At 42.6% G+C, this 72,089-nt stretch overlaps 2 protein-coding genes across 4 annotated transcripts in view; one reads left to right on the forward strand and one right to left on the reverse strand.

Moving 5' to 3' along the window:
* Positions 1-23,092, reverse strand: part of mtmr14 (myotubularin related protein 14) — a 29,006-nt gene extending 5,914 nt beyond the window's left edge. The window contains exons 1-18 of one of the 2 annotated variants that reach the window (XM_061041511.1): positions 22,263-23,091; positions 21,443-21,591; positions 19,941-20,049; positions 17,813-17,888; positions 15,046-15,106; positions 14,673-14,795; positions 13,270-13,343; positions 12,296-12,366; positions 12,129-12,203; positions 11,207-11,273; positions 9,862-9,947; positions 9,422-9,498; positions 7,357-7,393; positions 6,614-6,684; positions 6,298-6,356; positions 3,082-3,211; positions 1,298-1,474; positions 897-1,103 (exon numbers count right to left, since the gene is read on the reverse strand). In XM_061041511.1, the coding sequence (XP_060897494.1) occupies positions 897-1,103; positions 1,298-1,474; positions 3,082-3,211; positions 6,298-6,356; positions 6,614-6,684; positions 7,357-7,393; positions 9,422-9,498; positions 9,862-9,947; positions 11,207-11,273; positions 12,129-12,203; positions 12,296-12,366; positions 13,270-13,343; positions 14,673-14,795; positions 15,046-15,106; positions 17,813-17,888; positions 19,941-20,049; positions 21,443-21,591; positions 22,263-22,397 (1,784 nt within the window). In that variant the 5' untranslated portion in view covers positions 22,398-23,091. Of the gene's footprint in view, positions 1-896; positions 1,104-1,297; positions 1,475-3,081; positions 3,212-6,297; positions 6,357-6,613; positions 6,685-7,356; positions 7,394-9,421; positions 9,499-9,861; positions 9,948-11,206; positions 11,274-12,128; positions 12,204-12,295; positions 12,367-13,269; positions 13,344-14,672; positions 14,796-15,045; positions 15,107-17,812; positions 17,889-19,940; positions 20,050-21,442; positions 21,592-22,262 lie in introns of both variants that reach the window. The other variant, XM_061041512.1, reaches the window with a different exon arrangement.
* Positions 23,093-27,991: 4,899 nt separating this feature from the next.
* Positions 27,992-58,982, forward strand: lhfpl4a (LHFPL tetraspan subfamily member 4a). 2 transcript variants are annotated; one of them, XM_061041523.1, is made up of 5 exons: positions 27,992-29,087; positions 50,814-51,050; positions 54,368-54,384; positions 56,584-56,616; positions 58,272-58,982. In XM_061041523.1, the coding sequence occupies exons 1-5, from the start codon at positions 28,682-28,684 to the stop codon at positions 58,323-58,325; spliced, it is 747 nt and encodes a 248-aa protein (XP_060897506.1). In that variant the 5' UTR covers positions 27,992-28,681; the 3' UTR covers positions 58,326-58,982. The 2 variants fall into 2 exon arrangements, with proteins under 2 accessions (XP_060897506.1, XP_060897507.1); XM_061041524.1 differs by lacking the exon at positions 56,584-56,616 and having other exon boundaries at positions 27,993-29,087.
* The last annotated feature ends 13,107 nt before the right edge of the window (positions 58,983-72,089 follow it).

The following is a 72,089-nucleotide window of genomic DNA, read 5'->3' on the forward strand; positions in this document are numbered from 1 at the left end:
AACATAAATAAATAACCAACAACAAAAAGCGATTTCAATTTCAGCGACGTCACTAACAACGACGTGCTAGCAAATGACGTGATGCGAGACTGCCTGTTTTCTCCTTGTGCTTTAAGCGCATGTGGTTAAGCATCGAACTAGTATTCCTATGGCATGCAAGTTTAACGCCACATATCTTGCACTGCGCATTAACGTCATCGTTCTTGTCGAAGTGCTTCCAGACATCACTTTTCTTGACTGACGTGTCGCAGGTGTAGCAGACGGCTCTGTGTTTGTTGTGCTTGTGCCTTCGGTGTAATAATATGTTCCTAGAGAGTTGCCGTAGCTGCCATAAAACAAGTACCCATCCCTAGTCAATTTATGTGCAATATGAAGCTATGAGTTAACCAACGTGTGCTAACATTAGCATGCTAACACAACAATGCAGGACGCAGGCGACTGCAGCTCGAGCTGAGGATAATTTTGTCCGCAGCTTGCTCTCAATGGTGATTAATTATGTTGCGTTCTAATACATAACTCCTTCGTGGGAACGCGGGTGGAGAGGGGGGTTGGAGGTGTGCCGCTGGAGGAGAGCGGAGGCTTCAGAATAGCGGAGGCGTGACCTAACAGGAAGTTTGTTTTGGTTTCATGCTGGAGCTCAAGGGCGACATCTAATGGATCAAAAAGTCGCACATTCTTCCTTTAATTTAAAATGTATCTTCTGTAGAATAGACTGCAGTGTTAATATCATATTATAAAGAAATCCACAGTGGGACTCTGGACCTGTAGCAGAGCTGGACCGAAGACCTCCAAGGGTTAAAGCGGACTCCATGAGGCTCGACCTAAATATGACCTTGTATCACACAGGGGACTGAGATCCAACAGAAAGCCTGGATGGGTTGTACGGTGTTACTTACATTCGTCCACTGGGTCCTTCATCCTGAAAACTGAAGGGCAGGGGGGAGTCGTAGGCAGCAGCGACAGCGGACGACGTGGAGGAGGCCGAGGCCAGAGGTGGAGGGAAATGAGCGTGGTCGTGGATGCTGCCACAACCAGAAACTATCTGCCAACTCCCGTACTCTGTAGAGAGGGAGGACCCTGACCGAGCGTAGTCTGCTGCTAACCTGGGAGAGAGGACGAGACATCTCATTGGCCATGAACGAGCTTCACTTTGAGGCCACGGCTCCTCAGGGCACACTGGAAGCTAAAATAGAGACGCTCTCATGCTAAAGCTCTGTGCCTCTGGTGTTTCATCTAAAATTTACTTGACTGACGCTAAGTGTGTGTTTAAAAAGAGATGGCGTGCAAAGTCACTCACCTTCTCCCGGGGACAGCCAATGGGCTGCTGCCAGTGCGAGCGACGCCGTGTTCTGATTGGTTGGAGGACGAGGAGCTGGAAGACCTGGCCTCGCTGAGCGGATGGGAGAGGTGCTCTTCCAAAGGGTTCTGTTTATTCCAAACAACCATCTGAGGAGAGGAGGCGGGGCCTTTTCTCCTGAGGAGAGACAGAGTACATCAACATCCACAGAAGAGGAGGAGGAGGAGCAGGAGGAGCAGGAGGAGGAAGAGCAGGAAGAGGAGGGGCAGGAGGAGGGAGAGGAGCAGGAGGAGCAGGAGGAGGAGTAGCAGGAGGAGCAGAAGGAGGAGGAGGAAGAGGAAGAGGAGCAGGAAAATGATCAGGAGGAGGAAGAAGAGCAGGAGGGGCAGCAGGAGGAGGAGGGGGAGGAGGAGGAGGAGGGGCAGCAGGAGGAGGAGGAGGAGGGGGAGGAGGAGCAGGAGGGAGAGGAAGAGGAGGAAGAGGAGGAGCAGGAGGAAGAGGAGGAGGACGAGCAGGAGGGGGAGGAGCAGGAGGAGGAAGAGCAGAAGGGGGAGGAGCAGGAGGAGGGAGAGGAGCAGGAGGAAGAGGAGGAGGAGGAGCAGGAGGAGCAGGAGCAGCAGGAGGAGGAGGAGGAGGAGCAGGAGCAGGAGGAGCAGGAAGAGGAGGAAGAGGAGGAGGAGGAGGAGGAGGAGCAGGAGGAGCAGGAGGAGGAGGAGGAGGAGCAGGAGCAGGAGGAGCAGCAGGAGGAGGAGGAGGAGCAGGAGCAGGAGGAGGAGCAGGAGGAGGAGGAGCAGGAGGAGGAGCAGGAGCAGGAGGAGCAGGAGCAGGAGGAGGAGGAGCAGGAGGAGGAGGAGCAGCAGCAGCAGGAGGAGCAGGAGGAGCAGGAGCAGGAGCAGGAGGAGGAGCAGGAGGAGGAGCAGTACTGATCAGATGTAATGGTTAATGTCCTTGCTGAATGAGTCACCTGGTATAGAGTCTGTACTGTTAGTGCTTGAAAGGTCTGAGACCACATAACATGACCTGTGGCTCCTTTAGGGCAGAGACTAAAACCAAAAATGGTTCCTATGGTAACGGTCTCAGGTTGTAAGATTCTGCCTCAAACTACTAATGAGCAGTGATTGACCAATCTCTATATTGACCATACAAATACCATAAAAATAAAAAGTTTTGGGCTGCATCCTTCTGTAAACACCGGTGTATTTCTACTGTATGTACCGGTGCTGTTAATAAACTAAAACATGTGCTGTCATGACCAAAAGTAAGGCTGCCAAAATCACACATTGCACGCAACCTGATGCTATGCAAAATTTGCCTTTTTCATTGTGTATTGCAAAGCATTCCTAGATACACTGAGACGCAGACCAGGATGGAGCTTTTCTCCTTCATGAGGTCATAATCCTCCATGTGGTACACTGTGTAGTTAGTAAACCTTGTGGAGCTCTGGTTTGATTGAAAGGACTCTTCAATTACGAACAACAAGTGACCAGCAGAGGTGGGCAGCACGACCGAGGGGGAAAATGGTCACGGACACTGGGTCGTACCTCACAACTCTAAAGGTAACCGTAGGCTGAGAGCTCAACTAATGTACCAGAAGCTAGCAAGATTGCAAATTCAACATGGCGAAAAAAAACACTTACAGATGCTACTAGAAAGAACAGCACAGGAATGACATGTTGTGGGCCTAAAAAAAAAGCAGACTGCGTCTTATCTACCGGTGCAACTTGAAATCAGGATTTCCTGGTCAGAATATATTTTTTTAGTGAGCATTTGAATACGTAACTGACCAGCTGGCCTGGGGTTGGCTGGAGAACAGGTCCACAGTGTCGTTGGTGAGGCTGGAGGCGCCGCCCGCCTCCTCGGTGATGAGGGAAAACTCGCTGCTCAGACTGGTCACACTGCCACGATCCCTCGTCTCTGAAGACCAAACACAGAGGAGGGGAGTTAGTTGAGGTTTTTAAAAACAGAAGAACTTTTTCACAGCAGACGTTATGAGAGAGCACGGCAGGAGAAGCACAAGAATGAAACCAGAACATCAAGCTAATATTTCTGATTTAAGACATCAGTAAACCCAGCAGCGGGGAAAGAGCCTTTAAGCGGGCTCTGTGTGTTCTGCTTCACACGTCTGTGCCATAGTCTGTACGTAAAAAGTGGGCGCAGCCAAAGAAACCCAAACCTGCATGTATATGCACCTAAAGGCCAGTAGGGGGTGACTCCACTGGTTGCTGGCTGCTCGTATGAAAAAAGACAAGCGGCTTCTTCTATCTTGATGTTTCAACCTGCTCAAACTAAAATTAATAGCAGTACATCAGTATTAACTTAACCCATTCATACACATTCACACGCTGCCGACGAAGCAGCGGGAGCAACTTGGGGTTTAATTTTCTTGCCAAGGACACATCAGACATGTGTCTGCAGGAGCTGGGGATCGAACCCTCGACCTTCCAGTTGAGAGACGACAGACTCTCCACAGCCTTATTATTGTATTCTTTTTAAAGCAGTATTTTTTTTTAATCAGTATGAAGTCCTGATTCTGCACAGATTTTAATGCCATCGGTACAGCACACAATTTTCATAAACACAAATTCCCATCAACCATGGGCATTTGTTGGTCGACTTAAAAGCTGTAAAAATGATTGTTACTTTACACCTTCCTCAGGAGACACAGGAGTAAAGAGGCCTTTTAAAGACAAACTCTGAACACTGCATTATTCTTTCTTTTATTTCTCCAGGTAGAACATGTTAAATCTTTAGCCCAATAAAAAAATCCCTGACAAGATTTCACCAAGCAAGCAGATAAATCAAATATAATCTTTTAGGCACCGCTGTGACTAAACTGTGCGTGCATCCTGAATACTGAGCAGTCTTGTCTCGTTTCAGGAAAGACTTAGTACATAACAGGAATGATAAGAAGCCGTTTATACCTGTGAAAAGTATCAGCTTTGACATTAAACGGTAAACTAATGGGAATGCCTCAGAGACTCCACTGAAGGTTAAAAGCCTGCACACATCAAGCTCTGTGATGCAACACGTTTTAGATTCAGGCCGTGCAATTTTCTCACGAGATAAAAGTGCTGTGTTATCACGGCCCTGAGTCTCTCTGTGCTTCGTCTCTGCATCACACTCTTTCTGAGTTATTCCTCGTTGCATCAGAACAGAGGCTAGTGGCAGGAGAGCTCCCAATGCTGCTCTGAGTGCATCGACCCCCCCCCCCCCCAAAAAAAAGACAGAAAAAGATCCAAAACGTAGAACTGAAATGTGATGAAACTGACACAGATCAGACATAACATTATGACCACGAGTGCAATCTAAAGCAATCCAACAGTTATACCATAAAAGCTGGTTCCTAATATTTTGCTCTCCTTGTGTATGTTAGCGGAGTGGGCAAAATGTATAACACCTTCAGTATAATGCACTCCAGTACATCACATGCATGGTTCTCAAAGGGGTGGTGCAGTGGTTAGTGCTCGCGCTCCACGTATGGAGGCTGTAGTCCTCAAAGCGGGCGGCCCAGGTTCGAATCCCACCTGTGGCTCTTTTCCCGCATGTCATTCCCTACTCTCTCTCTCTCTGATTTCCAACTCTATCCACTGTCGTATGTCTCCACTAAAGGCACAAAAAGAAATCTTTACAAAAGATATTTATATATATTTTCATTTATACACGGATCAACAGTCTGAGTTACAATACTACCTAGGCAACTTTCCCTAAAGACACTGAATATATGGTCGGACTAAAATGTAAGATACTTACTAAATGAAATGATAAAGTGACCTTTCTATCTGATCAGACATTAAGGAAACATGCTATGTTGAAGTGCTGGCTTCTCTGACAACAATGCAGCAGTCAGTATGTCCTCCTTCTAACTTTAGATTCTGCTCCTGAATGCTCTGGATTTGTTTGGACCAGAGAAGGTAGGGCGGTTTTAAGGCACCCAAACATGGCTGTCTGGGACGCCCCTCTGTTTGCCAGGCAAACGGCAAACCAACAGGTGTTGCAGCGATGGAAGCGGGGGAGAGAACTGGTTCAGATAGAAGTGATTGTACCCGACCTAAAAAAGACTCTGCATGTTTATAATAAGCTCCACGAGCAGAAACGTGGAACACTGAAATATTAGTGTCTGTGACATGGCAACCTGCATTTTTGTGGCTATATCTTTTGTGTCAATTGTGTCAACCATCTAAGAGTAATTATTCTTTTAGGTTTGTGAAGCTGTAATACATATGTGTAAGAGATCTCACAGCAGCAGAGTTATATCTGGATTGGAGCCAAGTGTCTGTTGTGAGCTGAAAAGGAAACGTGAGTCTGAGACTGAAGAAATGTGTATGTCTGATATTTACGAGTCAAGGTGATGACTTCTTTCTGGCTTTTTAGAGATGCAACGAAGCAGCCAGGAATTTGTGGGCTCTATCTTCTAACAGAATATAAGAAACACTGTGAAGATGAAGACTTTGCCACTTTGCCCATGATTGTCAAAGATTACAAGCGATTGTGAGACCTAGGTCAGCATGGGTCAGCGATGGTCCGCACTTTGTCAGTGTGTTGTGTTCCTGTGTTGTCTGACCACGGCTGAATGAATCTAAGATGATCCACAGTCTGTTTCACGATTTCATCATTGTCCATTAAATACAGAAACAACCCCCCACCTAACAAATCGGATCAAGTGTTTACAGAGATACTGACCAAAACAACAATCGACATAAACCGGCCCTCTCGATCAAACTGAAATTCCTTAACGAAAGGGCCTGATTGGACCAGTGTCTTCGGATTGACTCCTTTACATTGACAAGAACACACTAAGTCCCTCGGTGGAGTGTAGCTGCTTTTACAGTCACAACGACAGGGACAGTAGTTGACAGTATAACAGTACTAGCACTGCTTCAGTAATGTAATAATAAGCTTCAGTGTGTTTAATGAGCTACATCCATCAAAAGGTCTAGCAGAGGTGTCCTGTATGTGGGCCAATGCAGAGGGAGGGTTGTATGAGGCACGACGTGACTTACTTAACTGGCAGAGGTCTTCCACAGTGAAATCACTTTCTTTGATGTGGGAGTTCTTCCTTCTGAAAGATGAAAATAACATCGGAGTTCAAAAGAAGAGAAAGCCTCCAGACGCTGGGGATTCACAGAGTTGCTTTCTCTACTGTGCGAGCGCTACTATAACGCTAAAGACAACTGTAGCTTCATGATAATAAATGTGCTCGACGGAGAGAGAGGCGGGAGGGACGACAGGAAGGAGAGAAGTGCAGAAAGAAAATGTGAGATAAGAACACTCACAAGATCACACACGTATGAAATAAGAGAAATGAAGGGAACATACCTCTGTTTCTTTACAGCAGAGAACTTCTCTGAGACAATGTGCTTCAAAAAATTGAAGCAAAAAAAGAAAATCTGAGGGAACAAACAACATGTAAATAAATTAAACAAGTCAGGCAAATAACATTACATTAGTTTTCGTCAAACATCCATCCCACATCAGGTTATCCCAGGTGCCATACGCAGGTGGTGGGTGGTCCCAGAGCAAAATATTTACAAGAACATAACAGCCCTACAGCTACAACTATCTCAACCCAAATGTATCACAACAGAGCAGGAAAATAAACACAGATCACAAGGAAACAGGCTTCCTGATAAACACAAAAAGATGAATATCTTTCTTTTTTTTAAGTTTATTTTGGGCTCTTTATTTAGAGATAGGAGAGTGGATAGAGTTAGAAATCAGGGAGAGAGAGAGAGAGAGCAGGAAATGATATGTGGGAAATAACTTGGGTCGCCCCCTGAAGGACTACAGCCCCCGTACACGGGGCGTGTGCACTAACTTACTTTCCGATTACACAATCCTCTTTTTTTTCTTTTGAACAACTGGATTTCAGGATTTAATTCAATCCAAAACCTTGAATCCTGTTGGATAACTTATGAACAACTGGGCCCACAAGATGTTCTAAGTATTGTAAATGTGATGGTATAACTAGAACACTTGCCTGTCTCCTTATTGGTCGATTAAAAGAAAAGCATTGTAAATCATAGAAACATTTATTTTAAATCAGTAAGTGATGAACTCACCTCCTCCCCTTTGGAGAGTCGATCTGGCAGCATGTGACTGAAAACAGAAGAAGAAATGTTCTGTGATCTCTCATCTCCACAAAGTTCATGAACATTAGAAGTCACCGTCTTTTAGTCATCGTTACATCCTTCTTTCACTGTACCTGCACTCATTTCATTTAGAGTATGCGTTTTACTAATGTAGGTCTAACTAGAGGAGACGTGTGGTGGTAATTGTTAAGGAGTTCACAGAGAGGTCCGTCTGTGATCACTATGACAACCAAGCCAGAAGGTCTTTTACACAACTTCTCCAAAGATTTCTTTTTCAGAGATTTTCAAGCATTATCTCAGCAGGACTTTGTGAGAAAGGATTTTTTTTTTTTTTATGTCTAATTCAGTCCACACAAAGAAAAACTAAAAAGTCAAGGACCCTTGAGAGTGGATCAGCGTTTTCTTTCATGAACATACGAGGTCGCCTTTAAAACTCTGAAGTGTCTGAAGACGATTATACACCATGTATTTTTAAACACTGTTCACACATGACACCAGAGGACTGACACATAAAAAAAGGGTCAGTTTGACAAACCTGAGATGATTCCTCCTTCACTTTAATGATTCAATAAATAAAGACATTAACGATATGAGAGTCCATCTTTATCATCTCTCGTCGTACACTTCTCTCCTGATCTAGATTAGGTGGATTTTTAAAAAGCATACGATAGTGTGAATGTCAGAAGATGTATCAAAGTAAGTTTGTAGTAGTTTGTGAATTGCATCCATCCCACTTATCTGACTTTACAACGTCACATAAGGTCAAAGGTCAGGCTCTAGAACTAGTTTGAGCTTATAAATGGTGGACTACAATATTGTACATTTCACTTTCCTTTAAAGCCACAAAGGACCCATAAAAACCAAAGTCCATGAGGAGGGATGTGTCCAGATGTTGTATAAATATGTCTGCAACAGCTGCTCATTAGTTTTTTGCCTTTGCTTATAAAAGAAAGATCAGCTGACTGCGGCTTCTCTCAAAACTTGGGATCCAGAAATCCCCAATCGCCACTGGTGGTGAAATCACGGAGGAGTCACATGTTCCAGTTAAGACCTATTCATTTAACTCGCTGATTGACAGAGTGTACATACACCCTGCTTGAATGTGTGAGTGAATATATATATGTGTGTGTGTGTGTGTGTGTGTGTGTGTGTGTGTGTGTGTGTGTGTGTGTGTGTGTGTGTGGTCTGTCAATCAGCAAGTTAAATGAATCATTCTAACTGAAACCTGGGACTCCTAGTTCTTTCTTTTATGGTCTGTCGAGCTTAAGTTTTGATATGAGCAAGAGGGGTGTACGGACAGTGGACCTTCTCTCTCTCTCTCTCTCTCTCTCTCTGAAGCGGATGTGATTCAGCTCTCTTGGTTTTGCCTTAAGGTCCACTTGGCGCCCGCCTGCTCTCTATCGTGCTCGCTCTCTCTCTCTCTCCCGCTTTCTGTCTCTCGCTGTGTCGTGCACGCAGCAATTTAATGAATAAATGAAAAATTAGATAAAAACAGGTCGGAAGTATGCCTGGGCGGCCCGTCCCGGTATCGTCTATGTGTGGGAAACACTGATGTTAGACGGGGGGATTCGCCTAGTGTGAGTGCGCCCTAGGTGATAACTTGATCTTTAATCCATTATGTCTGTAGATGTCTAATTACAAAAGTTCACTAGCAGTGAAAGGGATTTTTACAAGACTGTCTCTGAACATTAAAGAGATCTGTCTGGTGGTTATTAAGAAAGAAAAAACCCCAAGAGAGGAAGTGAAAATGTGGAGAGAGGGAGGATCAAAGAAGTGGTCAGGAGCAAAGCCAGGAGCGTTTGACTTCCCTCTTGAAGTCCTGGCCTCCCCCTTTCCTCTCTGCGCTTCATTAACCGCTCTCTGTTCAATAATGCATGACGGACAAAAACGGTGCATCTCAAAGCAGATGGTGGCTAGACGCTGCAAATGCACCTCCGGTGTCAGCACATTTGCCAGCGTGAATTCAAACGCTATGCGAGTCATGAAATAATGATAGCGATGATGTAAACGTTTTTTGTTTTTGTTTTTTTTTTACCCGAAGAGGAACCAGTCGTAAGCGATGGTTAGATACAGGATCTCCGCTGGCTCCAGGCTGGCGTGCACGGCTCCGTCCTGTTTCAGAAAAACATCTCAATCATCACAAATATAAAAAAAAAAAATAATGCATATTATGTCGAACAGCTGCAGACAGCTTCAGTCTGTTTGAGAAGCTCCCTGCACATGGAGCAACATTACATATTTATACAGGAACAGTTTTTTAAGTAAGGGCAGAGAGGACTCACTAAAGCCCTCGTTAGAATTGATGAATAAGTGTTAGCTGGCGAGGGCCAAGGTGAATGGATACAGTGCAGGATTAGCAGCAACTGAAACTTGCAACTTGGAGGGGCCAATTGAGCTGTACAGCGACTGGGTGTCACCAGGGGAGAATACAGGAGGTAAAAAGAAAGAAAAGGAGAAGAAAAACTGAGAACTTACTGCCCAAAGAGAGAGCCTGAGGAGGGACACAAAAAGAGGCGTCCGATCCCAGCCTGATATGCAGTGCACCAGGAGGCCGCTCTCATCTGAAACAACACAAAACAACAACAACAACTTGAAGACCGACTGAGACGCTGAAGAACGACACTGGACAAACACAACCTCCAGACTGTGAGTAGAAATCAGTGGTGAATAAAAACATGAGTAATCTTGTAGTCGTGGGCGATAAAACAAAATTATCACAATATAATTTTTCTCAATAAAAAGACAAATGTTTGATAGAATTGAAACCTGTTATTACAACACCCAAACACAGCGAAAGGGGGGTCGCTAGAGTATCTTAAACGATAGTCGCAAACAGACATTAAAGAGAAGAAAAAAGACTAAGAACAGCCAATCATGTCGCAGGGATATGAATCGGTAGGCTTCCAGACATTTAGAGCAGAATGGAAACTTTCGCTCAGGAGCAAAAATCTGCCTTTAAATTTGAAATAAATAATTTGACATTTATCGTGATAATTAACGATATCGACTGAAATGATAACACTTTTAGTCATACCACCCAGCCCTAATTATAAACCTACAAAAAATCGAATTTAATTTCAGAAAAGAAATTAATAAACAGCAGGTATTGAAACTAATATCAGTGTTTGTTAAAACTGGAAAGAATTTTACTCTGACTCTCTTTTGGCTCCATTTTTGGTCTCCACCAACTCCTGAGGGTAACATCTGGCTCTGCAGCCGCTAAACGTTCCTTTGAGTTCAGCAGCTTGTTTCTAACTAAGTTCGACTAAACCAAAGGCAACAACCTCAAGTCAAGTGATAAAACGCCCTAAACTAACTTTTTTTTTCTGGGCGGCAACACAACAGGACGCATAAAGGACATGTGCTAACAGCTAACAGTTTCCCAATAAGTATATGGTGTCAATAGTTTAATTTACGTCTGTTAAACATTTGATGATGTAGGACATGGCTACATGTGATCGACAGCTCTCTATCATAGTGACAGGTCAAATGTTTTGTTCAGCGTTTGCACCAAAAATAAATTCTGACTAATCCATTCAGTTTTTTTCCTACACATTTCATTGAACCCTTCCCCCCCCCCCCCAACCAAAATGATATTAATGAATGCATTACCGATGCACCTTGTTATCTGAGCTCTCAAATTGAGAATCCACGAACATGCAGCTTGCATAACATTGCTTTTACATGTGGATGTCTACATGAATTCTAAATAGCAGAGAAGAAGAATATGAAAATCAAAACATCAGCTGCTCGCATGAACTCTCAAAGTCAAGTTATTCACAATGCTTCCACCTACAGTACGAGATAAAGTACCACCTACCATCACTGTTGATGATGTGGAGCAGCAGCTTCAAATAGTTCTGGGTCTGTTCCACCAGGTCCCACGACTTCACAACACACACACACACACACACAACAAAATTGAAAAAGACATAAGAGACAGACAGACTGTTTGTAGAACAGAGACATTAAAGGAATTGATTTGTTGTTATCGTCATCATTGATGTGAACGACATTATTGATTATAATCTTTCTTGATTAAGATGTCCAAACAGCCATGTAAGCAAGGCCGCCCCATAAGGGTAAGGGGAAAACTTTCTGGGGCCCAATCGCATGGGGACGGCTCCAACAAGTACTTGTTAACAAACTTGTTCCTTTTGGCTCCGAATGCTGATGGGAGCCAGGCAGAGGGAGCTAAAGTTAGCCAGGAGGCTAGCGCTAACACTACTGATCGAATGTGCATAGCAAGTCCTGGGAGGGCCCATTAACTGGACCTTTCAGGGGCCCAGTCATTTCTGCGGGCAGGCCTGCATGTCAGTAAACATGCTCAGTTACAGGATGCTTTGCAAAGTTGCACAGATCAAACACAGTGACCATTTTTTTGTGCTACATCCACCAGAAAAAGACATCAGACAGAATATTCCTTGTGAAGTTGTTCCAGCTTTTTTTTTTTTTTTTTTGGCCGAATAACATTTTCAAAATCAAGTCTCATTACATATCACAGCTTTGGATTGATCAATTAGGTTGTGTGGGTTTGATTGATGTTTGGCTGCACAGCATGAGCTCCTGACATTACGTTAATAAATGATAAGACAATGCTGATACAGATATTTTGCTATTATTCATAAATAATAAGCAAAGCACTTTTCAGGTTGGACAACAGATGGCACTGACACACCACAAATATTTTAGAGAAGAACAGCTTGTACAGTATGTACAGCTGAGAGGAGAGGAGAGGTAACCTGGTATCGAGTCCAGTCAATGTTCAAGTTCTGAGTAAAGCACAAAGGGATTGTCAAAGGAGCATCCACATAGTCCTGTAGGAGACACAGTGACATCATATGAGTTCAACAGAGCCAATAAAACTGTAATCATTTAACACCAAACAAAGTCATCACAGCGTCTGTACCTGATTCCAGTTGAACACCAGACCCTCTGCTGTGTAGTCTCTGTCTTTGTAGTCTTTAAAAAACTCACACCCTAAAACGGAGAAGAAGAAAACCTTTAATGCACATTCATTTGGTCATTTTTTTTAAAGGCAAGGATTATGACAAAAACTGTTCCTACTTTATAACTTTGAGGTCCAGCTAAAACAAAACTGAATGTTTTCATTCAACGTGATTAAAATGAGGAGACCAAACTCTAAATTATGTATCTTGGTACGTCTCTATGAAAGCTGTCTCCGTCTGCTCTATTGTTAAATTTTAACGGTGTAAAGACGTCACGCAGACACTCAGACACGGCAGAAGCTGAGTCAGTGGGGACTTGGTGCGGACCGTGATGTGGAAGTTTGTAGCTGGAGAGATGCCAGGTCACTTCTTGAGTACTGCCGAGTTGCCCTCGAGCACGGCGCCGAACCCCCAACCACGCGCTACCTGCTTAGCAGTGTGTAGCAGCCCAGGTCTGACATCTCTCTATTCCAGGTCCTGTGTGTGCATGTGGGTAATTCGGGCCTATGTGTGTGAGAAGCATGTCTGTCAATGACATGAGTGTAAACCAGAATTTCCCTCAGGGATTAAAAAAGTATGAAAAAATAAATAAATGTGAAAAATACACAACCTGCCTAAAAGGTTGACGTCCAGAAAGTCTCAGGCATAATGTTAGGAGGTCTATACCTGAAACCGTTGTATGTACTGAGGTGGACTTTTTACAGTGTCATCCAGTTTTTCCCAGGTGCATTATCTCTGCAGGTGTAACAATGTTCCTTTATGACTTCCTACAGATCTTTGGCATTCCTGAATCGCCGTCTCTTACTATCACATACCTATCTGTTGACTTTTACTGATACCTAGATATCCGTCATAAGTAAATATCTGTAGACAAACAGTATTGTCCAGGGGTAAAGTTTGTATATGATGGAGAAAGTCAGGAGCTGAGTTGTACCTGGATAAGGCACAGAGAGCAAGGTGAAGTCTGCGTAACGTTGGGCCTTGTCCGCCTTCTCAGAGGACGTCACACTGCAGAGACAAAAGAAGAGATGCCAGGTGAGATAGACAACACGAGCATGTGAACAGATAAGACTGAAGAGTGTGCATGAGTCCCTGTTTGCCCTTTTTGACAAGTGCCCAAGTCTCCTGGTGTTTGTACAACGCATTTATTATTATACTTAAAGAAATATATTTTGGAAAAAGGTACATTTGTAGAACATATATCGATACGATACCAAAACAATGTCACTACAACTCTTTGCAATGTTCATTGTCATTAAACATGTTTAGGGTGTCTCCACCAGTTTGGGATTTTTGTGGTCTAAACTTGTCTTGTCAGCGATGGGCGGGGCTCAGTCGGGTGTGTTCATACACATCAGTGGCTCTGAGATATTTTGGCACAGCTTTGTGGTTGCGACAAAAAAACGAAAAGCGAACTTGCAAAAATAATAAAGACCTTCCATGTGGAAGGAATTATACATTTTGCCATTCTGGGTCAGACATCGCCCCGCGTCTACCTTCACACATTAAACAGTGCAATCGCTTCTCCATCAATTATTGTCATTTTGGCCTTAACAAAAATAGAAGTCATCCAGGTGTCTGCCACTGAATTGCATCCTTCCTAATTGTCCTTTCTGGAGTGAAGTCGATCTGATCTTAAATGACTGAATTGGTCCTTACATCTGAACAATTCATTCCTTTTGGGGGACCCTCCAGTTTCCAACCCAAGTCCCTACAGTCTGAGCTTCTACCACCCCAGATATAAAAAGTGTGTGGTGATGAATAGCAGTGGGGATAATCATCAGGCTGGTAAAGAGAATGTGTTGGGAGGGGTGGGATTGTCCCCCGCTCAAAGAAAACTCTGTACACAACGACTTATCACATTCTTCTGCACACATAACCAGTATTAGTTTGGCAAATATTTCCAAAGGGACACTGCTGCAGTGGGCGCCCATTATTACTTTGTGGGGGGGAGAAAAAAAACACGCTTTAAAGTGCAGTCTCTTTTTTTTAAATCATGTACCAGTTCTGTAGAGACGCAGAATCCCTCTTTAGTTTGCTTTAGTTTGGAACATCGTCTTAATTGGGGAGAAAGATGTGACACTGATTCTATAAGGTAAAAACAGAGCTGACTAAAATTAGACTAAATCACAAGTGTCCCCAGTTTAAACATAATCACAGCCACTCGGCCTACATGGTCTCCTAACGTCATTAACAGCAGAACTCTAAAGTTAAACACAAATGAACCGAGCGAGTGGTCAGATGTCTCTAATAAAGTTTCGCCCTATTAAGTCCAGAGGAAACAGTGACCTAAATAAGAGCCAGAGTGAGGATGAACTAGTCCGTGATGTTCCTTACTTTAGGCCAAACTTAACCTTCTTGTTCTCCACCATCAGGTCACAGATGTAGCGAACCGAGAGGTAACGTAGCAGCTTAATGTCGTGACCCCGGACCTTGTCGAAGAGCTGGGAGTCCCCGTTCCTGAGGAGGAGGAAAGGGAAGGAAACGGGAAAATGAAGAAAAGATGTGATGTGAAAACCCTAAACAGAGAGATTTTTCACTTTGATGAGAAGTTGTATTTCAGCCAGAGAAATATCACTGTCTCTCTCTCCCAGCTCACTCCCTGGTGTGAACTATTATTGTCACAAGTAATAAACGTCATACATCGATGTAGCCGAAAGAAAGACCAGCGTCTGATGTTGACATGATGACACACTTTTAAAGTGATTACCTGGCAGCACTGTCATCCTCTGGAACCTCCTCAGACTCCGTCCACGTGTCATCAGTGCCCCCTGAAAAAAAACACACAAGTAAATAAGGTTTAACGTCACTGCAACCAAGGATAATGACAACAACGCTACTTCTTCTTCTTCTGTTGATCCTTTTTAACTGAAACGGAAAAAAAAAATACAAGCCTACTCTGATTTATTCAGAGTTGAAAAAAGCTCTAAATTAAAAAAGATTAAAGCAAATTCCCTGAGCAACAAGTGTTTAAATCAAAAACAACCTTTCATCATTTACTGTGAACATTTCCTATTCAGAACATGTTTATATGCAATTTTCACCCAAACCAACTAAAAACAGGATTTATTTTTTGTGTTGGTCAGAATAAACACAGACAGACAGATTAGATGACACAGCAAGTTTGACGGAGTGACTCACACTCAGCTTCCTCTTCCTCGTCGTCGTTGTTGTTGTTGTGAATGATATACATTCTGACTACAGCTATTTCTTGTTCTTATGGACGCCGGATGCACTTACTGTAAGTGCTTTAAGAGAAAGATGTTGCCAAATGAATGTAAAAGCTCAGTCAGTGAAATGGGACTACGAGCCAAATTTCACCGGATTCAGGGTGTGTCAAAAGAAACATTTTTAAACCTCCCACCTTGTAATTTCTCTGCTTTATTCAGCAATTTACTGCACGTGACAAAAACAGATGAGCAGCCTCAGAGAAAGGAGCTGAGCAAACATAGAAGGCAGAGTTATTAAAATGGTAGAAATGTGGATTTAGTGTAATAAATCGAAATACAAGAACATGAAAGACAAGTCTGTGAGCTTTCTTAAATGAATCACGTCTTCTATTTCACTTTGGTCCTGTCGCTGCATGTCACTCGTCGCCTGAACGCTAAGCCCATTCAAATCACAGAACCCCTCGAGGTAAAGATGTTCTGTTCCTCTGCTGCAGGAACCAGGTGAGCCCGACAGGATCACGTCCGTCAGCTTCAGAAAGACACGACACTCATTCCATGACGCCTCGCTTTGTAATAATAATCAGAATACATTTAATGAAATAGTTAAATAGCGCCTTTCAAGGGCGATTTACAAAGTGGAGTAACAGTATGAATACAAGATGCAACAAAAACAAAAAAAGAAGACAAAGACAAGTAGAGGTAGAGATGAAAATCGACGTTTGTAAAATTTAGATTCTTATCTTCTGAGATTTTAAATAGATGGATAACTTCTAATCTATTTATTTTTTTGGTCTAATCAGTGACTCAGTGCTAAGGCTAGCTCTTTAACTCAGTAGAATGTCAAATGGAGCCGCAAGACATCCAGCCAGTCACACAGATGACGTATGTACTCATTCATAAATAGACTTTGAATTATGAATCGTTTTGAATCGGAAATAGATTCTGAATCGAATCGTGATCCCGAATCGAATCATGAGACACCCAAAGATTCCCAGGTCTTAAGACAAATAAAGGATGGGAGTCTGATGGGGAGGCAGAGTTAAGAGAGGTCGAAGGCTGTGGTGAACAGATGGTGTTTGATTTTTAAAATGTCTCTAAAAGATGGAGTATTGCGGATGTCGGAAGGGAGGGTGATCCAGAGGGTGGGGGCTTTGACTCTTAAAGGTCCCATCTCCACCACACTATCTGAAGGAAGCTTGGTGTTGACGTTGGGTTTCTTCTTCATGTGTCATGTAAAGCCAACAGCCTGTATCAGCAAGCTAAAAACTCTGCCCGAGCACTGATCGTTGGTAAAAAGCCAACAGGGGGAACATTCACAGTTAATGCAATGTGTCGTTACATATCAGGTCAGCCTAAGGTGCAAATGAGGCTAAGGCTTATGTTATGGCATGGGCTCCATTCAGAGGTATAAATCAAACAATCAGATGTCTTTTCACAGCATCTGATCGAATGTCTGCTCGGATTTTTGCTGGGTATTTGATAGTTCAGTGTTTTAACAACTGATGTGATGACGGTTAAACGTAGGGATACACCGCTGAATCTGTATCAGCTGATTTTGGCCCCCGTTGACTGTCATCGGTTCATAATGTGGCATGAACCGATGACAGTCCCCAATGTTTTTTGTTGTGGCAAAACAATTTAATGCTGGCATCTAGAACACCTAACTACTGATTAAGAGAACAGGTTTTTTATCGGGCTGAGGAAGTCAGCTGTTGACTAAACATTGTAAAACATGAAAGAAAAGGGTTGCATTGTGAATGTCTTACACCAAAGCAAGTCATGAAACAAACATCGGAATCGGCTAAATTGTTATTTCAAACATCGATGTAAGCCCTGGTTTTTCCCCTCAGTGCATCTCTAAACTACATCACTCAGACTAGATCATTAAAACAACAGAATTATCCTTTTAAAAGAACCAAATCAGTGCTGTTGCATCTGTTACCTCATATACTTAAAACAAGGTTTATCAAAGACATGTCGTTGCGTTGTACATTTTAGCGTGTGAGAAACTCTCTTAAGGCAGAACATATATCAGAGTGAACATGTTCGGTTCGTCTTTGTCATCATTTTGCTGCTGGTGTTTCTAGAGGAATCCTTCCCCCCACTCACGTAAAGGAACATGATGTTCTTATAGGAAAGGCTGACAGCTGTCTGACAAACGCTGCAACTATTCACAGGTCAGAGAGCACACATGCAAATGAAATCTTCCGTGGAAAATTTGAAAGCCACAACTTCCCTGTTAAGGCTAATTTAAACTCTTATGTGCGTCTGTGTTTGTGAGTGTGTGTGAGTGTGTGTGTGTTATACCTGAGAAGATGTAGTTGTATCCTGTGCGTCCATACAGCTCTCCCCATCCAGCCAGAGTGGACGACCGGCAAATGTGCTGCAATGGGGGAAAAAAGAGGATAAAGCACAAGACAGTTTTGTTTTACTGTTAATAGCTGCATCTGTTTTTCACCTGCTAAGATTTTATAGTAAAAAGGGAAGTGGCAGCCACAGACAATCTGCTGGTTTCGTTCTTAAAAAGGCATTGAAAGTTTCAAAACTACTGTCCTGGTTTCAGTGGGTTTCAATATAAGTTGCAATTGAAAAAAGTGAACATCTCTTCCTTTATTTGGAAAAGGTTTTGTTTTCAGTGTGTCCATATGTAACTAAATAAGTACAGATTATGTTTATGTTTTTGACATGCTGCTGTGAACTTAAAGGTCACATATTATACAAAATACACTTCACCATGTTTCTCTAACACTAATATGTGTCTCTAGTCTGTCTATAAACCCCCCAATTATGAGAAAAGTCCATCCTCTCCATCTTTTTCCTGCTCTACTTTTCAGAAAATGAGTGCTCAAACAGGCCGTTTGGAGAGTTTCACTTCATGACATCACAAAGGGCAGTAGCCCCTCCCCCAGGTGGGTGACACTCCCACAGCTAGGTGTTTGCTCTGCCCTCCGAGTCTGCCTTCTTACTATAAATAATCGGGCATGGTGCAAGAAAGCCCGGGCCACCCAAGCCCTTCCAGAGAGGGGGCGTGGTCAGACACAGCTCATTTACATATTTAAAGGTACAGACACAGAAACAGCCTGTTCTGAGCAGGGCTGAAATAGAGGGGTTTATAGACATGATCAAATACAGGATCAGAGTGGATTTAGAACAAGAAACTTCACACATGTTTTGGGGAGCTCTGAGACTTATTCAAACTGGATGAAGAGGAGGAGAATATGTGACCTTTAAATAATAAGTTCAGATACATCTAGAACAAGTACAGTAAAAATAAACTATTTCATCACCAATAGTGAATTTTAGCCAAAATTTTCATCGAAAATGAAACAGACTGAAACATAGGATTTTAAGAGGAGGAAATTGTTTTAGTCCGTTTTTGGAAAAATGTAGTCCTCTGAACCTTCCTCTGCTTTAAATGCACCTTCTTCTGAGGTTTACAGGCTGTTCTGTGAGTTACTGGATGGAGGTGCTGAGCCTCATTCCAAAGATTAATCTGTCAGTTTTCAGCTCAAACACATCTCCAAGTTGGTTGTCAGCGGTTGAAGTCGTCTGCACTATTCATGTTGTCCTCTTTATAATTATAGTTTTAGGTTGATGACATCATTAGTGACTGGGCCGAACACATCTTTGACTCGATTCGTTAAAGGAAAAGTTTCTTCAGGATTCTTCCGTCTTTTAAAACACAAACAGCTGCACTTGCCTGCTGTTACCATGAAAAATAAAAGATTCAAGGTTTGTGACGTAAAGCTGTTCTGGGTCGGTCACTTCAGAGAAACCAGTAATAGATAACTACATTTTAAAAGCACTGTAATACTGTCAATGTTGGACGTTGACATTGACTAAAAAGGGCTGCAGGTAGCTTTTTTGTGTAAGTCCTTCAGAGTATCTAACTGCCGAGCTGTGACATATTCGTCACTGAAACTAGATTGAACCAATCACAAGATAGAAGGCGGGACATAACGTTGGAATGAATTTGATTGGACCATTAGCTTCGATGGGTCAAAAATGTGTTAACGCCTCTGAGTGCATGATGAGTCATCAGACATTTGAAACCATTTTATAGGAAGAGAAACTATGGTTATATATTCAGATAATGCTTTTTTTTTAAATATATTTGGCAGATAATGGCAGAAATATTCCATTTAACACAGGAACGCTGGATTAAAACCATACAAATGTATTCCTCAATTCATGGGGACGTTAAGTTTACGAGGACTAATCGGGAGTGTTGAGAAAGACAATGCAGAAAGGAAAGAAACATTGAACACAAACACCATCAACATTGTGATTCACACAGGTAATCCAAAACATGGTGGTTTCAGGAATATAAGAGGAGCAATAAAGTCAGACCTTTAACACAAAGCCTTGAAACTTGTGAGCTTATATCTAGAGGGAGAGTTGAATGTAAGGGATATAAAACCTGGAGCAGCAGTACCTTGCCATTGTAGAGGATGACGGGACAGACGAACCTCCCTCTGCAGCGAGCCAGCTTACTCCTGTTCACCAGATCCTGCAGCTTAGTGATCTGCACTGTGCTCTCAAACCTGCAACCACAGGGCACCACGTGTTCAATCAGTCAGTGTATTTAAACATTTCAATTCAGCAAAACAGAAAATGCACACTGTAGGATCACCTGGAACAAGACGAACAAATCCTCCTGAGAAATAATTGTTCAAAGGCTCTCCTGAGATTTCATTGTGACAGTTAGGAAGGATATCCAGCCTTTGCTTAGCAACAACAATTGATGACTTTATCACTTTCATCAATATATCTGCAAATAACTAGAATGGCAGCCTTTTTTTTTTTTTTTTGGTTTAGCACCGTTGATGGCGCCTGCTCACAGGAGTTGGGGTTCTTAGTTGAGCTTCATGTGAACCCTGCTGAGAGCAGCAACGATGCTTGATGCTCGGGAAAAAGAGCGTTTAGTTTTGCTGCTCCCTCTGCAGGGAACTTCCTCCAAAATGACTCGAAACTGGCAGATCTCATTTCGCTTGAAGCCGCGAGACCATTGGACAGTGCCTGATGTGTTTCTGAATTGTGAATCACGACTCTGCACTTTATCTGCAAACCAATTTTGCACATTGTAATCTATGTTTTCTCTTAACTTGTTGTTTGTAAACGGTTTCTTAATCATGTAACGTTTATCATGTTGTGTGCTGATGCCCTCTTGGCCAGGTCACCGTTGTGAAAGAGAGCTTGATCTCAATGGGTTAATTACCTGGTTAAATAAAATGCGTGTGTTTGTGCCTCTCAATATCATTTCTGGGTATAAAAGCCCATTGTGAGCAATGCTGACAACACATTGCAACAATTCCAGACATTTGAGAGTTTGGATTTCTTTAAGTTTTTAATTTAACTGGATCAGCGAGCTTTATCCTCACTCCTGGCTCGAGAGAGAGTGCATTTTTGTTGCCCTTGCTTGATCAATGACATAACAAACAAAACTGTCTAGACACCTTTATAAATGTGTGCATTGTTAACTTTTTTCAATTGAGCTCCGATGCTGAAATTAATAACTGACATGCAATTCTCCAAAGTTTGCAGTAGGAAAACTTTTTCTGCACAAATGAGGATAACTTTTTGTTCATATGAAGAAAACAAATTTAATACAGTTAAAGGGAATCTTCCATTTTAGTGGAAAATTATTTAACTACATCTGCAGTGATTAATAAGGATTTATTGAATCACTGAAAATATTCTATTTTTTGATACAATGGGACATCATGTGACAGGAGAGTCACTTCACCCCTCCGCTGCCGTGGTGTGTTCAGAGGGGCTGTGGATTGGGGGCTGATCTTTGCTCCCTGCACTACAGTAAGGCGGTGTGCAAGATTAGAGGAGTGACACAAACAAACAGAAGAGCAATTGGTAACTGAGTGGTCTGGACTTTGTATCGGAAAACGATGGACCGGCTGACTGAGTAGGGGGGTGAGGTACCTGTCTCTCTCGGCCTCCGTGCATTCGTACTCCAGAAAAACTATCTGCCGGGGATAATGGCCACACACTTCTCCGTTGGCGTTGTGGATGATGCTGTACTTGTAGTCTCTTGCAAATAACTCCAGACAACGCTTCTCTATCGCCTCCACCTGAGGAGAAACAGAAACAAACAAAAAGGTTATGGCAGAGGCTCAAAGGATCCCAATATTAGATTTTGTAAAGGGCTAGTCATCCCTCAAATGTGCACATTATTTGACAGATGACAGAAACTTAGATGAAGACGCTCGTATCTAGATGTAAAGTCGAACATCCAGCACCTGTTTAATATTCTTTATTTTCAGCAGTGTCATCTTCAATGCCTTATCTTTATTAAAAATCTATAATGTATTATCACTGTATCAATGATGCAATTTAATATGCATCTGTATAAATAAAGATAAATGAACATTATTACCATTTTAGGGTTGTTCAACTAAAGCTTGACTGCCCTGGCTATGAATGTAGGCTGTGAGTACAGAACAGGAGTAGAACCTGCAGCATGACCATGCATCAAAACAAACCCTGCAGAAATTTTAAATTTTTAAAATGACAAAAACTGAGAGCAGCTTGAAGGATCAGATATATGCCGAATTGTGCACTGGTTCTTAAAGGTCGTTAATTAGTCATATATCACTACATACAGTTTTTGTTGTATTGGTGGTGACCAGGCCAATTTAAAGTCCTCGATTTTGCAAAGGAGTTTGGTTTATCAGTCACAAAAGCAATAAAAATCAGACTTTCTAAGTGTTTAAAAAGCATTTAAAGATGGCAGAAAACTTACCCGTGGAGTGAACTCCTTCGCTCTGTACTGCATCTTCGAAAACAAATCTATCAAATCCATTATTTCCTCGCTCTTTCTGACCGACGGTCCGGTGGCCGTGAAGCCGCCGGCCATGGAGGGGGACCCGGCCATCATGACGCCTCGACCCGCGGTGGTGGCCTCCAGTCGAACTCGACCTCCTTCAAACACCGCAGAGCCTTGTCCTTGGGAACGGGAGGACCGACCAGGCCATCCCCTCCCAGCCAGCTTCTTCCTGACTGCCCGTTTGAGGGGGCCGGAGCCGGGGACTCCTCTTGAATTCAGGGCACCGGCGAGCTGCTCCTCTCCACCGAACACAAGCCGCTAGCCAGCCCCGCACAGACGGCCACTCACTGCTGCTGCTGCCGGAGGTAGCACAGCAAGCTAAAATGCTAATTCTACTCCCCAAGCTTTGGTTTCGTATTTTCACTTCCTCAAACTCTGCGTTTAATTACTGTAGACAATTTCATAAATTCTGCTGTCCTCCACATCATTGTTTTGTCCGCGTTTGTGACATTTCGTGAATTTAAGCCCGACTCTCCACAACAGCTAGCGGTCGGCTGGAGTCAGGAAATCCCGATGCTCCTTCCCCGGCCTGCTCACGTTTCCCCCAATGTCACGTCTTCATGTCTCCTTAGTAACCATGTCCATGACGATAAACTGATAAAAAACGTATTCAATAATCAACCCTTTGGTTTGCAAGGATCTCGGTATTGCCTGTGTTGTCGTGGATAGAAACCCGCAGCACTTCCAGCCGTGCAGAGCGGTGTTGCAATCTGTGTACTACAGTCTGAAGGTACAACAGGCGGTAAACAGGAAGCTGACAAGACCATGTGACCGACATCTCCCCCCTTTAAATGACGTTTGTTGTTGATCAGAAACCACAGAGGTCTCATGTTGTGATCTCTCTGCAGCCACATTTGTTTACTCAGTGAACTTCTCTACGATATAATCTTTATTATCATTGTATACAAAGACACAACGAAACTTCTCTCCAGCGTTTACAAAAACAACAACAACAAAAATATAATTTGTGGTGATATGAAAGAGAAGTATGCAAAAAGTGGCTGTTCAGTGAATGAATGATAATAATAATAAATAAATAGACAGTTATGGTGCAGTGACAGAGTATATACAGTTATTATTGTGCAGTGACTGGATGAGTAAATAAACTGTTTTAGTGCAATGAATGAATAAATAAATAGACAGTTAAAGTTGGAGTGCAGTGACTGAGTAAATAAACAAATATAAATATAGAGATATAGTGCAAATAAGTGAAGTTATGGTGCAGTGACAGAGTATATACAGTTATTATTGTGCAGTGACTGAATGAATGAATAAATAAAGGGGGTGTTGAGGAAACCTCAGGAAACAGAGGCGATGCTGTGCCTTCTTTATCAGGTGTGCTGTGTTGAGGCTCCAGCTCAGGTCCTCTGAGATGTGCACTCCCAGGAACTTAAAGCTGGAGACACGTTCCACCTCTTCCTGGTTTATGTGCAGACTGTTGTGGGGTGTTTTTTGTTTTTTCCTGTAGTCGATTATTATCTCCTTGGTTTTCTTCGTGTTGAGGTGCAGGTTGTTGTTTTTACACCACCCAGAGAATATTTGTACCTCCTCTCTGTAGGCCGCCTCGTTGTTGTTGGAGATCAGTCCTACAATGGTGGTGTCGTCTGCAAATTTGAAGAAGGTGTTGGAGCTGTGGGTGGGTGTGCAGTCGTGGGTGTACAGGGAGAAGAGGATAGGACTGAGGACGCAGCCCTGGGGTACACCGGTGTTGAGGATGATGGTGGAGGAGATGTTGTCTCCCAGCCTGACATGTTGAGGTCTGTTGGTTAGGAAGTCCTGGATCCACAGACTGAGGGGGGTTCCTAGCTGCAGTGTTTGCAGTTTGCTGACCAGTTTGCTGGGCTGGATGGAGTTGAATGCAGAGCTGAAGTCAACAAACAACATTCTGACGTAGGTGTTGGGCTGTTCCAGGCGGGTGAGGGCAATGTGCAGTGCGAGTGAGATGGCGTCGTCTGTGGATCTGTTGGCCTTGTAAGCGCACTGGTGTTGATCAAAACCAGCAGGACAGTACCAGTCTCTCCATTCATTTCATGATTACCAGGGTCAGGGCAACCGGCCGGTAATCATTCAGGCTTGAGATTGCCGACGTTTTGGGCACTGGGACGATAGTTGCTGTTTTCAGGCAGGTGGGGACTGTGGCTTGTTGTCGTGACTTGTTGAATATTGGTGTGAAGACTGCAGCAAGCTGGTCTGCACAAGCCTTCTTCTTCTCTAGGGCTGCAAATCCGTGTTTTTCTTGCACGAGCGTTTATTTCTATAAAGGTGATTCAATTCAAAGGTGCACTATGGCGTTTTGGTAGATAAATGTGAAAGTTGGAGAAATGTACAGATTATGTGGTATATGTTTGTAACTCTATACACAAACTGTCCTCAGAGGAAAATTTGATCCCTAGATCAATGTTTGAAGATAAAATGCCACGGGAGAAGTTATTTTATTAAACAGTGTTCCAGGTATGTGTACTTAGTCAGAAAATATAGTATATAATTGTTTTATTATAAAACATTGCTTACTTTTAACTTCCCTACTCCCTTTATTTAAGTTACTAACATGCCCCATGGGACGGAAGCCCTAAGCGGACATGCATTTTATTGAGTTTTTCTGTGACCACAACCTGATTGTAAAACCAAGATAACGAGATAAATAAGTTGAGACATCGAGAAAGCAACCAATGTGTATTAATTCGTTATGACGGGAAAATGGAGTAAAAAGAAATTTATGGATGTATGTCCACTTAGAATGAAAATATTATGTTCAGGCCGTCTTTAAAAGCAAGAAAGTGACTCAAATCAAAACCATAATTTAAAATTTCCCATCGACAGAAGGACGTGCATCCATGATTTTTATTTACTCCATAAAAACAAGTACATTTCTGCTGTTTTCTTGGGATCTCGACTTATTCTTCTTTTTATCATAGAATAACAACGCTGGTTTCCCCGTGACATCAAGTTCATTGCTCGAGATCTGGAGAAGAAGGCTAAAAATAACTTATTATCATGGGGAAACCAGTGTGCTCATCCCACGATAACAAAATATATTAGATGAGATATCATGAAAACATTCTTACTTTGCTCATTATCACTGAGCTGAATTAAATATTATGATGCATACATGTTTAGGGGCTTCTGCACCTACCTAAAAGTACAACAAAGATGAAAGCAATAAAAACAGAATATCATTATGTTAGACTTTAAAAGAAAAAACAATTAATCAAGAAAAAAGCATTGTTTATTTTTGTTGAAGTTAAGGCAACAATTCCCATTGTAGCATCGTATTGGACTCTTCCATGTCCATTTTACATCATGTCTTGTCTCCTGAGCCTCCCCTTCCTCCAGTCCAACCGGGAGAAGCTGCTTGCAGACTGGTTCAACAACAGCGCTGTAACAATGTTTCACCATCATTACACCCTTCTACTAACATATTTTTTTCAAATAGCTATCTATTTTTTATTTTTTTTAATCTATTTTTTTGTTTATTTTTTTATTTAAATTGTACTGTGTTCACTTTTTGTTTGCAATCTTTGCTCTTTGCTGCTGTAACAATGTAAATTTCCCCATTGTGGGATACATAAAGGATTATCTTATCTTCTTTTATCTTATTGCACCTGTAACAGCTTAATATCGCTGTCCCAGTGTGTTTAAATTAAATTGCAGTGTGATGTTGCAGAACCAGCGAGAAGCACGATGTGTGAGCACACAGGGGTAGCACATGAGCACACACACACATACACACACAGTGCTGTTCTGCCTCGCCAGCTCCTACATTGCACATCGCCAGCTCTTTCCCCCCATTATGCCTCTGTCACTAGTATCTCTGATGGCAAATCTGGAACTACTTCACCCCACAATTCTGCAACTGTGTGATACATGCTGCATGCAAGGTGTAACAAGGGGTGGAAGTGTTCTGCCTGTAAGTGCGAAAAGTTTCCAGTGTTAGGGTGCATGTGTGAACAAGCAGGTCCTGAGGATTTCAGAGGCAGTCTGCCTGACATTTCCAGGAGTGCATATGTGAAAATGTTGATGGTTAATAGCAAACGATTTGGGGCCTCTCTATGCACCCATTGGTGACTTAAAACTTTGAGGAGAATAAAATCAGCTGTGCAGCATTTACCTGCAATATTAAGGGAAAAGGCTGCAGTAACATTAGAGGGTTAACGTTGCACTTTATCTCTGCTTGTTACACACACAGGTGCATCTCCTGATGTCATTTGTGTAGCTGTTCTTGTTACTCCAGGAGAACAGGCCAGGCTACTATTTCCATACCTCGTTCACCTCATGAAGCTTTGGTGGTTTCCTGAGCCTCAGCTGCCGTCACCTCACTCCACTTTCCCTGGCGAAATGTAGTTATGAATAATGAAACTTTAACTCAAAAAATTGAAATTGCATGAGGGGCGCAAGTGGCCTGATGGCTGGTGCGTGTGCGTGCGGCTGTGGTCCTCCTCGTGCAAAACTCCAGCTGTCAAACGTGTCCAGCACTCCTCAGTTTCTGTCCCTTACACTTGTGTTGTGGGCTGTGTGTGTCAGCAGTGAAGGATAGCCAGTAATATGAATAAAAAAGTAAATAGAAAATAAATTCAATACACATTATGATATGATAACAAAAAGGAAAAAATAAGGTATTGTATAATATATATATATATATAATGTATATATAATCACAATCCTGAAAACATTTAGACAAAAATATAGGCTAATAGACATTTTATTGTAGAAAACTTGTCATTAAAAATCACAATGATATGAAATATCTTCTTAATAGTTTCATCTGGAACAGCCCACCCCTGACTGACCCGCCTTATTTAACTTGGATTGTGCCGAAAGTCCCATGACAGTTATTTTAAAATAATCGTTTCCATTAATCTTAGAGGACAGTTTCTTCCAATGGGGTTGTGTTCTTGTGACATTAATTTATACATGAGGACTGCTCAAGTCAAATCCATCAGTCAGTGTTAATATTGATCATTCAGCCGCACAGCTGATGAATACTTTATGTGCTGCTGGTATGTTGGCAAACATGACTGCTCCCCGCTGCTTTGCACATGTCTTATATTAAGTCATGTGTCAAACCAATTCATCTGATAAGCTCTCAATCTTATTTAAACATTTATTCAAGTCAAGCTTCTCAAATGTGACATATTGATTCAACTTCTGTCTTCAGTATAGTTCATTAGTCAACACAATTCAAATACATGTTCAGGTAATATTAACTGCATGATTTATATCTTGCCTGGAGACATGGATTAATCTGCAAAGGTTCCAAGTTACAAAATTTTTTTTTTTTAAATATATTTGGTGTTGGGTCCTATATTTGTGCAGCATTACAAGAGTCCAAGACCAATTTCCCTCACATAAAATGTTAGCCAATGTTTTCATGACGGAAATGATCACATAACATAACTTGGGCTTTTGGCCTATATTTATTTTGAGTTTGATTCCTTAATTCAAAACAAATTATTGCTGGTCTCCTGAGGCTGAGGTTTAAATCCTCTCTCAGGAAAGCCTTAAAGTGTTTGATTTAAAAAGTGTGTTGTGGCTGTCCAGAGGGAGGGGGTGTTCACATTTTGCAATTTCAAAAAGCTTCCACAAGTCGACGGTGTTCCTCGGAGAGAGGGGAGAGAGAGAGGAGAGAGCGAGGAGAGAGAGAGAGGAGAGAGTGAGGAGAGGGAGGCAGCCGGGGTGTGAGGGAGAGAGTCACAGCCTCCAAAACCACTGTCACAGGGTCGGCAGTGTGTGCGCTGTGGAAGAACCGATTTTTATTTTTTTGTAGCCTACATGTCCATTCTCGGGCATTCTTTTGTTGTCAAGTTTTAAATCCGGATTCAAGTATGTCCATGTCTGCAACAGTGTCTCCGTCTATTTCTTTTGGATCTTTGTTCGTTTTTGTAGGATTCATCATCATCTCGGGGAAAATCGACGTGTGCCTCTCACACCTCATCTGAAGCCTGTTGGGTCTGAATGCACAGCAGATCGGGTGGAGGTGAAATGCTACAGGAAGACTATGATGCGCACCCCGTCCGTCACTGGCCGCTGTTTTTGGCTCCGTGAGCTCGGCTGTCTGTTCTGCTGTGCCTTTACGCGCTGAGAGGAGCAGAGGGGAGGAGAGGAGAGGAGAGGAGAGGAGAGGCTTCCCCCGTCAGCTGAATCACGCTTCACCACTGAGTTGATTGACTGATCTGAGAAGAAGAAGGAGGGACGCGGGAGGGAAAGTGGTAGACCATCCAAAAAAAAGCAGTATCTAGAGCGGCTGACTGACTGAGCTTCAGAGGGAGACGAAGGGAGTCACTGGACCTTTTGGATATTTGTGCGAGGGGGTCGGGGGGGGCGGTGGTGAGAGAAAAATGCTGCCTTCCCAGGAAGCATCCAAAATCTACCATGACACCTACATGCGCAACTCCCGGGCCATCGGGGTCCTGTGGGCGATCTTCACTATCTGTTTGGCCATCATCAACGTGGTGGTCTTCACCCAGCCCTACTGGATCGGCGACAGCATCAGCACCCCTCACGCCGGCTACTTCGGCTTGTTCCACTACTGCGTGGGCAACGGGAACTCCAACAGGGAGCTCTTGTGCCAGGGCACCTTCTCTGAATTCAGCTCCATCCCGTCGGGAGCTTTCAAGGCGGCCTCCTTCTTCGTGCTGATGTCCACGGTGCTCATCATCAGCTGCATCGGCTGCTTCGCCCTCTTCTTCTTCTGCAACACCGCCACGGTCTATAAGACGTGCGCCTGGATGCAGCTGCTATGCGGTAAGGATGGAAGACACTTAGTTTTTGGGGGGTTTTTTTTGCTTAAGAGAATGTATTTGTGAATGGAAAGTCCATTGGGTTAAGATGAGCATCACAAATATCCTGAAAAAAACCCCATCTATTGTTTTAGTACACTTTGTTTCTTTATCAGAAACGTCTCCATGGCCTCAGTCCACCAAAGGATGAGCGCAGCGGGAGCGCATCGCTCATTCTGCGCACGAACACTACACGGGGGACTTGCTTCTTATCAGCAGCTGCACCCCCCACCATCTCAAGAGCGTGCAGGGGGCTCCCCTTAGCCAACAATAGAGCTGAAATTTGATCTTGCACTTGTATGAGGGCCAAATCAAAAGAGGAGGTCTCCAAAAAATGGATCCGTCATGCACAGTCAGGTGTTACTTGGTGACCTGCAAAAGTCAGAAATTCTAATTATTCTTCATCAACCATCAGTAAGATGTTTTTGCAGCCTTGATGACAGACTCTGGGTCTTTCCCCCCCCAAAAAAACCCATCATTCTGACACTGCCTGCTCAGTTTCACCCAGCTGGCTGAGATAATGTGTAATTGTATGGAATTATGATAATCAAGTGCCTTCAGTGGTGTTGCATCAAAGATCACAGCTTCTATTTTGGTTGCCATTTCTGCCTAAGAGATTAGCCTTCATTATGCATGATCCGCACATGCATTCCAGTAATGTATCCCCAACTCAGCGCATTCATTCACGTGTGCAAAACTGGAAAAACACTCCATGTGGAGGCCATATTGTGTATGTAATTGTATTAGGGGGTTGCAATACGCTGTCAGATAAGCTGATTAGAGACGCACATTTGGAATTAAGACCCCGTTTCCATGTGGACCAGAAAGTGAGAGCTGATCAGTCTTTTCAATATTGAGGTTTTTCTTTTTGAACTTTCTCCACAGCATGCTCCCCAATGAACAGATTTGACCAGAACACAGCTAGAAAAAAGTTGTAGATAGTGAGTGTTGCACTGTACTCCTCTGCTCATCAACAGTTGATTTTATTTGCAAAGGTTCCTCACATGCAAAATGTTCTTTACATATCGCAGTTACAACCCAGTGTCCTTTCACTCACAGTAAAATTTCAGTCTTTCACCCCAGAATGAAATCTATTTCTCCAGCTCAAAGCTCATTCAGCTCACAGTTTCTGTCGCCGTTTGTTATCTCAACATGTGCTACATGGCTTTCTTCTGTCTGGACCTTCAAGATTTCACTATTGTCTCCAGCTATTTTCACTGTAGGCTGACATAGTTGTTTTTTCAGTACTCAGCTCGAGTCACTAATTACAAGCTTCCGCGGATTGTGTGCGTTACATCTCTGACACCACTCACTGTCAGCCACAACACTTGTAGCTTAATGGTTTCAAATTTCACCAAAACATAAGAGACTAACAACATTTTCTTATATGTTTGACGTGAGGCTGGAGTTACTCCTCTGATGCAGTTCAGTTTGAATGACTTTGATAGCTTGTGTAGTTAGTACTAGCTTTGTAACCACCATGACACAAGATTTTATTTATCATTTACAGACATAGTGTGACACTCAGGGAAGATGCAGGCCAGTCCGTATTGTTAACACTTTTCAAAATACTGTATCTTTATTGTAAACATGAATTTCAAGCAAACATTAAATCTGGCAAAAGCTCAAAGCTTAAACTGATCCAAAACTATCGTAGGCTGTGTCACCTTTTATCCACTTTTACTACAAAAATGTAAAAAGGAAAATCCGCTAGCTTATTTCTTATCTTAAGATAGCTGAAAGAAAATAACTCAAATGAAGACGTTTAAAGCACATTGTGTCTTTTTAGTGCAGAATATGCCAGCGTAATGTCATTTTACTGAAGGAGCAGTAATGAGTTATCTCGTGCTTCTGAGAGGCTTGGCTCAAATGAAAAACTTGTAAACTGCATGTGCAAATTATTCTTCTTCTTTTAAGTTCAGCTTGTGCAGGTCCCCAGAGGAATCCTGGCTGAGTAGAACCATCTACTGACAATTAGAGAAAAGGTAGGATATAGAAAAGGACAACCTGAACAATGAGAATGTTCATTTGGTTGTTTTTTTTTTTTCTGCAAACAGAAAAGGAGTCCACGTATTTACACAAGCTCACAAATATGTATCTTCAAATGCAGATTATTTCTTTATAGTGCATCCAAGACACAATTTCCCTTTATGTGCATGAGCTCAGATGTAACAGATGCATGTACCTTTGTGTGTGTGTGTGTGTGTGTGTGTGTGTGTGTGTGTGTGTGTGTCCCAACACGGAGCACTAACACAGATTGTATCAATTCAAGTGGAGCCAAAAGTGTCTCCTGCAAGCTGAGTCGACATCAAAGAATCCCCCTGGCGATTTCATAATCACACAAACTGCTAATGAGCTGGACGTGATGCAGAGCAAACTGGTCCCAAGTGTGTTTAAAAAAGGTGCACGGTGTTCTGGCACGAGGGAGATGGTTTTTTTCACCGTGTTGAATTTACGACGTTTTGATGACGCTCTCTGTGGAGTTTGTTGTTGATTATTTCACAAATCATCACCCCAGTGTTCTCACTGACCGACTACATGGTTTGTGTGTGTGTGTGTGTGTGTGTGTGCACGTGTTGAGGAAGGAGGTTAAATGTGCATTGGTCTGGAAGGGACGACATTATCAGGGAGGAGGTATTGATGGGTTGACTATTTCATCCAGAAGGCAGCTGGAGCCGGCAATGTGTTGATGTTGATGCAGCATCCGTAGGATTGTTGTCTGCGCTTGTTAATAAAAAAAAGATAACTAAATGAAAAGAACTACAAGAATCCAGATCAATTTTCAGGCCAAATCCCGAAACATCATTCTTTAGTTCCTCAAAATGAGATGCTACTTCTCCCGGGGTGATCCCTTCAATAAGTTCAGTTCCATTTCAGGCTTCATTTCCAACTCTGTCCATCGTGCCAGTTTCACCGGCCTGATTCTACTTCCCACCGACACATCGAATATCAACTGTAACTTAGAGGTGTGACACTTGCGAACAGACTTCATACATTAGTCTTAACACTTGTCTTTGTCGTTTGTTTATGATTATAACAGTTTTCCTCTTGCTGTTGCGTTTCAGCTCTGTCGTGTGGTTTTGTTGCCGTGTTTGGGCTTCTGCTTAAATATTGCGAGGGCGGAAAAATAACACATGATTAATCCTGTTTGAATATGTAGGGAATCACCATGCCAATGAACGATAGTCTCCAGCGGTCCAGAAAGCTTCACTTCATGCTCTGATAACTCAAAAGTATAAGGACTCATCCATAAAGGCTATTTCTCCCCCGTCTCGTGATGCCCCCTTAACTGGCAAGCAAATCATGTCGTGTTTTTCTGACAGTTTTTTGAAAGCTGGCTTGAGCTCAGCTGTAAGTTCAGTGATCTATAAAAGATAGGCCCCATAGGTGGTTTGCTGGGTCAGTGCGAAATAGTGCAGTGCAGACAAGAAAAAAAAATCGACTTCGTGCTCCAGAGGTGCCAGAGAAAAAGCCCAAATGGATAACTTCATTCCCCCAGACAAAAACACATTTTTTTAGGTGTTGACAATATAAATACTCCACTGTCTGACACTTCATTAAGGACCTTATTGAATGACGGCATATTTTTGCAGAATTAAGGCCAAGTAGATGTTTGATTTTATAGACTAAAAGGGCCGTTTCACACATTTAGTTTGTTTGCTCTGGTCCGAGTCATTGGACAGATTTGTTACATCTTTCCATAATTACCTCAAGTTTGTTTCACAAGGGAACATTCACAAGTTGACTAATATGTGTGACGCGTGCGGGAAATGCTCTCTCATTGGTTGGAATTTCTTGCAGAAAAAAATCCCTGAAGAAAACAAAGACTCGTTGACTTCTGCCTGGCTGTGGTTGCGCCGAAGTTGCTTTCCGATTTCAAAATGGACAGACAACCACACGGATTGACGTTGGCGCTGCTCATCAGCTTTTATGTCGTTTGCATTTATTCACTGTTGGCAAGTTTTTTTATCGAAAGTTGTGAGCGTCATCCGTCCAAATCTCTATGAGCACCTCCTCATGACTCTGTCCACGATTCATCATTCTGCTGTTGTTGTTGTGGTGGTAGTAAAAGGCTAACAATCCTACCCACGATGCACTGCACACCTGGCTACGGTAGCTGGTTTAATCCAAAAAAAAAAAGTGCAGTCGTGTCAGTGTGAACACAGAGCTCAGGACAACAAAACAAAGGGAGTTGGACTTCACCCTTTTGTAAAAGTCGTTGCTCAAGAATATTTTTACTTACGATATATTTCTTGTCTTCTACACTAATGTTTAAAATGTTGCATATTATACCTTAATAACATTAATGTAGGAAGTGCTGTCCCATTCTAAACAGGCATGAATCAATCTTTATACTGGATCAAAGTTATTGAAGAAGAAGCAATTCACAAACTTTAGTGACCTCACATGATCTCATGAGGAAGCTGATAATATCAACAGGTAACTCGATGGTTTAGGAGTCTGGTCTTCAGTTAGACCTTAAGGTTAGTTTTAGTGTGTGTCCATCGTAATATGCTAACCAAAGTTAGCCTGAAGCACCTAAATGTTTACCGCTGTAACACCGAAAGAATTGGAGGTGAGATTTGACCTGTCAGTTTTAGTTCTTGTTAACGATAGCCTCAGGAGGTCGATGTTTACTGACGTTCAGCAAGTGCTGGAGCTTATGTAAAAGTAAAACTCGAGCTAGTTCAACATGATAAAGTTCATCCAATTTATGTATGTAGATATACTGATGTAGAAATAACTTAAGCCACTTAAAGAACAGAGTTAGTTGGACATGGAGGCTCAGTGGTGGAGACTCAACTCAACTTTATTTATAGAGCACTTTACACACAGCACAGTTAATTCAAAGTGATAAACATCACATGTGGAAAAAAAACAAAGCAATTAAAAAGTAACATACAAGGACAACAACCATAAAAATGAAAGAAGAGGTAACAGTTATGTACAATGTAACGCAAAACATAAAGAGCTATGGAGCCTTGAGTTTGAGGAGTTATTGAAAATTGAAGGCAATTGAGTAGAAATGTGTTTTCAGGTGAGTTTTAAAAATACCAAAAGTGGTTGAGAGACCAATGTTTGGAGGTAAAGAGGTCAACAATTGTTGTCCGGTAATAGAAAAAGCCTGATTCCCATAACACCTTGTCCTTGGGTAAGACACTTAACCCCAAAGTTGCTCCCACTGCTTCTTCAACGGTGTATAAATGTGTATGAATGGATGAGTTAATACTGATGGACACTTTACATAGCAGCCTCTGCCGTCAGTGTAGTCAGTGCGTAATAAATTCAGACTTATATTAACAACCGAAATAGCAGGAAACCTGTCCACAGAATATTTTGGTAACATGACAAAGACAATACAAAAATGGAACAGCCCAAAGTTTGGAATCGATCCATGAAACTTTATTATTACTTTACACAGCGTCAAGGTTAAGTTGTGGCTATGATACATCCTTTATGTATGAGGGGCCGTTCAGGACATAATTCATTCTGGCCAGTATTAAAAAAAATGGCCTGTACAGCGCCTCATATTTGTGTGATTGTTGTGCTTAGAGTTAGCTCATTTCTATTGTAGCAGCCCTCGACCAAGACAACATATGAGGAAGCGTGGAGTTCGACTGATGCGATTTATTTATTTCATTTCGAGCACCGTGAAACTAGAAAAAAAAGCCAAAATGAACATCCAGAAAACAGTGTGTTCCAATTCATTACAGATATATAAATATTTACGATTCATTCCTGAACAAACATTTCACGGTGCAACATTTAACTTTAAACAAACACAAACAATAACATCCACATCACAACAGGCCTGATTCAAACACACAACGCATCACATTAAACACTTACAACAATATTGCACAATCCCTTTATAGTAGCGAACCTCCCAATTCATTCATAAATCGTTCAATTAACGCCTTCCCAAATGACGCACGCACGTCGCTCCGCTTGCCGAGGGTGCAAACTTTCATCTTTGGACACAGCGATCTCCATAAACCTTCGAACCTTCATGCTTAAACCACAAAACCCTGTTTTAGTATTTAGTATTAGTATAAACAAACAATTGACCATTGCAAACAAATTAGCCGTGCACATACCGTAACTCTTCTCAAGCCCCCCCCCCCCCCCCCCCCGCCTGCTCGCTGTGAGTGACAAGCCGAGTGTGACGCGTGCGCTAAAACGTGTAATTCAAGTTCCGGGGTGGAGCAACAACGAACAACCCAAATAGGCTCCTTTGGCCACTTACATTTATTGTGCAGAGAGAGTACACTGTTTGCTTTCCTTCTGTTATCAGCTCAAGAGGCGAAGAGGAGGAGGGACGCTGCACAGAGGCAGAAAAGTTGTTTTTATTCATGACAGATTGGATAGTTACATTAATTGATACAGATGTACAATGGAACACCTTGTCTTGAAATCTAAATCTACTTTTCATGTGACAGTATTTCACAGTAACAAAGCCTCATCAGACGTCCTTTAAATGAGCTTACTCTGAGGTCTGCTTTTAGATCTCCAGCTGTGATTGAGGGGAAATCCTTTCTCTTCACATCTGCTGTGACAAGACAAGAGCAGCATGAAACATCTTTATTTTGATTTTTCATCTTTATCAGAAGATCTCTACACAGAAAGCTGATTCCATGATTTCAAAGGGGTGCGGAGAAGAGCGTCAGTGGCAAAGAAAGAAGATGAATGCTAACAGGCATGAGAGAACAAGATCAAATGTGAGTTAAGAAGACGGGGTAATTAAAGAAGCAAAGGAATCCTGGCAGATAAGCAAAAGGATTGAAGATGTGCGTGGTGTGTGTGCTGCCTGCTGAGGCCCCTTTAATGCAGAGCTAATCTCCAATCACGATGGAGACTGCCCGGGGTATCACATCACAGCAGCCCTCTCTGCGTACCCATAATCCTCCGTTCCCTCCCCAGAGGTTTAGCCTCAACCAATTATTCTCCATACCATGCAGAACCCATCACCACTGACACATCAGACCATCAAGGCTTCCTCGCTCAATTATACTGTCAGAGATAGCAGAGGTAAGAAGAGAGGGATGCTGGGATGCGTTCAGTACTGTGACATGCGGTTTGAGACAATAGGTGCCCAAAATCATTATCTAAAAATGAGCATTATTTTTTAAATTAAAACGTGTGATAAGATGTTTTAGATCCAGCAACATGCCTCCCATTGCTAAGCTCTCCATCCTCTTTTTACGCCTGATTGAGTCGTTATGTTTCTGGGTTATCAGTCCTTTCATACTGTATGCACATTTAAACAATGTCCAGTTCATGTGTAAGGGCGCGGTCACACTGGCCATCCGTACAGTGCTGTACCCAAGGACGATTGCCCCCCGCAGCGCCACTCCCACGCGGCCCACGGTCACGCTACACAGGACTATCCGTGCCGAGACAAGTGAGTTCTAGTGAGATGAGTCCATGCAGACGCCCGCACATCGGAGAACAACACAGAGCATGACAGCTACTTTGTGTCTTATATTGAGTCATGTTAGTCAGATACAGACATGAAACTCTGGATTTCTCCAGAATGAAGGCTGGCAGCGTTGTTTACCCGCGAGCTTGTGCTCGTGCATGAAGTGTACCGTGCTGAAGCTCACCTCTCCAAAGTGTGCCAAAGCCAAGGAAGTGTACCGTGCCTGAGCACGATACGGAGCGGTCACACTGGTCAAACGAACTGGACTTTAGCGTTGAAGCGTGCTTGGGCACGGTACGGATGGCCAGTGTGACCGCGCCCTAAGTGACCTCTCAGGAACACCTTGAGGTTATATCTTCAGATTAGGTGTCAACATCGATTTGGAGTCAAGGACAAATCGAATGGAATTTGTCTTAAAAAGGTCAAGGTCACTCTGATCCATGGGTCACGTTAACCACATGTTTCTTTCTATCTTTGGCAGAATTTCTTACGGAAAAATCTGGAGGCTACCGATCATTTTGACTTTTACTTTCTGATGCTTTGTTTTCTGCAGTTTTCAGCACTTTGGATCAACTATGTTGTGTTTAAAGTGCTGTATAAATAAAGTTGAGTTGAGTTGATAAGAATGACATGACATTCAGAAAACATCTGCACCGTAGTGTACATGGACAGAATGGCCAGAGAAGATGAGTCAGTCTAAATAACTTGTGCTTCAGATCGCCTTTCCACTCTCCTCAACACACATGTATTTGGGCATTAAAGGGAATAGTGGAAGCATCTGTCTGACAATGGACTTACAAGTGGCGTATATACCACCTTCATGGCTTTTTTCCACAATAGTTGTTTTGGTCTGAACAACAGCTTATAACCGAGGGTTCCAGTGTGTTTGTGCCCTGCACAGATATGTTGTCCTTTAATCTGAGTTTTAGAGAATACCGCTATTTGTCTAAAGCAATAATTCAGAGACAGTATCGAGCGAATACTTGCTTGGGTAAGCTAAAAGCTAAGATACCTGCAATCGTAGTGGTGCAGCAGCTTCCTGCTCCATTCCTCAGGACTCTACCTGCAGCTGTCTTCCTCTCCTCTGTCTATACAGTCTCAACAGGGGAGGCATGGATTGCAGGAGTTTGTAATAAAAGCACCTTTACAGTTCATGTAAGAGTACAAGAAACCAGTTCGGCAACATGGACGAGTATTTTCATAAAAAAAAAAAACCACTTTCCTTTGGATGCCCAAACAGTAGGTGTTTTTTTGAACACCCTTGTTCCCTGAATTTAAAATGTTCACGTCAGATAGACAGTATTGATTGAAGTGTTAAATATCTGGAGCTAAGCGGTGATAGTATTTCTGCATGTGCATTAAGTCTGTGTGAGGAAGCGGCCTAATGGGATTGGAGCGGTGCCTAATACTCGGGCCGGGTGCAGATGATAGTTTAATCAGTTCTGCACTGGAGCTTCTCCTGGCCGCTCTGTCGCCCTGTGAAGGAGCTCTGTGGTGCAGCAGGATGCCAGCTGACTGCAGGATGTCCCGACAGACGCCTGCACAGTCAGAAACACCAGAGGGACAGCTGCTCTGCACCGCACCAAATGACCACGCCAATACCTCGACTTACACAGAGAGAGGAGATAGAACTGTTTACCATGTAATGCATCTTCAAATGTTGTAAGCACAGAGACAATTCAAAGCTTCAGCACGCTGTTCTTAGAAATGGAATTACACATTTTGTTACGAGTGGCTACCCCGACTTTCTGCTGTGTGTTGCTTTTTTTCCTGATTATTTGCTGGACTGACTCTGGGAATATCCTCTCCTGCTGATCTCAGCAACACAGCCCTTACATTAACACATGAGTTTACTTTCTCCGTTGTTCTCAGGGAGCGGGTAATGAGAGAATGAAGGATAGAGAAATAAGGACAACAGGAGAAACTGCCACGCCTGCAGCTGGCTCGACTTGTTTGAGTGTAATTAGCCCACATTCAGAGAAAGCAGAGAAGGCACAAACCCTTCCAGATCTCACACACTTATCTTCTCTTTTCAGAGTTTTGTGCTTTTGGTGTCAAACCTCTGAAGTGGGAATAGACATTGATTGTACAAAAGTACAGCCAAGTTCTTGACAGGGGTTTCTCAATACTCTGATACAAAGTTCTGCCTCTAACACATTTGCTACGATAATTTCTGCTTCATTATGAACTTTTTTCTTTTTGTTTTTCAAAATACAATTCCAAGTTAACCAGGTACAATCTAAAAGCTTTCTTCCATTTTTTTTCAAACCCATCATGAATTTGCATCTTTTAGCTTCTTTTCTTGGTTTTCTGGCCTTGCGTGATTATAAGTGTCGGTTCCAGTCAATACCTTTAAGTTCTGATACGCTGAAAATATATCCATACCATGCCAAAAACTTCCACAGACAGAGAGCTATCCTGTGAAAAAAGTAAACTTTCAAACAGTGATGTAGATGTTGAAGTGACCAAAGGAGACTACGTGGTCTGACATTTTACGGGTTGCCAGGAGCGAAACTTTAAATAAATACTTCACTGCTGTGATAAAAATCAGTCAGGCATATCAGGTTTTGTCGATCATATTTACCAGTGGCTCAAAAATAACTTTATTCAAACCCTGAAATAAACTGTTCATGTTGATACACTAAAATAACTGCACCATGTCCTTTAAACTCACAAGTAATTGTGTTCAATCTCAAAAATATCAAACAGCACAACAACAAGATTGAGTGCTGTCAGATGGGGCCACGTTAGGGGGGTTTCCGTCATTGAAAACTTTGCACATTGTGAGCCACTGCTGTTGTTTAAACTCTGTCTGACCTGGGGGGCCCCATACTCGCCTGGCGATTCGAGAGTCTGTTGGGGCCCTATAGGCAAACATCAATTGGGGGCGGCCCTCCAACCAGCAGGCCAACAAGAGTGAGTTCTGTCAGACGGGAACCCCTTAGGGAGGTTTCCTACCGTCATTGCAAAATTTGCACATTTATTAGAAATAATGTTGGGCCTAGGATGGGGACGAGTTTCATACCAGACGCTTTGTCATCTGTACTGATGCTGAGGGTCTACCTTCCCAAGTCGCAAACCAAGAGAACAATGTCACGCAACTGACATGACGCACACTAAATTCTCGTCTGAAAAGGCTCAAGTCGTTCTGCTCTAATGAGCCCTCGCTGAGTGTTTATTCTGAGGTGACCCGAGACATTTGTGACGCCGACTGTGGATTCTAATCTGGTGTTTGGTTGGAGGCAGACGATGATACAAGAGCGAGCCGCTCCGTCTGTTTGACCTCTTAGACTACAGGTCACTGGACCTACTGAATCCTAACATTTCATGTTTCTTTTTTTTTAAAAACCCGTCTCCACAAACTTAAGGAGCTATTTCAGGAAGCTTGCTTCTCTGAGAGCATTTTTGTGTCTTTCTGGCAAAAACATCACCAGTTTGAATAATCCCGTAATGTTCTGTATTAATGTAAAACAAACAGAAACGTAGGTTACAGATCTAAGAGTGTGTGCATTTGTGTCATCAGCTCAATCCATCCAGCATCATTGTGTCACTGAAGAGCTTCTCCGGCTCGTTAGTGCTTGACCTTTATCGGGGGGATTTTAGCGAGGCTATCACGGCTCACTCTCCCACACAATATGTGACACATTTTGTCGCGTCCTTTAATTCGGGTTTAGATCTCTGGAAAATTAAGTGGAGCAGAAAGTGCGATGTTGACGAAGAAATCAGTCATCAGAGTTGTAAAGAGCACAAGAGGGAGCGTTCAGATCATGTGGAAAATGTTCATGCCCGTTCATTTTTTAAAATAATCTAATGACATCACTGACAGCAATAGAGGAAGTGAATTTACCTCCACAAGGAGGATGGTAAACTCACAGGATAAACTCGGTCATTGAGTGTGTGCACACAAGAGGTAGAGAACGAGCAGGGAGACAGGGAGGCGTGTGATTGGTTCATCAGATTGGTACCTCGTGGCAGACACTGGTCGAAGGTTTTAAACGCTTACGACTGCTACAAGTGATGGATTTTCTTCTTTCCTTTTTCTGAGCTCATGAGTTATTAATTTCTCTCAGGACCTGAAGACAATTTCAACCAAAATCTGAAAAAGTTTATCTGGATTACGTTGTATTAAATTACCAACCCTGCCTTTAAAGGCTAACGTTAGTTTAACAAAGTGGAGAAAATAGATTATTTTGGCCTGTGGATTTATACTTTACCGAGTATTTGGGTCAGCAGGACAGCGTTTGTCAGACTGAATGAAAATAACCCACAGTGTGTGTGTGTGTGTGTGTGTGTGTGTGCGCGTGTGTGTGTGTGTTTTGAGCGATGAAGCAGCATGTCACTCGGTGCATTTAATGTGTTTGTTTTTGACTGAACCACTGTGAGGTCGTGCTAACCGCGTTAATTGTGAGTAGAGGTCAAATCAAATCTCTTCCTGTTTTTACGTCTGTGTTCAGCAGCAGCAGAAATGTTTAAAGAAATACAGTGAAACACTTCGGCATTCATGCCGTGTTTATTTTATGCACTGTGCTGCTTTGCTCTTTCTTTCACAAACCTAGACAGAGTGTCAATGTTTGTAAGTAACACAGCTTTGCTATATGCAAATAACCAACCTCATTATGAGAGCATTATGTGTTCGGAAAAAGAGAGAGAGGGAGTGTGAGGATTTGTGTATCAGTGTTAAAGTCCTAGATAAACTTTATATTTAAGGAGTCGAATGTTACTGTGCTATACTGAGCTTTATGAATGAAGCGTATGGATTCTGCTGTGGACTAAAGTCTATACTAAAGACACGTTTTGTGTTTGTACACAGAGATGGCATGTTTTGTCAACCGCTGGAAGAAAGTTGGCCAGCGGTGACTTGCTGTCAATACACATCAGAGAGTTATGGACCATCTGTCAGCAGCTGCTTGGAGGCCCCATGCAGGCCAGTAGGGGGCCCCCCCAAGAGCTGACAAACTTTATAAACCACAGCACTGGCTAAAAATGTTTCAAAGTTTGCAATGACAGCTGGAAACCTCCCTAAGGGGGCCCCCGTCTGACAGCATCCATTCAAAGAATAGTACATGACGTTGCTGTTAAAGCCCTGAATATGGAAGAGAGACACCTGAATTACATCACGATGTTTGTTCTTCTTTTTATTGTTGAGTTTTGAAAATAATACGAATGTGAACTTTGGAAAAAGTTTACATTTCACAATTTTTATTTTTTTTAATATATTTTATTTTACAGGGACATTGCATATTAATAAACATTTCAGTAAATATGCCAGAGTTAGCCAAAAGGCTCATTTTCATCTGTTGTCCCAGGCCAGATTTTATAAAAGGCTCCCTAAAAAAAAAAAAAAAAAATCTCAGATTATTTATGACTTCATGGCGATGAATGCTGGTTGGAGGGTCCCTCTGTTTATTTTTGCCTGGAGGCCCCGACAGACTCCAGGACCGCCCCTGTTGTGTTGATACCGTTGTGTAGTCCTTTGGCTGTCTCTTTATTATATAACTCATTGTCATAACAACACACTGTCTGCTTTAGTGTGTGCGTCTGTCTCTTCATTATGTCGACATATTTGTGCAGTTTGAACACAGATATGTATTTTAGTTAAACCCCCCCCCCCCTCCCACACACACACAAAACCCCACCCCTCTGTCTCATAGGTCCAGCCAGTTGCCACAGCAACCCTGCCTCCCTTTCCTTCCTCATCTCCTCACCCCTATAGCCCTCTCTCTCTCTCTCTCTCTCTTTATCTCTTGCTGTCTCCCTTTCACCGTCTATTCTTCATCTCATTCTGTCAGCATTGTTTTCCATCCAGCAGACTCGATCCTCCTCTTCCGTACTCCCTTTTTGTTCCTGCTCTTCCTCCCTCTTGAAATGATCACGACTCGCATCTAATGTTAAGAAAAATTCAGCGTGCGTCTGCCTACATGTGTACTGATTCACGATGAAGTCGTGTTGCGCTGACGGTTGCAGTAGCGCCGCTCGGAGGAGAATTTGGTGGTTGTTGTATCAGCCGGTGCTGCGTGTCAATTATTGAGGAGCCAAACATGCATGGAAATATCACACACACACACACATACACACAGAAACCCTTCCACTCAGATCACCTCACTGCTGCTCGCTTGGTCTAAAACAAACACACACACAAACACACCTAATGCCCCTGAGGCTTCATCTGTACTCAAACTTTTTTCATTTAGGGAATACAAAAGTTGACTGTGTCCGCACAGACTTGTGAACCACAGCCAACCCCGTCTTAGATTAAAACCAGAATCTTTAATTCAGTCAGAGCAATGTCACAATGTTTCTGAGCCAAACTGAGAGGCTGAAGGGGTCCAGGCCTGTTTTCTGCAGACGAGTGTTTCTCAGCAGATGTTCACAGAAAGAAATCTGCTTCAGGCTCAGGATAGCTTGTCGCACAAAGTCTTAAAAAAAAAAAAACATTTGAAAAGGCAGTATTCAGAGCAGACTGAACTTTTTAATTACAAGGTTGAATACTTCATATGATTGTTAATTAATCTTTTTGATAGTGTTGCAGTACTGGAAATCAGTCTCGACTGCTTTTTGAGGGTCTCTGTCTCCTCTGAGAATCAAAAGCATTTTACTCGGTCTTGTCTCGGCCTCAGACTGGATGGACTCCGGGTTTTAAATCAAGAAAAGTCAGGACTCAAGACCACCACTGACAGGATACTGTTTCCACATCATTACTGTAATTAGAAGAAGACAAATAACTTTTTTATCCCCCGGTTAAAGCCACAACCTTCTTTTAAGTCTAAACAAAAGGATGAAACGTCTCGAAACAAACGATGGACGCCTGCGCGAAGCAGAGGAACGAATCAGGGAGTTCTAAGACGCGGCCTTCACAGGTGATTTTAATTTGTCCGCAGCTCGACCTCTTCACCTTTTTCTTTGTTTGAACATTTTGTATCATCCTGGAAAGTGACATCGAAGTTTCAGTTCTTTGTCCTCGAACAAAAACCGCAGCTGCTCGACTCTGGCAGAATATTCTTAAGCTTAAGTTACGGTCTAAGTGAGTGACACGCCCGCTGCACTCAAGTTGATGATTTTTCAGTGATATTTATGGTCTCGGCCTTGACTTGGTCTCTGAGCACTCTGGTCTCAGGTACTATGTCTTGGTCGCGGTAAGTGTGGTCATGACTGCAACACAACTTTTTGAACGCGCAACTTTGTTACATCCCATATAAAACCAGAGCCACATTTATCCCGACCACAATAATCCAGTTCATATCACACCAGGATTGTTCAGATTGACTCTGAGGTTTAATAAAACACGGGAGTGAACAAAGCGAGCTGCGTTGTGGCTGTTTGGGTTTACAAGACTTTTAAATGTCACTGGAGGTGATAATTAGAGATCATGTGAAAGTCAGCACAATACATGAAATATCAACTTTCATATTATGCACTACATCATATCATATCGAACATACACGTATTAAGGTGCAATTTAAAAAAAGGACAACTTATTTCTGGGATAAGTGTCTAGTGGGCTATAATTGTCTTTTTATCACATCTTTGTGTCGGGATGGTGTGAATGTGTTTGTTGTTTCATCTGCTCCGCCTCCTCACGCTCTGTTCAAGTAAGCCTTAAAGGTATAATGTACACCATCTGTTTATCTATTTAAATAGCAAAAAAAACAAATATACACTTTGTAAATATACTGTGGAGTGATGACTTCCTAAAGAGAAGAGTGAAGTCAAACTGCCTCCGGATTTGTTGTTCTGAGCTCTGCGTTCACATCGACAGGACGACGCTTCCTTCAGCGTGTTTATGTTTCGCACCGAGTCTCAAATATGTTTTACATGTTTTTGTTTTTACACATGAACCCCACCACATAGGGGTAGAGAGACAGCCCCGGCCCCACCAAGGGACGCTGTGTTATAACGGAGGGTTGTCACAAGAGCAAAGGAGAAAAGAAGGAGAACCAACAGACTTTCTGCAGCCTAAAAAGACAACCACATAACAACTGAATCAGCTTTGAGGTGCATGTTTAACTTAAAATTGATAAAAAAAAAAAAATCTTGTTTCAGATGTTTATTAGTGCTCATCTTTCTTTGTTTCATAAAAATAGTGAAACAGGACAGGGAAGGTGTGGAGACAGGGGGGAGGAGGGAGCTGAGGGATGAAGGAGGTGGTTCTGAAGCATTGTTTTGATCTGAAAATCTGTACTAATGTGTGCATTGTTCACCTTTTTACAGTCTATGGTGGAGACAGGGGGGAGGAGGGAGCTGAGGGATGAAGGATGTGGGTCTGAAGCATTGTTTTGATCTCTAAATCTCTACTACCAGCGTACTTAATGTGTGTATTGTTCAGCCTTTCAACTGAGAAATAAGTACACCATTGTTCTGATGGTCAGTTGTATTGATGTTATAAATCAATATGTGTGACACCCTGAGGAGTTTAGTAATAAGGCTGAGATTCACATTTATTGAGTGGAGATAATACGCTTATGCTGTTACTTACTGTTACTGCTGTCGGTTTATTTTTTTTACTGTAGAGAGAAAAGCTGAAGTACATCCTAAACTGTGAGAGGAGGAGAGAGTCAAGTGAGTGGAAGAGAAGCCACAAAGCACCTCTGCAAAGTATTCTGTCTCAAAAGTGGGATCAAGTCAGTCACAGTTTGCTTCACACATGAGTGAACTAACTCTCAGACACACACACACACACACACACACACGAGCGCAGAGAGAAGTGTGCAGCCGTCCCAGCCTGCCTGACACAGATTTAAACGAGGCTCGATGAATTATTAAGAGTGAGTCTTGTTCACCTCTGTCTGACAGGCAGGGCTAAAAGAAAACCACGAGGGGAACATACACTCTTCATACCACACTAAAACTGTTGTGGCTGCTTTCAAAAACCACACTGCGGAAACTGTGTGTCATGTTTCCAGCGGGCAAGTAAGGACAGAGGCAATGGAGTTCAATCTCTTTTTGTGTTTCGTATGCATCATACAAAGAAACATAAACCTCTTTGGTATATGCCGCACAGAAGTTTGGAAGTCCGAAGCTTTGGATGCAAAAAAAAGACCCTCAGTGTGTCATGCACCCACACACAAGGTGCAGCATCTGCATGAGGGCTTTGATTGAACTCCACATTAAAGACATGGACCACACATTCAAAGTTTAGAGCAACTTCTCTGAAGAACATGCACACTGGGTGTTGGTTTGGAGCCTGGATTTGTCAAACAAAGCCGGACTTTCACCCAGGAGTTGAGGCTCATTATTTACCAATGACTTTTAAAGGCAGGGTTGGTCATTTCCTCCAGATCCACTTTTTAAGATTCTGGTTGAAATCGTCTTTAGGTCCTGACAGACATTAATAACTCATGTTCTCTGAAAAAGAAAAGAAGAAAATCCGTCATCTGTATCAGTTTGTAGACCTGTAAAAACTTTGACCAATGTCTGCCACGAGGTACCAATCTGATGAACCAATCAGGCGCCTCCCTGTCTCCCTGCTCGTTCTCTACATCTTGAGAGCACTAGCCCACACTCAAAGAGTTTATACTGAGAGTTTATTTACAGCTGAATGAGACATGAGACGACGTAGTTTCTACACAATGAAAGCGATCATGCATGTAAGTGAGTGGGCGTGGCTTTTGAAGGGAGCGCAGAGGGGAGGGGGTGGGTGTAGACGGAGCACTGAGGGAATGCTACTTTCAAAAATAATGCTAGTTTTTAAAAAATTACCAACCCTGCCTTTAAAGGAACAATTTGTAACAGATAGAAGAAATGAACGTATCTTGTTAAACTTTATGATTTGCTGTTATTTTAAGTCTTTATCCCAGAAAGGCAGAACACTAACTCACTAATAAACATTCAGAGTATGCAGTAACACAACTCATGTAGAGTAAGTGTGCAGGTTTATCTTCCTGCACTCACCTGATGTGTGTATAACTAGAACCCTTTAGAAGCAACAACTCAAGCCCAACAGCTGCTTTAGTTTGACTTTTGACAAATTGTACTATTGTCACTTTTATGGCTGTTTCTGTCTGTTTGTTGTTTTTCTGTTTCGATGAGATCTAGGAGACATTTTTACCCTCTGTATGTCCTGTACATATGGCAGAAAAAAGACAATGAAGTTACTTTCTCTTGTCTTATGGAATGAGAACACATTGGAGCATCTTATATTGTCACTGATTGAGCTACACTGAGGAGTTTCTGGCCCTGTGCATCCCATGTAATGTGCATCTAAATAACACGCTGAAGGGCTTTTCGGCAAAGAGTAGGCATTAGAAAACTTAGGAATGAGAACACATTGGCAACCAGTAAACATCAGCTCACCTGCTGGACTAATTTGATGAACTTGATTAACCGTAACAATCTACCATGCCTCCTGTATTTCCCTTTATGAAGCTACTTTTAAACTCAGAGCGGCTTCTCTGATACATTTTAAGATGTATTTCATCCAAACTATAGCTGCACTAATCAAAGTTTTTATAATTGTATCTATGAAAATAGTTAGTAAAAGTAAGGTTTACTTGAAAAGAGGCGGTCCACTGGGAGTTATTCTTATTTATTGTATTGTATAGTGCATCAAGTGTTTGCACAACACCAGTTTCTTCTCTGCATGCAGGTCTGCACTTTTTGGCTTTAACATCACCTCCTTTAGAAGTCCTGCTGCTCTCTTTCTGAGACTTTGGAGATTTCTTCTTCTTCACTTTTCTTACATCAGCTGAAGTCTACGATCCTGTGTGTCCCTGCTCGCACTGAGCCTCTCCGTCAGCTGACTTTAATGCACTCTGATTACAGTAGCATTGGTCTATAGTATTTCATTAATCAAACATCAAAACCTTTTATCACTCTCTGTCTCCAGAGCAGCGTCAGAGCTCTGAATGCTCCTTCCTGAGGGGAGGAACAGTGTTATTGTTAAAAGTCTTTCATCATTGGTGTTTTTCAGGAATGTGGTGGGAAGTCTAAAAGTCTCTCTTGCTGTCAAACTAGGTTGAGATGAGTGTGACTGTGAAGATACTACTACTACTACATACTTTTTGAAGCGGTCAGTGAGTCGTATTAGTTAAATGAGAATTCCTGAAAAGTATTTAATAACAAGTTCCTGCTTTATGTTCGTGAGATTTGGAGAAGAAAGATGTGTGTTCAATGTTTGATAGGAGCCGTCTCACACTGATTCAGCACCATGGACAGAGCCTCACATAACTTCAGTGTAGGGAGAGTCTTTTCAGAGTGCTGCAGCTTCATTTTGATCATTTTTGAGGACGTAGAGATTTGACAATAATAAAACGGTCAAATCAATGAGAGACACAGCTGCATCAGTAGTGTCGTCAGATGCAGCTGGACGCAGGTTTTAATCACAATCCTAAATCTTGCGAGCTCACAATGGACTCCTATCAACACAAATTGTTGTTTTAATGGTTTGTGTTCATGTGTGGACTCAACAACAGTACAACATGTTGATTTGTGAACTGTGGATGTGCTTACATTTCTATTTCTACTTTTGACACAACATGGTTGGTTTGGTGTTTTTTCTCACTGCTTCTGCTTAATTTTACAATCAGACACATGTAGAGAAGTTTCAAGATTAAAAAAATAGTCATGAATTGTTTTTTATTGATAACAACAGTTTAGATGAAGTTCAATCAAATGTTTTTAATTTCATGTTAACTTCATGGCAATAGCCAAAATCAGGAAATATTATAAAGAGCACCAAAGAGGCACACGGGGAGGTTTGTATAGAAGGTGTGGTCCAATAAGCACAGAACTTCCACCCGTTATAGGTTTGTTTTTCTAATAACTAACCAAGAGGTTTTCTGAAAAATGGTAGTTTAATCAGGTTAAAGCTCCAAACTTTCAGTTTGTGTTGGTTTTTTCTTCTGAGAAACAAAACATCTCTTTGTTTTTCTCATGTAGGACTCCTGAAAGTCCATGGATCCATCAATACATCCATAATCCATCCATCCTCCCATCCATACTTTCATCCATCCATCCATCCATCCAATCATCCATCCATCCATCCTCCCATCCATACTTTCATTCATCCATCCATCCAGTCGTCCATCCAGCCAGCCAGCAATCCATCATCCATCCATCTTTACATCATCCATCCATCCTCCCATCCATCCATTCATCCATCCATCCAATCATCCATCCATCTATCCAATCGTCCATCCATCCATACATACATTCATTCATCCATCCATCGAGCCAGCCGGCAATCCATCATCCATCCATCTTTACATCATCCATCCATCCTCCCATTCAAACATCCATCCATCCATCCATCCTCCCATTCAAACATCCATCCATCCATCCATCCTCCCATTCAAACATTCATCCATCCATCCATCCATCTATTCATCCATCCATCCATCCTCCCATTCAATCATCCATCCAATCATCTATCCATCCATCCATACATACATTCATTCATCCATCCATCAAGCCAGCCGGCAATCCATCATCCATCCATCTTTACATCATCCATCCATCCTCCCATTCAAACATCCATCCATCCATCTATTCATCCAGCCATCCATACATACATTCATCCATCCATCCATCTATTCATCCAGCCATCCATACATACATTCATTCATCCATCCATCCAGCCAGCCAGCAATCCGTCATCCATCCATCTTTACATCATCCATCCATCCTCCCATTCAAACATCCATCCATCCATCCATCCTCCCATCCATCCATTCATTCATCCATCCATCCAATCATCCATCCATACATACATACATACATACATTCATTCATCCATCCAGTCGTCCATCCAGCCAGCAATCCGTCATCCATCCATCTTTACATCATCCATCCATCCTCCCATCCATCCATTCATCCATCCACCCATCCAATCATCCATCCATCCATCCATCCATCCATACATACATTCATTCATCCATCCATCGAGCCAGCCGGCAATCCATCATCCATCCATCTTTACATCATCCATCCATCCTCCCATTCAAACATCCATCCATCCATCTATTCATCCATCCATCCATCCATCCTCCCATTCAAACATTCATCCATCCATCCATTCATCCATCCATCCATCCATCTATTCATCCATCCATCCATCCTCCCATTCAAACATTCATCCATCCATTCATTCGTCTATCCATCCAGTCGTCCATCCAGCCAGCAATCCTTCCATCATCCATCCATCTTTACATCATCCATCCTTCCATTCAAACATGAATCCATCCATCTATTCATCCATCCATCCATCCTCCCATCCATCCAGCTAGCAATCCAGCAATCCGTCATCCATCCATCCATCCATCCATCCATCCATACATTCATTCATCCATCCATCCAGTCGTCCATCCAGCCAGCAATCCTTCCATCATCCATCCATCTTTACATCATCCATCCTTCCATTCAAACATTAATCCAACTAAACAACCATCCATCCATCCATCCTCCCATTCAAACATTCATCCATCCATCCATTCATCCATCCATCCATCTATTCATCCATCCATCCATCCTCCCATTCAAACATCCATCCATACATTCATTCATCCATTCATCCAGTCGTCCATCCAGCCAGCAATCCTTCCATCATCCATCCATCTTTACATCATCCATCCTTCCATTCAAACATTAATCCAACTAAACAACCATCCATCCAGCCAGCAATCCAGCAATCCGTCATCCATCTTTCTCTTCTCCTGACCTTCTCACATAATTTAATTGTTTCATTCCTTCATGTTTCCAAATTCGATCTCTTTGTTTCTGTCTCTGTGTCGGTTCACCGCTACTGAAGAACAGAAAGTAAGACAAATAGAGGGACAACAGATTGAGTTTTAAGACAGATACTTGTTTTGCCACAGCAAGCTGACAACCCAGAGAGGAAGAGAAAACTAATACTCTGTTTCTCCTCCTCTCCTCTCCTCTTCTCTTCTCTCTCTCTCTCATCTTGTTACTGTCAATGTGACCCTCCGCCCTGCACGCTGTTTTACACATAAACCTATTTTCTCTCCTCACCGGCCTCGCCCTCCTGTGTCGACGCGCTGACTTTCAATCTCGCTTTGTTGTACGCCTTGACCCTGTTTCCATATTGATTTTCTTTCCTTTTCTCCTTTTCATTGAACATAACCCTGTACCCTTGACCGATCGCTCTTTGTGTTATTACATACACCGCCTGACAAATTCCAATAACACACAAACCTAATGTCATTACATTGTTTTCTATGTGACCACCATATCCATCGACCTTTCTGCTTACGTCTACCCATGCCCTTTCTCTTCTATCGTCCCTTCATTCCTCCGTCCTTCCCTCTGTCTTCCCTCCAGCCGTGTGTCTGGTGCTCGGCTGTATTATCTTCCCAAACGGCTGGGACACAGAGATCATCCGGGACATGTGCGGAGAGGACACAGGGAGGTACACCCTGGGTAACTGCTCCGTGCGCTGGGCTTACATATTGGCTATCATCGGCATCCTGAACAGCCTCATCCTCTCCTTCCTGGCCTTTGTGCTCGGCAACCGGCAGAGCGACTTCCTGCAAGAGGAGCTGAAGGCCGACCACAAAGGTAAGACGTGGAAAACAGACATAAGAATTGGCACTTTGGTTTTGATAACAGGATAAAAAAGGTATTTTTGTCAACAATTAATACACTTTGCATTCTGTCTAACACTCAGATCATTGTCCTACCGGGACGTAGATGGCCTAGCGTTTAGGCCCATGTACGGCGGCTATAGTCCTCTAAGTGGTTGGCGCAAGTTGGAGTCCAACCTGTGGCTCCTTTCCCACGTCTTTACCCACTCCTGCTAGCTTGCGATGAATTTTCCTGAGTATTTCCTGCTGTGTTAACATGTCAGCTCACCCGAAATTCACATGGACAATTTGGCTGTTTGTGTTCAAACAAGCAGCTCAACTCTGAAACTTCAGGAAGTTTTCAGGAGTTTTGTGCACAAGTTAAAGCCCTGCACATAACATGGAGTGTATCGTGACATCAGACCGTTTGGAGATTTTCCCTTCATGACATCAGAAAGGACAGTAGCCCCTCCCCCAGGTGGGTGACACTCCCACAGCTAGGTGTTTGTTCTGCCCTCTGAGTCTGCCTTCTCACCGTAAACAATAGGACATGGAGCGAGAAAGCCCGAGACACCCGAGCCCTTCCAGAGAGGGGGGCGTGGTCAGACACAGCTCATTTACATATTTAAAGGTACAGACACAGAAACAGCCTGTTCTGAGCAGGGCTGAAATAGAGGGGTTTATAGACATGATCAAATACAGGATCAGAGTGGATTTAGAACAAGAAACTTCACACACATGTTTTGTGGAGCTCTGAGACTTATTCAAACTGGTTGAAAAGGAGGAGAATATGTGACCTTTAAATATACTTACCATAACCATTGATTAATGCAACTCAAACACAGTCACACGCAGACAACCAGCTTCTCATCAAACAGCTCATCAAAGCTGTGTTTCCCTATTTTTTTCAACAGTGTGTCAGATTTGATAACTCAATAAATAAAAGGCAAATCATTGAGTTTGACTTGTTGAAAAAAAGTGAAATCGGTTTTAAAGTAAAGCTGAGCAAACTAAATTACAGATGCTCTAAAAAAATGTGCACACATCTTAAAATAAGGACACGTGTTGTTTAATTGCTTTGCATGCATGATTAGTGATCAGTCCATGCAGGGTGTGACCTGAATAAATCAGCGTTCTGTGCACTTCAATTAATCATGAAAATGATTTAATGTCAGCACATGACAGCATTTTACTAAATTCGATCATGGTAGAGACATTCAATGCACGGTATGTCAAAGCGCCGCCGGGGGCCTCTCAATCAAAACATTAACAAAAGATGACGTCAAGGCTAGCAGGGAATCATGGGAGTTCTCTCTTGTAATAAATAAAAAAATCTAAATTAGATTTTTCAATGTTAACATTGTCATAAAATTCTAAATTTTTTACCTTTAAGCAACTTTTTCTCCCCCATAACAACGTCCTCACCCTCAAACGTCCCCCCTCTCCTCTAACTCTGTTTTCAGCGGTGTGTTTTTAAAGCTGGAGTGTTAACGGTAAATGTTGGTTTCATGTTGTTATAAAGAGCATCATCAGACGAGTTTAGCTGCCTTAAGGAAGATAAAAATAAAACTCCCCCAGTTCCTCTGAGTGTGTGTGGAGGAAGTTTCCATGGTTACGAGTCAGATTGTGGCTCTGGTTTCCTCTCCGTGCATGCGTCTCTGTTTCACTCTTTACCTCGCAGTCTTTCTCACTCTCTCTGTTTGTCCTTTGTTTTCTCTCTCTCTCTCTCTCTCATTGTCTCTTTGGTCTCTATCTTTGTCTCCTTTCTGACTTTTTTCTCTGAAGCATCATGTCCATCAGATGCGGGCCATCATACAGACATTATCCAATATTGGAGATAATCTCCTTTTGTTATATAACTTAGCTGCACCCACAAGCTCCTAATTTCATTGATGTCCTCACTCAGCTGTAGACATAGAAACATTTCTTCATATCTAACAGGAGGCGAAATAGAGGGAGCTCAAATGAACTTAAACAGAGCTGATCAGATGTGACGTAGAATAAAGCAGCATAAATGAAAAGATGCATCTCCTCGAAAGTTTCAGCTCGATTATTCAAATGCGTATCAAGCTTATTATCATATTTCAAAACAAATACATTTAGTTGTGATGATTTTTTTCCCAAACTGTTTAATTTCAATAATCTTGTATCTTTTTTTTAAGCATTTTTGGTGAATCAGACGAGACGGTTTTGTAGTTTGCACACATCACTCCAACTTCTTAGCCTGCACATAATGTAATACATATCAGAGCTGGAGTTCTTTGTTTCCCTCACGGTGATTAAATATCTTAAACTCAACAAACATCGACATGGTGGCTCGAGAACATGTGTTTTATTTAGTTTCTGTCAATAAATTCCAACAAGAAAAACACTGCAGTGATCAAACTCACAACACTTCATACACATAATATATTCTGATAATTTTGCCATGAGTTTAAACGTACTACAAAACCTGCAGGAGAATACATGCACTGCAAAAACTACATTTATAGTCTAATTTCTGGTCAAAATATCTCATAATGCTTAATAGAAGCCACATTCAGCTGACATGTCCACATCTTCTTTTAAGATATTACTGGCAAAAATGACGCCTGAATTGCTTGTAACATTTAAAAAATGGTGCCAATGCAGTAAGCAAAATTGATTTGTTAAGTTTCTTGTATAAAGAAAAAAAAAAGTAAATTTTGTTTGCTGTATTGGCATCTTTTTTAAATCATTACAAGCTTTCAGGCGTTCATTTTTCTTTACTTTTTACATCTTGAAATAAGATGATCATCTGGACTCGTCAGGTGAAAGTGGCTCAGTGTAAGAGCAGTGAGATATTGTTGCACTTGATAAGATTTGAGTTTTTGCAGTTTTGATTTGAGTGCACCTAAAGGGACAAATTAGTATAGAATAGAATAGAATAGAATAGAATAGAATAGAATAGAATAGAATTACTTTATTGATCCCAAACTGGGAAATTGTGGCATTACAGCAGCAGGTTGTCCAAACACACAATATGAGTAAAAAACACAATATTAGCAATCTAAACACAATATAATATTAAATACAAAGTAAATAAGTACTAAAAGATATCAAAAATAAGAATGGGAATATATACAACCAGGATTAAACTAAGCATTACTAGTCTTAAATAGGAAGATGAAATATGGAAGAAATGTAGTATGCAACTAATTGCCATAAAAAAAAGAATGCATTTATTTCAGAGTTAATTAATTAATCAATCAGGATTAACTTGTTAATGCTGACAGCCCTAATTGAACAAAGAGAAGCTTTATTAATCTCTCTCTCTTTTTGTCTCTTCCTCAGATTTCGTCGTGTCACGGGTAAGTTCACGCCGTTGTTTGTGTTAAAGTTGTGTAGTGATTGTGCGTCTCATGGTTGTGAGTGGTGTTAACTGTGTGTGAACATATAGCAGTTTGCATGGGTTCAGTTCAGTACATGCTTTCCTAATTTCTGACACACAGAAATTTAAACGCATCAAACTCAAAATTATGAAGCCTAAAAAATAACTGAAAAGTACGAATGGTCATTTATTTAAACCAATTAGACGTCTGCTCAGGATGAAGATGGATGACTTTATTCTTGGCGTTACATTAAAGGGGTCATATTATACTTTTTCTGGTTTTATATGCTCTTTAGTGTGTTTTCCATGTGTCCTGTGCATGTTTAGGCACATCTATGTGCAAAAATTCAAAGTCGAAGCGAGTGGGTCCTTGTGTTCCTGAGCTCAGGCTGTCAGGTACACTCACTGTGTAATGTATGTAATATCTGCATTCTTCTATTTTTCAAGTGTCTCTCTTTGCAGTGGGTTGTCTTAAATGTTTCTTAACCACCACACTACCACCAAATGTGATTTCTTGTGTCTCACAGTCCCATCACATGAAAGTAATTCTGCATGTAACTGCCAGTTTTTGTTACTTCAAACATCGCAGTAATCTATTCCTGTTCACTGAGTTCAGCTTCCCTCAGCCGACCTACCTGGTGTCAGCTCAGATATCCTGCTCATTCCTCATGAAAACATGATGTTTGGTCACATTAGAGAGCGTGGTAAACTGATAAAAAAAAATCCACACAGGGGGACATGGCTGAAGGCTAGAGAGCGTCGTCTGTGCCGAGGTGGCGCTGTATAGACGAAGAGGCGCAATCAGTGTGGAAAACAAAAGGGTGGTTGCATGCTGTGGAAAACACCCTCAGGTGCAATGTTTTCCCAAAGGAGCGAGGTGTACCGCGAGTCGAGAGGAGCCGTCAAGTCGAGGGAGGACTTTGGGTGAGGAGTGTGTCTGCAGCTGCGAACACCGGGCCCTGCAGCCGCTCTGTGCGTGTGTGTCAGCATCAAAGAAACACAGGACGGGAAAATCAGCTTAATTACAAGCCAAAAACATTAATGAGATGTTAGCAGCTGTGTGCGCCGCAGAGCATGAAAAAGACATTGTTGAAAGCACCAGCACGAGGAAAACTATCTCTGCCCGATAGTGATGAAGAAGAGGAGGAAATGAGCGACGTCTCATTGCGCCGGGATGTGTTTTCTGTCTCAAAATAGTAAAGGAACAATACTCGAGAGGGGTGTTTTTATGTACACTCTTCATAGAAACAAATCTCTGCACACCTGAATGTATGACGTCACCGTCAAAGGAGGGTAAAACTGTGCAGGAGCCCTTCTCATCGCCTCTATGTACACTCACTTCATCTATTTATTTAATATATTATGTATCTTTGGGGGTAGATTTAGGGCTACAAATATGAAGGAATTTCTTTGTTACATGTTCTAATGTGTGCGCTCATCAACAAATACTTCAGAAGTTGATTATCAACAGGGGCGTGTCCAGACTTTTTTTTTAACTGGGGTGGCCCACCTGCGGCTCTGACTTATGCAGACGTGGCATGACGTGATGTTTGAGGCCACACGCACGCAAATGAATTACATTTTTTTTTTACCCTTTTTATCCCCACTAATGATGTGCACTTGTAAGTAAAACAATTTGGCCTTATATAAATCTTAGATTGAGTCTTCAGGGACTCAAAAACAAAGATCAATGTGCACAGTCACAATGTTAAGTACTTGTACAATGTCTAACTTAAAAAGAAAACATCTATTGGCAATTAAGTCCATTGCGAGTTAGACAGTGCATGAATTTTTTCTTGGAATAGTAGATTTTTACTTGAGTCCCACCTCTGATTAGGCAAATTATAGATTTGGATTTTGGGGTTGCAACCTGGAGTGGGCAATCGGATTTCAAGGACACGCCCCTGATTATCAAGAATGTCACTTTTTTTATTTTTAAGACGGGAAAAAGCCAAGGCAAACGTCTTTAGAGGAATGTTTAAAATGCCTTTATTTAATTGTCCGGTTCTATAAGAAGCACATGATCCCATCAGTCGAGATGCTAAAACATGCGTCCCCGGTGTCTTTGAACTGGTGTGAGTGTGACACAGTGAGCGTCTTCAGAAAAGCATTCAACCTTGACCTTTAGTTGAAGGTCATTAAAACAATCGATGACTCTGAAACTGTTTCCTCCTCGCAGCTCCATCTTGGCTCTACTCTCCGAATGGATGGAGTAAGATCAGTTTTTTTCTCTATTAGTATCTATGAAGTGCTGATCCAGGTCTGCAGCATGACGCCCCCTCTGCATGCAGTCCAAACACCGACCTGATTATGACACACTGATGGCTGTCCTCTTCCTCTGTCCTGTAAAGGGCTTTGCACCGTGAACCCTCTTTAACCTCTCCTTGTGTTGTCTGTGCGTTTTTAGAAATGTAGAGTTTTATATTCCCCTCTTGGATGAAAAGGTGGATTCAGTGTTCCTGATTAGTTTAGCTTTAAATACTTGAATCAAGTAGAAACTTTGGATTTATCTAACTCCTCCTGGATCAGGAATATTCACATGCTGTATCTCCTGTGTTTAATACAAGTTGTGGAGCGACTCACCAACAGGATGCTCCTCATTGTGACCTCATTATAGACGGGCCGGGCCGTAGCTTTCATGTGCAGGTTTTCACAGTATGCACTCCTAAACATTTCCGGAGAATTTGAGTAGGGCTGCTGCCCCTGAAATCTTCCTGATCTTGTTGTTCGCACACGCACCTCACAGAGGGAATAAACGCTACCACCCCCTCCCACTTCCTCGAGGTGAATTATCCTGATTATCTCCGGCTGCGTTCTCACATCAGCTCACTCAGACTTCATGCAGGAACAAAAATACTAGGGTGCTGGCAGGAGGAACTCCAAGGAAAAAATTCAGCTGTTAGCGTTCACACATGCAGCTCACCCTGAAAACTTTTTCTGGAGGTTTGTGCAAGTGTGAAAAAGTGATCTTTGTGTGCAATGACAAATCATCATGAAACTAAAAGTCAAACCATACAAATGTGATTAATCTGTTTGAAACAAAATGCTCTCCAGGAGAAGTCTGCGCTGACAGAACGAGTCGTATGACGGGAGAGAAAATGTGTTACAGTGTGACCTTTTCCCGCTTATTGCATTAGTGCGTTTATTTATGTTTGTTTTGGTCCTTTTCATTTTCCACATCATCTCGCCGGCTCGCTCTGACTCATATGTCAGAGCCCTCCTGCCGTCTCTCTCACTTCACAGAGCAGCAGGAGGGAGAGAGAGTGTGTGGAGACAACTGTCCAAAACCACAGACTACTAAATCATTATGTTTAAAATGTAGCAGAGGCAAACAGCAGGATGGAAGAGCTGGACTCTAATAACTTCATCAACATGTCTTTGACTGCTGTTAAAGTCATCAATGTCCCAGTCTGATGGATATGGAAAAATAACTTTAAAGTCCCATTTACATTTTCCATTTTACAATCCAACAATCCTGTGTTAAATGTTTTTATATTTCAATAAAGTATTCTCTGAGTTATCTGAATGTTTTAACATCTAAATACATGTATTTTCTCTTCCTGTAAAAAGTCAAAGTCTGCAGACTCATCCTGCACTCAGGGACATTTACACATTTTTCAACTAATTTTGTCCAAGCTAACAATCCAATCAAATTCCCTCCAACGTTATGTCCCGCCTTCTATCTTCAGTACAGACACCTGACAACGCATGACTTAGTCTGGGTCCTCTCCTCCTCTTGTTGTCCCCTCATCTCTCCTCTTTCCCTCCCAAATCACATGTTTGTATTATTTTATGAAGCATATTGTAACTGAAGCTGTCCTCACAACGTCCCTCTCTCTCTTTTCTCTCTCTCTGTTTCTCCTCTAGATTGAGATCCGCGACTCAAAGGATCCAAGATATGCGGTCCATCGTTTCCACTGAGAACAGAACTTCCTCTCCTCCTCTTTAAGTCCCTCCCCCTCCTCCCCCAATCCCTCCTCGTTCTCCTCCTCTTCCTCCTCTGAGTTCTTCAGGTTTAACCCTGATCTGGACTTGGATGTGGTCTTGGAGGCCAAAACAAAGGACCGTCAGCTTGACCAAACTCTGGGATCAAAACAAAAAGTACAGAGATATTGTTTAAAAAAAGATGATATATCAAAGATTATAAGGTGATTTATTGTGATCAAATGCTTGCAGCTGGAGTATTCTATGAAAATATACATATTTTTACTGAGTGGATTATTTCCACCTTTAAAAGTGACAATTTAAGTGCGTATAAAAAAGCACACAGGTGCTACTTCTATAAAAATATATGTAATGAAAAGATGCACACAGGTTAAAAAAAAGATGATTTTGTACAGCCACAGTGTAATTTTTACATCTTTTTCAAGTCAATTTTCAACTTCTCTTTGTACAAGACGACTTCTGATCCGCTCAGATACAAAAATAAATCACTTGACATGTTTCTATGGAAACAGGGAAAAAAGGAGAAGAAGAAAAAAAAAAACACGTCCAAGCATCTTCTCCCTGAACATGACACAACATCCATGTGAGCTGTGGAGTAGTGCAACCTGTTTCATTGTCAAATCATGATTTCATTTTTAAAAAGTGTGGATTCAGCACGTCTTTAAACGTGTGTAATTCGCCATATTCCCACGGCAGCCATATTCCTTTGACGTCACCTGCAGGGTGGGAAACTCAAACGCCGTTATTATGTCTTACTGCTGTGTTCAAGCCGCCGTGCAAATTGTATAAACAGAAAATCGAACAAAAAGCTAACTTTAGAGTTTGACACTTTCACACGAGAAGATAGCAAAGGTGTAGATGCCTCAATTTCTGAGTTGTTAGCTTACAGTCGTGTTTTTGCAGGAAATTGGTTGAACCGTAGAAATCGTTCAGTCAGACGGACGTCTCACATTTTGTAATGTTATGAAATGTCGACTGCAGCAGCAGAACATCGTTTGTGATTAGCATCGAGGCTCGGAGCTCATCACTCCTCACAGGTTTATTTTACATGAGGAGTGATGAGGTGATATCTTGAAACCTTTTGTCAGAGCCTGCAGGTGGATGCTGAAGTGATGGAGAGTGTAATACTGGTGCAGGGCAGAGCAGAGCAGAGAGAGAGAGACTGGAAATCTTGCAGCTTAAATTGACGACCAAATCGAGAGGATGTCATTCAATCTGTTGAATGAGCTGTTGGAAGAGTTATCAAATGTCTTTACTGTCATTAAAATATGACTAAGCAGCAACCTCCCGTTTTGGAAAATGAAGCTAATGTGGAAGTGCAAAACTGCAGTTCATCGAGTGTCCACTAGAGGGCTGGCTGCAGAAGCCGTTGAAGTCACATACACACCCATTCAAAAAAGCCTGTTTTTATAGCAGATATTAGTATCTTTACAGGCTGGTTCAAAAAATGAAATAGGTGTGATTAGCTCATGTCTCGATCTGCTCACACTGTACGCAGGGTGATTTTTTTGATAACTCGTTTGCTTTGGTTTTATGAAGGATAAGCGTTATGTACAATAAGGCGTTTAGCTGACCTGACTGACAGGTGGGTGCGATGTAACGGTTTGTCAAGAGGCTTAAAACCCGCCTCAGCTCCAGCTCTCAGCCTGCCGTTAGACCGACTGACAGCACATCCTGCAGGGCGACCACCATCAACGTACTTCCAAAGCCCCCTTTCATAACCAATGAGGTGACGTCACTCAGGCTTCGTCCACTATTCTTTACAGTCGACCTGAATCCCCTGATCTGTATAATCCATTGTATCTTTGCTAATCAGTTCCTCATTTAACTTTATAAAAGCAATCTGGCGTCCAAAAACTCAGCATCCCGTCAAATAAAAATGGCTGCTGTGTTGTGGTGAATCCATCGGCTCCCATCTCACACGACGCTATGAAGAGACTTTTTAGTTCATTCTGTTTTTTCATGTTGTGTTTACTCCCCATTCGCTGGTATCCACCCCCCCCCCCCCCCCCCCCCCAGGAAACGCCCTGCATGCTGCATTTATCTCAGGCTTCCTCTTTACACTCACAGCAGGGGGCTCGGACTCTGTTCAGTCCAACAGGAGGTCTACTGCACAACCAGGACCGCCGTCTGAGGAGCACAGAGCTGAGAGAACCCACGACAGACTTTCATGACGAACAACAGACACCTGACTGCTCAGCTGCTCTAACGGAGCGGAGAGAGAGACTTTAATCTTAATGTTTTAATTACTAATGGAAGCACAGTGGAATTCAAACGCTGATAAACGAAGAGAATGATTCATTTATTTTACCTTTGATTTGATTTTTTTATTAATTAATTCTGATTGTGCTCACCCACCATGTCAATGTGTTCAGATCTGTAATATCCACATAACAACTTTAGGTTCAAGAACTTCATTTGCACCGTTTTCTTGACAATTTTTTATTTTTATAAAGATTTGTTTTTGGGCTCTTTGCCTTTTTTTAAAGATGGGACAGTAGATAGAGTGAGAAATCAGAGAGAGAGAGAAATGACATGCAGGAAAGGATCCTCAGGATGGGTTAGAACCCGGGCTGCCCACTTAGTGGACTAAAGCCTCCGTACATAGGGCGTGTACACTAACCACTAGGCCATCTGCGCCCCCAGTGATTTACCCGATATTGAGTTCACTTTTAGGCTGGATCGTAATCCTCGAAAGCCCGCGTGTTTACAATGTGAGGAGGATATTTCTCTCTCTGTCTGATCTATTCTTGTGAGGGAACTATGAAGGAGAATTAGGGCCACATTAGGGGGAAACCTTTTTTGAGATTTCAAGATTAAAGTCATAAATTTAGGAGAACAAATTCAGAAATGTATGAGGAAAAATCATCAGAGAAGAAAATCGTAAATTTAAGAGAACCTTTCAGAATAATCATTTTAACCGTAACCTAGTTTAAATCGATTTACAAACTGAATATCGTAAATTAACGACTTTATCCTCGTTAATTTATTGCTTTATTCTTACTTTCTTAAATTTGGCCCTCTTACTCCGTTGTAGTAAACTAATTTAGAGCTGCTCCATCTTTTTTTAACTGAGTAAATGTTTAATTTAGACATTCAGCTTAAGGTGTAATCGTTCACAGTCCTCTCTTTAAAGGGACAAGAATGAACCTATGTGCTCCAAAACTAGAAAACAATGCTTCCACAATGTGTGTTACTTTTATTAAATAAAACACTTTCTGTCAGCTTGACTATAAAAATAATTTTGAGGACCAAAAAACTTTCGATCTCCTGTCAAAAACAACAGACAGGAACGCTGACACTGCTATCCAGAGCAGAACCAGACGGGGACATTTATGTAAAGATGTTTGTGTGATTTAAAAAAAAAAAAGTATCTGTAGTTCACACTGTGTAGTTTTTGAAAGGTTGATTCTTGATATTTAAGCGTCATCATCATCAGAGATACTGAGTCCTTCTGATTGACTCATATGTCAGGACGGAGCTCACTGAGGACACAAATCATAAAAAAGTCTCCTCTATCTGTCTTTATTCATGTTCACATCCAGACACAAATATTTGACTTCCCCGACATTGTTATTCAGCTGTGCTAAGGCAATGTATAGATTTATTTTCTATTTAAAGGTCACATATTCTCCTCCTTTTCGACAAGTTTAAATAAGTCTCAGAGCTCCACAGAACATGTGTGTGAAGTTTCTTGTTGTAAATCCACTCTGATCCTGTATTTGATCATGTCTATAAACCCCTCTATTTCAGCCCTGCTCAGAACAGGCTGTTTCTGTGTCTGTACCTTTAAATATGTAAATGAGCTGAGTCTGACCACGCCCCCTCTCTGGAAGGTCTCGGGTGGCCCGGGCTTTCTCGCTCCATGTCCTACTTTTTACAGTGAGAAGGCAGACTCAGAGGGCAGAACAAACACCTAGCTGTGGGAGTGTCACCCACCTGGGGGAGGGGCTACTGCCCTTTGTGATGTCATGAAGGGAAAATCTCCAAACGGCCTGTTTGAGCACACATTTTCTGAAAAGTGGAGCAGGGAAAAGACGGAGAGGATGGACTTTTCTCATCATTGGGGGGTTTGTAGACAGACTAGAGACACATGTTAGAGTTAGAGAAACATGAAGTACATTTCACATAATATGTGACCTTTAAAACCTGACTGTTTATTGAAACCTGTTTTTTTTTGTTTTGCTTTGCTGTCGTTTGTCATATATTTTTCTTTGCTGACGGGATGATGGTGTGAACATTACAAAGAAGAATGTTTGTGTAGGATTGTCACAGAGAGTTCAGGCCGGCAGCCAGGTTCACACACACCACTGTCTCACCTCTGACGATGAATAAACTGACTGACTTCTCATATTGTTTCAGGGTTTTTTATTAATAAAAACATTTACAAGGAGTTTAATTTATTTATTATCTATTTATATATATATATATATATATATATGTGTGTGTAAAACAGAGAAATATAACTGATCAAGTTGTGATCATTAACTGAAGGAAATCATTTTAAAACGGTATTTATTTATTTCTCCAAAGTGGAGAGGACATCTGAAGAGAGACAGGAAATGTTGGGAGGAGAGAGTGATGGATGACAGTCAGCAAAGGGCAAAGGTCAGATTCAAACCCACAGCTACTGTGACCAGGACTAAAGCCTCTGTACATGAGATGCACAATATAACTGCTAGGCCATCCAGTGCCCTGTACAAATTAATTTTTGATGGCAGACTTGATGCAAACATGGAACCAAAAGTGTCAAAACAGCCAATTGAATTAAATGATATATACGTATGTGTACATTCACAGTGACAAGTTTGGTTCCAGGGTAATTTCACAGCGACAGGTCTGACACTCTGAGACTGTTTAGCGTTCATCAGAGTGACAGCCTGGGGGAAGAAATTGTTCTTGTGTCTGGTTGTTTTTGGCGTACAGTGATGTGTAACGCCTACCGGAGGGGAGGAGTTTGAACAGTTTGTGTTCGGGGTGTGAGGAGTCTGCAGTGATGCTACCTGCCTGTTTCCTGACCCTGGACTGGTATAAGTCCTGGATGGGGGGGGCAAGTCGACACCAATGATTTTTTCTGCAGTCCTGATTGTCCGTTGCAGTCTGTGTCTGCAGATCCAAACCAGACGGTGATGGAGGTGCAGAGAACAGACTGGATGGTGGAGGTGCAGAGAACAGACTGGATGATGGAGGTGCAGAGAACAGACTGGATGATGGAGGTGCAGAGAACAGACTGGATGGTGGAGGTGTAAAACATGATCAGCAGCTGCAGGTTGAACTCCTATAGGACATTTTAATGTTAGACTGCACTGATGCTGCTCCAGTCCTCCGACCTGTCACAGTGATTTACACTACACGGGGCACTGTCATGAGTTCTTCTTTAATTATATCTAGGATGTATTTTGTCTTTTCCTCAGTCTACTCTTTAGTGTTTCCTGTTTTATTTTTGTAGTTCTCTCTCTCAGTGCGCCTTGTCTTTGCTTCCTCCCTTTCTGTGCTCTCCCTCCACAGTGATTGTGAGCCCCACCCTGATTGTTTTCACCTGTGTCAGTTAATTAGTCTCACCTGTGTTTGATTGCCCTGTTAATTGAGTCTCTAGCTGTTTTTTTTTAAACTGCCTTCTATACTAGCGGTACCGGTTTGGCCAATATGCAGTATGCAAAAACATGTGACCTCCGCAGTATGCCAAAACTACCCAGATGTCGTTCTGATTTGGAAAGAAATCACAGATGCATCAGTCCAGTCTCCCTCACGTATTGTTTCCCACAATGCAAATCATGTCAGACATTGAAATGACGGCCTGCAAAGGTTAACGTAACAGGGGACCAACACACACAAAGACACCACCAGTTATCGTCTTTGATTCTCTAAATCATGAAAATCTAAATGAATCACTTGTTAGTTTGTCTCAGACTGTAAGTGGATGGTGACACTGAAGCGGCGTTTGAAACCAGCTTAGCAAACAGCAAAATAACCACCGACTGTCATTCATACCACACACTACTGTTGAACGCAGCATACTACGTTTCATTTATCTCCATCTCTCCTCTCAGGTTCAGGAAAGCCCCTTGAGCACGCCGCTGTAGTATCCATGCTTTCACCCAGTAGTGCGGTTTCTCCTGATTTGTCTACTCCGCCTCTTCTTTTCTTTTTCCACTAAAAGACCAAGAGCTTTGTGGTGTGTTCAAGTGCAACTTTTTTGTTGAGCTTTGCTTAGTGTGTCAGGGGCCTTTAGTCAAAAACTTTCTTTAGGCGTGTTGCTTGACCCTTCTCGGGGAGTATTTGAAGTAAATGTCTATGAACTGAGCTGCACCAAACCCGTTATTCAAAAGAGAAACGTCTCTTATTGTGCAGCCTCGGCGCTCTGGGTTCACTCCTCGCCGCCCCTCCATTCATGCCTGCTCTGCGCTTATATAAGCAGCAGCAGGAGCAGCTGACCCCGAGCTCCTCGTCCTGCAGACTTTACAGGAGACGTGACTGCTGGAACACAGGACCCCGGGGACATAACACACTCCAGCACTGTGTCAGTGCACATATCAGAGCATATCATATGCATCCATGAAAATGTCTTGTTCAACTGCAGTCGTAAGCATGTGTGTGTCTGTGTGTGTTATTTTAGGGGGGGGGGGGGGGTTGCACTGGTCCCATCTGTTTGTGAGGCAGCGATGCGTTAAGGAGCAACTGTTACTGATCACAAACCCCAGGACACACACACACACACACACACACACACACACACACACACACACACACACACACACACACACACACACACACACACACACACACACACACACACACACACACACACACACACACACACACTGCGTTCTGGTTGTTTCCAACATCTGTCCCTGCTAACACCAAAAACATTCAACAGAAAGAAGTGAGGTTAAATCTTAGATTTCTAACTCATTTTCAGTTTGCAAACTGAATCTTAATAGTTATAATTTCCAGCCAGTATTTAGTCGTTATGGGGGAGAACGCCACTTTAGCTTCACCTATTGGCTCCTGAAGAGTCGTTTTGAAGCCTCAAATGTTCCATTTCTTGTGTCAGCGTGTTGAGATTCCGACCCGAGAGATCAAAACTGGAGAGCGTTGGTGTAAAGTTAACACAGTTATGCAATCTGTGCCTGTGGCTATTTCATTATCTTGCTAATTACTACGATGGTTAAGAACATCATGAAGAGAAATTTCTATCTGTGTTGTAGCCTTTTCACACTTGGAAAAAAAAAGGTTTTGGTGCATTTGTGAACTCAAACGCCAAATATTTCAACTTTGCCTTCATCTAGTCTTTTCATAAAGCCTTCAGCCCAGTAAAGCTAAAAACATTGTGAAAAATGTGTGATATAACAATTTACCACATAACAAGCCAGGTATGTTATTAGGTGAGACACAAAACCTTACTAATAAATAAATAAATAGAAATAATACGAGGATTTCTCATAAATAAAACACTGGAAAGTAAACTGATGTTTGCAGGAATTATCCCCAAACAACACAAACACAGCATGGAGGTATAAAGGTGAGTGAATGCACTAGCTGAAGTTACACCTGGAATATGATTACATCACCTGCTGGTCACCCACAAGTACTGCACCCAGTATTAAGCACAACTTTACACTTTTTACAAACAGTTGAGTTCCAAAAAAAAATGTGAATAAAGATGAATGAACCGTGAGAAATCTCCCTCTCTCTACTGTTTGGTTTCCTCCTCACCTAACTAAGAGCCTGTTGACCTTTGACACTCAAACATTTAGTCTGCGTGTATAACTGATCAAGCTGCATCACATTTTGGAAAGCTTGTTTCTTGGTCCTGCTTTTTTAAAATTTTTGTCAACATTTCTGAGAAAGTGAATTCTTTCTGCCACAAACTCCACAACTAAACCGTTAAATGGCCCCTTTGCATCATGAACCCACGCTGTTTTTAAAACTCAGAAATACACGAGGCCGTTTATGGGAACACATTATCATGTAACTGCATAAAAAGCATTTCCTGGCACACCGCACAAACCTCTCCGCCCCCTCTGAATCTGTTAGCCCACGCTAACCGGTGCTATATTTAGCCCCGGACAGAGCAGCTAAAAGATGGCCGGGGGGGGGGCAGCGGGCCGCGCGGTATGTCACAAGAGATTGGCGCTTTCTTTGTTGTGGCGCAGCGCGTCCAGACTGCTGGCTGGATCGGGGATAATAACAGCGATCCTCAGTGATGTGCCTCGCGGTCCTCTCCGCCTCCGTTCCTCTTTCAGTTTGTCCCCTCGCCGTCTGTCTGTCTGCACGGCTCAGAGAGGAGACCTCACACGACTCAGGTGGGACTCCACACGGCCACTTACACAAAGGTCAAAGGTCAACGAGAGGGGCTGGTCATTTAGATTTATGTTATGTCTTCACAAAAAAGCCATATTATAATCACGCCGTCTGAATAAATGTGGGCTGACAGGATTATTTTAACACCTCGCTGTGAAATGCAATTACACTGCCGCAGAGTGCATTGTCATTTAAAGGAATTAAAACTACAGTAAAAAAGTTTGGACTAAAGAATATTAACATATATGGAGTCAGATTTCATTGCAGGACTGTTGTATTATTCTACACTCCAGGAACTGCAAGGAGCCGAGCTGCGACCTCCGGTGTTGAAAAAATTCAGCCAATGTGGGATTGTGAAAAAGAACCTGCAGTTCCTGGAGTGTCCACTTGAGGCTGGCTGCAAAAGCGAAGTAAATCCTCATTATGTTCATTTTTACAGCGTAAGTTGTGACAAGTTTACAACACAAGCGAGGATCTAGATAGGAGGAAACAACGTCAGGAAGTGGAAACGAACAGCTTGAAGTTTGATCGGACACACAGGTGTTGACAGGAAGTGACCAGAGGCAGAGCACTTTAAAAAAAAAAAGTGAATCTATCATCTTCAACAACGTCGATAGTTGTTCTTGAGAGTTCTAATCAGCATCAAAACCATCCTAAATTCATCATCATTACGTGCATAGGTGTTAATTAAATATCAATATTCAGATTGAATCAAAACAGAGTTTTTATTTGGGTTTTATTTTTCCTGCCATGACACTCAGATCCTGTTATGGTTCATCCTTAGCAGCCCATCCCTTCCTCATGTTTGTTGTTAGTTTTCCTCTGTTTGTCTCTACCCTCTTTTTCTCCTCCCCTGTGTGTCAGGTGTGTGTGAGTGCTGGTGGGCGTGGTTTTCTCCCCAGGCAGCCCAGGTGCAATCAATCATCCTCATCTGCAACAGTTTATCTACTCCGGTCCTTTCACCACTCGTCACCTGAGTATACAATATCTCTGTGTGGTATTTAGCTTGCAGTCAACATCTCTGAGTATCGTTCTGTGTGAACTACTAGTGTGTTGCTCACTTCTACCTCTGTGTCTCTTTGCCTCAGTGCCTGGTGTTTTGTGCTCGTGCCTGCCCGCCTACTCGTGGAAATCTCTACCTTTGTGGATTTAGTTTTTCTTGTCGTCGCTCATTAAAGACTGTTTGGATTGTGCCTCTGTGTCCGGAGTTTTGCTTTTGGGTCCGTGCTCTCGTGCCGAGTCATAACAGATCCAACGTGTAGAACCTTTAAATCTTTCAGAAGGTATTCTGACATGTATAAGTCATAAAGCATCTGTTGTTTACTTTGAAACACAGCTCACTCACAAATTATTCACTTGATTGATTTATTTATATAAATGTGTCCCGAGCTTCCTCTTTGCTGAATGGTCGGGCATACTTGATGAAAAAACAGATGTGGCTCTGCAACAGTCCATTTGAAATGATAAGGACTTTCATTCACGTTCATTGCCTCATGAACACAAACTCAGGTAAGCTGCGATGTAGTTAATGTAAGAAGACAGTGCTCATAGATTTAGACATCCTAGAAGAGTTTTGTCCATTGGAAATGATCGTTTATCTGAATGGGTTCAATAAGTGACACTGATGCTGATTTCAAATTGACTGATTTTAAGAATTGTTTGACTACTTTACAAGTTACAAGTGCCATGTTTAAGTCGGCCTCCTCAGTCTTATGTCGTCAAATCAGCGGTCTAAATCCACACCACCATTTAACCCACCCATAACTGCAGGTGTTTCATTGGCTGATATATATGTGAATGCATATGATTGGTGATATCTATACACTTTTTATTTGTTTTACTTTTGTGAATGTCTTTTTTGAATTTGTTAAACGTCATACCTTCAATATTTAAAGGATGTTTGCAATGTGTGTTTTTTCAATGACCCTGATGAAGCCGAGAAGAAGTGGCGGCCTCCGGTGTTGAAAAATGAAGCTGATGCGGAAGTGCAAAATCCTGAAGTTCCCGAACCCACGGCCGCTTTGACAAGGGCAACAGCCTCCGCACATAACGGCAAGGTCATCGGCGCTCATATGTCATATAAAAGTGCTGCAATAAAAAGCTGCAGATCATAAAACCCTCTGAAAGGTTCCCCGATGTGAGGTCACCACTCAACAGTTCCTGGACTTTTGGATTTTTACTTCCCAACAAGATATTATAACGGGGTAAAATAACGACCCTGAAATGAGTTGGACCTGAATTGAAACTAGTTCCTCTAAAAGGTTCCTGGTCCCCGGGGAAGGTTTCTTGCAGTGGAAACGTTACCTGGTGCTTTGAGGCGTGCTATCCTCGAGTGATCTCTGATGTTACGAGCAGACTGTGTGTCTGTTGGCTCTGGTCGGCGGTGTATGAAAGCCATCTGGAGCTGTGAGAATGAAGACTTCTTCATGCTGACAGGCATCAGACCGGCCATCTGCTCTCTGTGTCTCCTCCGGTCAGACAACCTGCCGTCAGAGCCGACGCAGCCGCTCCATTCAAACATATGTAGCGCTTTCTGTACCCTTTTCAATAGGCAGCGCCCTGGATTCGTAAACTTAATTCCCTTGTGTGTCTTAGTTAACCCTCTATTTATAAATTTAGAGACTTTTTTACTTGGTGATACTGCACCTTTAATTTAAAAGTTAAATGATTATCATGCACCTCCTTTTTGTGGTCTCACTTAAAATATAAACACATTGACAAATATGTCCCAAGGATTGACCCGGAATTTATTAACAAAAAGAAAATGTTGGTAGCAAAACAAATGAGTGACTGTTCTCAAATATCAAATAAAAGTAAACCCAAAAAATTGGTAGCCTACTACTGACTTTTCTCAAATGAGAGTTTTAACTCAGCTGACTGAATTAAATGTTATGTTCCTTAACTTTGTTTTTATTCACCCCAAATCCATTGTACCATTGAAAACCTCTATTAATAGTAAACACCAAAAAGAGCTATTAACACTTTTATGAAGTACTAGAAATAAACTTGTGGACACACACACACACACACACACACACACACTCTCACAAGCCGGCAAAAAATAAAATAAAACAAACCCCCGTTGCAGGCCTGGTTGAAGGTGTAGCGTTGCGGCCGATACAGTTGAATACTCACAGTAGCAGAATTCAAGTCACTAGCATCACAGAAATGCCCCTCGAAGCTAGTGGGATACACTGGCGGGCTGATGGCGAGCGGGTGGCGAGCGGGTGGCGAGCAGGCTGAACGTGGCAGACTCAAGGTGAAACACTCCGGGGAAACTGTTAACTGACCGAGCTGGACAGTAAAAACTCACTTTTCAGTCTTTTAATTCTGCTTCACGCTGCTGCCGCCGCAGACTTCTCTTTTCTTCACTGTTTACTCTCACCGCCAATCACGAGTGATATGTTGCGAAGGGGCAGCTCTATGTGGAAGAGACTTCCGGGCAACACATCTCCCACAGTTCTGTATGTATGTTGCTATCTCAGAGGCCATTCTTGGCCAGTAAAACCGGTCTTTAAAAAACGAGCTCTGCGGTTCTCTCAATGCCAAGATGTCCAACGTTATCGTGCATGGACTTCAAATTGGTTTGTACTGTTTAGGTAAGACAAGCCGGCTCACCTCTCTTCCAGAGGGTCTTTTAGTGACTCGGTACAGGAGGCCACGCACTATCTGAAGCTTAGAACTTTCCCGCAGCAACAAGGCAACTTCAGGGTTTGGATGTTTAACACCGGAATCACCTTGGCATAGCTTAAGTTGAGACTTGACCACACTGATGACAGGGTCTGAACTCTGGGACTCTAGCAGTTCTTTGTGGCTCGACTGCTCAAGATCGTCCCCTTCAACCTGAGTGAGGTAGGAATAAACTGCAGGAATGGCATCTGGAGAAGCACCTAGTTGGTCCACAAGTCGGGTTGTACATTGGCTGAAGCCACTTGAGGTAATCCTACAACAGAGAGCTTTTATCCCCGAAGTAGAAACTTCCATCCATCAATCCTCTCTCTCTCTCTCCACCATCTCTCTCTCTCTCCAGCCAGGCAGGCAACTTTGTGCGGCCTATTGAGGAAGACGACGATGACGAGCCACATTTTCCTTCATCATGGAGCGGCCCTGTCCCCTGTGCCCCAACTGCAGCCAGCACCCCGGCTACTGCCAGGGGTGCGTCCTCCTGAAGGCCTCTGTGGACGGTCTCAGATGGGACGTGGACCAGATAAAGTCCAAAATCGTTAAAAAGAAAAACCCAGCCTCATCTCCGGCACAGTCAGAGGTAGGGGGAGGCCACCACCACTCGGCCGCCAGCACATCCTCCTCCTCCACCACCAGCAGCAGCAGCACCACCACCTCCAAAACACTCTCGCCCCCCACAAGGGCAAACGAGTGCCCCATGTCGAGCAGACATCCAGCCTGGGGAAAATACTCTGCGCCTTCAAGGCCGAGCGCACGCCCCCGACCTGGCCAACCCCAAAGCAAAGGACAACGCCCGGATGGCTTGCACCAGTGCGACAAGGTTTTGCCATTTTCGCATGTCCTCTGGGCAGCATGACCCAAAGGACAGCGACCTGAGCTACCTGGCTGACCTCCAGGAGCTGAGGAGCTTTGCCCGGCACCTCCAGGTGAGAGGCTACATCGCCACCACCAGAAGAAACTACCTGAAACAGGTGCAGGATCTTAAATTCCTCACCGCCAGGGAGACGACCGGGCTGACCTCGGGCGAGGTGCAGAGGGCCATGGTGACCCTCAAGTCCCTGCTGCACGACACAAGCAGGGACGAGGAGAGCCCAGGGCAGCGTGCATCGAGCAGCAGCAGCGCGGAGCGGCCCAGGAGGGCACAGCCGGCCACGTCCGACGAGGAGGAGGGCAGGTCGGAGAAGGCGGAGGACCCCACCCCAGCAGAGCCCGAAGAGGGCATCTCTGTCGACTAGACCCAAACCATGCTTTTGCGCTCTTAGACGTGCCAACTGGTACCGAACATTCAGACATTGAAGAGACTGCTCATACAGTAAAGGCGTTTGGGAGAGTAAAGGTGAGAGACATCCAAAGTGGTACTCAAACTGGCAGCTGCTTGATACTTTGTGAATGCCGTGAAGTTGGAGAGCGAGAACGCATTCTCCACTCGAGGTGAAACACTCCGGGGGAAACTGTTAACTGACCGAGCTGGGGTCTCATTTATAAGCGTTGCGTACGCACAAAAACGGGGTCTGAAACTGGCGTACGCCTTTTCCCACGCAAAGTTTGTGATCTATAGAAACGAACCTGACGGTAAAATGTGCACACCGGTAAGCAAACTCTGACCCAGGCGTACGTTCATTTTGGAGGCATTGGAAATTGGCAACACAGACGGCGAAGTGGTGAATTGAAGCCTGCAGATACATATTGATGTCTCTTCCACTAAATATCAAACTTTACTGACAGATCCACGTCATCATGATCATTCAAACC

Source organism: Labrus mixtus, chromosome 7, assembly GCF_963584025.1.
Source record: "Labrus mixtus chromosome 7, fLabMix1.1, whole genome shotgun sequence".
NCBI classification, from domain to species: Eukaryota; Metazoa; Chordata; class Actinopteri; order Labriformes; family Labridae; genus Labrus; species Labrus mixtus.

What these genes read in the sequence shown, in the direction of transcription:
- lhfpl4a (XM_061041523.1), top strand. Translation starts at nt 28,682, where the DNA reads ATGCTGCCTTCCCAGGAAGCATCCAAAATCTACCATGACACCTACATG. An exon ending in CTGGATGCAGCTGCTATGCG is followed by an intron (nt 29,088 to 50,813) that starts GTAAGGATGGAA and finishes TCTTCCCTCCAG; the next exon opens with CCGTGTGTCTGGTGCTCGGC. An exon ending in CTACTCTCCGAATGGATGGA is followed by an intron (nt 56,617 to 58,271) that starts GTAAGATCAGTT and finishes TTTCTCCTCTAG; the next exon opens with ATTGAGATCCGCGACTCAAA.